This window comes from Cupressus sempervirens, chromosome 1 (assembly GCF_028749045.1).
Source record: "Cupressus sempervirens isolate cs-2001-9-10 chromosome 1, ASM2874904v1, whole genome shotgun sequence".
NCBI classification, from domain to species: Eukaryota; Viridiplantae; Streptophyta; class Pinopsida; order Cupressales; family Cupressaceae; genus Cupressus; species Cupressus sempervirens.
In genome coordinates, this window is record NC_143118.1 from 702,675,965 (window position 1) to 702,748,053 (window position 72,089).

The window sequence follows — 72,089 nt, forward strand, 5'->3', positions numbered from 1 at the left end:
AAGAACATGAATTTGCAACATAGTGCCATGTATGTAATATGAGTAGATATCAAACAGATTGACTAACAAAAAAGGTGCCTCAAAAGGTTCTTTGTTACATCCCCATTATTCCATGGATGCGAAAATTATTTAGGTGTAGTAGCTTGGCTCAATTTATGGATTATCATGCATGCAATAGAAGTTGAGATGACATTATTCAAATCTTTGCGGATGGTTCAGCATTTATGCACATAGAGGAAAAGTGGCAACACTTCAAAGAAGAACCTCATAATCTCAGGCTTTCATTGGCAGCGGATGGTGTCAATCCATTTGGAGAGATGAGATCTGTTTACTCGGTGTGACCTATTTTTGTTATCAACAATAACATTCCTCCATGGATGTCAATAAAGAGGGAGCACATTATGTTGGCAATGATTCTTCTAGGTATCTTATCATTTGATAGTTATTAATTTAAATGTACTTACAAATATTGCAGTAAAATAGTCACAATAATTATGTAATGTTACTGTTCATTCAAGTAGGTAAATATCAAGTTAATGATATGAATGTATATATTTAGCCTCTTATTGATGAGTTGGTGGAGTTATGGAATGATGTCACTATGTATGACGTGTCTAGACCAATAGGACAAAGACAATTTCAATTCCATGTAATACTTGCATGGAAAATACATGATGCCCCAGGGCTAACACATTTTTGTGGTATGTTATAATGAATTCAAGTTGCACACGATAATTCTAATTATAAAAATCAACATATTTAATAATCTAATTATATCATTATCTTTTAGGTCTTCAAACAAAGGGAAAATTTGCATGTCTAGTTTGTGGTCCAAAGATGAAATCCTGTCATTCAAAAAGTTTAGGAAAGTAGGTGTTTGATGAGTGTAGACACTTCCTCCACATGAATCATAAGTGTCGAAGTATGGAAAAACATATTTTCAATGGGAAGGAGGAGACTACATCAAAGCCATGAAGAATGACACCTTGCCTATGGAAGTTGGAATATAATAGAATTAATCATCGAGGTAATGTCATTCTACCTAATGGTTTATGTTTTTAAGTTATATATTTCTATTGTGATTTTTGTTTACGAATTGTGTAATTGATGATTGTGAAGGTCATCAAGGTAGTACTAACAACCTTCCAAATGGACTAAAAAGCTATCCAAGAAAATTTAGCAGGTTGCCCTACTATGAGCACTTACAAATTGTGCATTTGTTTGATACTATGCATATTGGAAAGAATATAATAGAGACATTGTGGAAAATATTGGATGGAAGGCATGACAAAGAAAAAATTGTCAAACTTTGTAATGACATTCATGAATCCAATCATGCATTGAAGAATTTCATTCACTCAAATAGCAACAAAGATCAGATTAATAGAAGTGCCCTTCCTTGGTTATTAATGGAGTAGCAAAGTGATGCCATAAAAGAAGTCAAACAAAAAATTCAATTTCCCACAAGATTTTCTGCGAACATATACAATCTCATATCAAAAAAAAGTGAACTTGGTGATGATGCCAACTACTGTTAGCATGCTTGTTACAGATGTCACAATTGCACTATCTGCCAGAAGCATTGTGACAGGGTTACTGTGGCGATGACGCCAACTACTGTTGCAATGCATGTGGCAGACGTCACCATTGTGACATCTGTCAAAGCATTGTAATGATAGTTGGCATCACCAACACAGTGACCCCATCCCAATGCTTGTGGTGGACATCACAATTGCAACATCTACCACATGCATTCTGATGATAGTTGGCATCACCGTTATAGTGACCCCATTGCAATGCTTATGGCAGACATCACAATTGTGACATTTGAAACAAGCATTGCGACAGGATTGATGTTACAATAAAGTGGTTGTATAGCAATGGATAGGCATCATAATTGCAACAACATAGGATAGACATTATAATTTGTGACTAAAAAACAATGACATCTATTACTGTCACAGTGGCAACACATAACTATCATAATTGTGACACATAGCCATCACAAATCGATACCAAATGTATTAGTGTGAACCCTATTAGGAGCCAACCCTATTAAAGGTTAAAAAACACACTATTAGGTGTGACCTTGATAGAGGATTTAATCACCCTACTAGGAGTGGCCTTACTAGAGGACTTAAGAACAATTCAATAGAACTATCCACCTTGTTAGAGGATTTACAAAAATGGTTATTAAACCAACTCTATTAAAAGATTTACAATGGTGAAAAAGTAACAATGAAGTGACCTAAATGAGATGCAACTAATCTTTGCTAATACTATCTCTAATATACTTTACTAGATCCTCTCTGATCGAATAAAACTTTGCTGCTCCTCAAGGATATCTAATCCTTCTTTAGAATTCACTCATAGTTTCCTCTTCACACAATCAACTCACTGGCATGCTCACTCATTCATTCATTCATCATACATTAGAATTCACAACTTGACCTTTTATTTATACCTTACAAATTATATAGTTAGCTTATTTACAAGTTACAATTATCAATAATCATTACATCAGTCGGCTACAAACTTTACATGAAATAATTAAACTTTATTTCCCAAAATAGTGAAATCTTTCATTGACCAACCCTGATCGGTAAACACTACTCCATAAATGATTTCTAGTGTTAACCAACTAAAGCTCGATAAACACTAAGAATTCTAAAAAATTCTTTGGAAATCAAGTGAACTCGATAAACACTAACTTTCCTTTGCTAACCTTGTGAGCTCGGTAGAAATTCACTTCAACCACAAAAACCTTTGATGCCTGAGTGAGCTTGGTAGAAACTCTTTCCACTGAGTATATTCAGGAATGCTTGGTAGACTCAAGAATCTACTTTACTGACCAACTAAGCTTGGTAGACTCTTTTCGATAAGTGATATGACATTTGTGTAACATCAAAGACAACACACAATTAAACAATTTGTTCCTTTGTTCCTCTTGTAAAACATCCTAATCTTTAGCTTAGATCCTTGAAATCCTTCTTGCAAGCACCAAAAGCTCCAATACCAATTGTTGGAAATATAGATGGAGTAATTGAGGGGTAGGGAGGAATCAATCACCACAAAAATAAATCCACGGATCTCTTAGATGTCTTATAAACTTAGTTAGTGCTATCACTTGGTAGCCACAGAGAAAAATGTCATAACTTGGTAGATGTATGTTAACTTATTAAGCATTCACAAATATTTAAATGCATGCATAAAGATATAAAATCAAAACAAGAGACATTAGATTTAACGTGGAAATCCAATATGGGAAAAACCACCAAGTAACTAGCTATCGATTTTCACTCTTCTGAATTGATCCCTATTAGGAGCCAATCCTATTAAAGGTTAAAACACACTACTAGGTGTGACCTTTTTAGAGGATTTAATCACCCTACTAGGAGGGGCCTTGCTAGAGGAATTAAGAACAATTCAATAGAATTGTCCACCTTGTTAGAAGATTTACAAAAATGGCCATTAAACCAACTCTATTAAGAGATTTAGGAATCACTGCTATAATGATAAAAAAGTAATAGTGAAGTGACCTGAATGAGATGCAACTGATCTTTGCTGATACAGATCTCTGTTCTACTTTCCTAGATCCTCTCTGATCGAATACAACTTTGCTGCTCCTAAAGGATATTTGTTCCTTCTTCAAAATTCACTCACACTTTCCTCTTCACACAAACAACTCACTTGCATGATCACTCATTCATTCATTCATCATACATTAGAATTCACAACTTGACCTTTTATTTATACCTTACAAATTATCTAGTCAGCTCAATTACAAGTTACAACTATCAATAATCAATACATCAGTCACCTACAAACTTTACATGAAACAATTAAACTTTATTTCCCCAAAAGTGAAATCCTTCTTTAGCTGACCCTACTTGGTAAACACTACTCTAGAAATGATTTGTAGTGTTAACCAACTGAAGCTTGGTAAACACTGAGAATTCTGCAAAATCCTTTGGTGACCAAGTGAACTTGGTAGACACTGACTTTCCTTCGCTAACCTTGTGAACTTGGTAGAAACAGACTTCAACCACAGAAACTTTTGATGCCCAAGTGAGCTTAGTAGAAACTATTTCCATACATTATATTCAGGAATGTTTGGTAGACTCAAGAATTTCCTTTGTTGATCAATTGAGCTTCGTAGACTCTGTCTGATAACTGATATGACATTTGTGTAACATCAAAGACAACACACAATTGAACAATTGTATCCAACAATATACATCACTCAATCAAAGTATGTTAATGAGATACTAAAAACTTTTGGATTGGAAGATTATAAGCAAATAAGTACACCTATAGTGATAGGACATAAATTGTAAAAAGAATAATGATTCAGCTATGGTGAATCAAACATTATACAGGTCTATGATTGACAAATTACAATGTGTAATACATAGAAGACCTTATATTGAACTATCTATAGGGATAGTTGCAAGATTCTCTACTAACCTTAAGGAGAACCATTTGATGGATGTAAAGAGAATAATGAGGTATCTGAAAGGAATAGAGGAGTATTGTCTATACTACAAGAAAAATGAGAAATTTGAATTAAGAGCATATACTGATGTTGATTGGGCTGAAAATATTGATGATGCAAAGAGCACTAGTGGAGGATTACTTTTCCTAGGAAAAAGTCTGGTTGCATGGACTAGCGAGAAACAAAACTATATTTCTCAATCTATTGTTGAAGCTAAATATGTTGTTGCTACAATAAATTGTACAAACATTATAAGGATCAAATAACTACTCAATGGTATGAAGGAGGAAACCACTAGACTCATGATACTTTATTGTGATAATAAAAGTGCTATAAATATATCAAAGAATCCTATGATGCATACAAAGACTAAGCACATTAAAATTAAGTATTATTACTTAAAATTATTAGTTCAAGATAAAGAGGTGAAGATGGAATATGTCAACTCCAAAAGAAAAAAATGTTGATATCTTCACAAAAATATTATCTAAGGATTCTCATGAGTATCTAAGAGGTAAACTAGGGGTGATACCCCTATCAAAGGCTATCTAAGAAGCATGAGGTGTGCCCTGCATCAAACAAGCTAATTGACATATGATATACATTGATGTAGTGGGTCTTACTTTAGGAGCTTCCTAAAGTAATCAAAGAGATGGATTTACAAATCAGTCACAAGAAAGGTGATTAAGGGAGAAACTAAAATTGTTCGTATCTATATATTTCAAATGATGAGTATTTGACATTGTTGTCAAAGAGGGAGATATGCAAGGAAACTGAATACAAACCTGAGAGATTATTATCAGAGAGGGAGAAATCCTAATACACAGTATGAGGGAGAAAAGAAAAAAGTGTATCTACTAATTACATCTACCTAGTAAGAGGGAGAAAATGTAGAGGGGGATATAAGAAGCAATTAAGAGGGAGACATAAGGATGAGTTGATTTTCTATTGATCAAAATAGAATATAATTTTGTAACCTATACAAAAGATGAAAGTTGTCGATAGAGGGAGAGATTTCAATACAAGGAATTATTTTCTTTTTCATATTTTTTTGGTCTTGCTGCTTAAACTGAGTCAGTTCAGTTGATCAGTTTGATTTTTCATCAATTCTAAAGAGGGAGATTGTTGAAAATAGATTGATACAAGTATGATAAATGTGTTTCAATCATCATTTTTTCATTGATGTCAAACCTACTATTTGTTAGTAAGACAATTGCTTATATAATTTGAGTATTATCCTTTATTTGATTAATGAAGAGGATTTGATCAAATGAGGTAATAATAGCACCTAGATGAAAGGTTGAGTTATGATATGGAAAACAAGTACAAAAATCAACTAAGATAGTGATATTATAGTGCATTGATAATATACTTGAGGTTGCAAAGGTTGACTACACTAATTAAGTTTAGAAGAACAAGTTAAACAAATTTTGTCTACCAAGCTTAACCAAATGCACAGTAGGTGCTTAGCAAAGTTAGTGCAAGCTAAGCATAAAATTAGTTGGAGCCAAGAAAAGTAAATGTTAGTGTAAGTTGAGTGAAACAATTGATGCTGAGTAAAGTTTAGTTGATGTTGAGCACCAATAAACTTTAGTTTGTACCAAGTGATTTTACAATGGATGTTGAGAAATAGAGTTTGTGTCAAGCATCAAGAGTAAGTTAATGCAGAGTGTTAGCATTATAAGAAATATTGAGAATTTGATGAATCTAAGCTAACAAGTTTGATTTCTCTGATTATGTGAATCATGTGGAAGATAAGATTGATGACATAGTGGTACAAACTCCATGATAAAAATTTCTAGGCATATTCAAAGAGGATTGAAGAAGTATTTTATAGAAGGGAATGAAATGAAATAAGGTGTAGATTCATTGAATCCTACCTAATCTATCCTAACCCTATGTTTGATGATGGAGGATGAATGAAAAAATATCTTAATTCTCTACTTATAGAGATGTCTGGTTAGGAGCAAGGTTGGTGATGTGTGAGAACCTAAGAAAGAGAAGGAGTCTAGGGTATTGCTTCATTCAATAACTAAGAGAAGAGTCTACACTAGAAAGCAAAGCAAGAAGGCTTAAGGGTATGGATGCTTGAAAGGTGAACAAGAAATTAGAGCTAAAGCGTGCGAAAGCCAAGTAGAATGGAGGACTAAAATAGATATCTATAATATGAAAATGGAGTTGTAAGTTGTTATTAGATCAAGCCTTACAGCTATTCTCTAATAATTGTATCAATATAGTGTAATTCATTTGGATTAAGGTTGACCTAATAGTCATTTGTAAATCCTTTAACCATGTGACATTCTAAGTGAATGATCTAGAGTCTTTAATAAGGCTCACTCCTAACAAGGTGATTGAAATCCATTGAATAGGTCATTTTTAATAGTGTGCATTGTAACTTTTAACATGGTTGGCCTTTCATAGGGCATCACTTCAAAAGAACGAGAATGAGTAGCATGTTACTGGTTGTTTTTTCCAAATTGGATTTCTACATTAAATCATTGTGTCAAATATGTTATTGAATCTATTATGTTTCATGTTTACATTTCGACAAATTGATTTGACAATAACCTACAAATTTTAAGTGATTGCATAATGTAATGGATGCATGCATGATGAAATTATTTTGTAGATATGGGTTCACTAAGCTATGAAAAGTTTTATTTATACATCTAGACCTTGGATAACTAATTCACCCCCCACCCCACAATTATTCTAAAGAATTCCAACACTAATAGGTTAACTTTATTATTGCAGTAGTAAAGGTTTGTGGGTGTTATCCTTTCCCTAGTTTTAACTTAGAACCTTGAAGTGTTTTAAGTCTTTGTGTCATGTGATTACTTTTCATGCATGTGAATGAAAGATTACATCTATGTGCTATTACAATTTGATCATATAAGTTTTGCATTCACAAGAAATTGGATATGAGATGTTAAATGTGGCTTGAATACAATATAGAATTGTTAAAAATCCAAATTCACCCCCTCTCAGTATCTTGGTTTCCAATCAAGCCTTTCAAAAATTAGTATTAGAGCCTAGTTCTCTTCAAGGAGTTTAACAATTTCAAGCTTAGATCTTGTAGATAGAGGCTTTTAAATTGGACAAAGTTATTGAGAAGTAAGCGATTGACATCCAACTTATATTGCAACAACTTGAGACACCCAAACAAGAACTAAAGAAATTCATAAAAAAGAGAAAGCAATTGGTTGTTTAGGATAAATAGTTTCATTATGAAGAAGTTGAAACTAAAGGACTACTTGAAACAATAAATTCAAATGACCCAACATCTACAAAAGTATTAGATCATAACATAGTCCTTAATTAAGAAGGAAAAGAACTAAAAAGGGAATGTGAGATTCAATTAGTAAGGATATGTGAAGTATAACTCAGCAAAAGAATAAAGTTGAGGAAGACAAGGTTGTCGCTAAGGAAGACAAAAGAATAATGGAATCTAGACTTGAAGAAAGGATATCTCATGTACAAAAACTCACAAACACTCAACTTGACATGATGAATAAACTAATGCCTGTAAATTAGGAGTTGAATAGAAAGGATATGGAGATAGAAAATCTCATATCACAAAAAGATCTATTGAAGAATGAATAATTGAAAAAGAATTTGTGGATAGATTCAATAAACCTAATGAAGCTATGAAATACATTGAAGAAATAATGAGTTCATTTGGCAACACTTTTGGATTAAGACACTCATCTACCAACAAGGAGAATCATCCAAGAATGGAGAAGTGAGAAATGCAAAGTCAAAAGGAAAACCCACATGTTACCACTATCAAAAACTTGGTCATATTGCAAACATTTGTAGAAGAAAAAATGGTAAGAAAAATCCTAAACCTAAGTTCTAGGTTTTTTTTCTTATTGCAAGAAGCAAGGACATCAAATACATGAGTGTAGATCAAGAATGAAAAATACATCTACTACACCAAGATTTGAAGGATATTATTATAACTATCAAAAGTACATACATAGAGCATAAGAATGAATATTACAGAAAAAACCAAATTGGGCTAATCAAAGGAAGAGACATGCACCAAAAAATGTATGTTCCAAATGTCACAAGTTTGGACACTTGAGAAAATATTGCTAGACTCAAGTACCAATAGAAAATCAAAACAAAACCAAGGGTAAATGAAAAGTGGACATTGATCAAAAAAGGAAGGATATGAATCAAAAATGGAAGAAAAAGGAACAAGATGGAAGAATTAGAACAAATGAAGTTGAGATCACCCAATCCAATGGAGAAGGTGATCATATAATCTCAAACTAAGTAATAAAGGTATGTATGGAACTGCATATATAATGATACATCTTTCATTGGTTCCTAACATAAAATATGATAAAGATCATATTTGCATAAGTAAAGATGTATAAGAATAGATCAATGAAAGGACTAGTGCAAAAGATTCATGGAATTTATATAGGTAGTTGTCGAACATTAGTAAATTGTCTATACTAAAGGAGAATTGTAATATGAATCGAGTACCTTAGAAGCTAAATTGGTGTATAGGAAAAGTTAGGTGGAAGAGACTAACTTGTATAGTGAAGACTTAGTATGAAGGCACACTATTGAATGAAACAATTAGATTTCACCTACCTGAGTACACAACATTAATGGAGATACTAAATCAAGTAAAAGGAAGTATATATCAAAATTTGAAGACATTATTCAAGATACCTTGCATACCAAATTTGACAACATAGAATAAATTGAGCAAAAAAGAGATCTTAAGGTGATTTAAGAGAAAATCTAAGATAATAAGATTGATCCAATGAAAATATGAGTAGTGCCAAGTGATCTAGAGGAAGAATTTTATTGAACCTAACAAAGAGAAAAATTGCATCTTCATCATCCACAGGAAAGAGTCAATGAGTAGAGGTTAGTAGGATTCAATTGGTGAGAATTGATGCTTTTCCTACACACAAATTTCATGTTATTCCTCATATGACAATGAAAGATGACTCAATGGGTGTGGTATCTTTGATACCACCCAAGGTAATCATGATAAATGATATGTAGAGTTTCTACATGTGTAATATTGGAGAAGTAGGTGACTCTAAAATTTGAGAGGTTTACGAGAAATTATGTGAAGATGGATTTTTGAAGGGGGATTTCAAAATTGTTGAGTAGTAAGGGTTAACATGTGCCCTAGAGTTCCAAATTTTAAGATTGAATGGATCAAGGTTGTGTTGAGCACGATCCATGATCTGAAGCCCTTGCTACATAGTGACCATATCAAATAACCATGAAGATAATTCAAATTGAAAATTTTAAGTTGAGAAGAAGTTGAAGCCAATACAAGAGCCAAGTAGATGGATGAGGGTTGTCCATTACAAACTTTCCTAATCCATTGATTGAATTTGTAGTTAAATCATTTCTTACAAATTATATCAATCTTGCAAATTTAAGAGTATTCTATGTATGGTAGTGCATCAAGCATGAAAGATAGTCAGGAAAGATCATGAATATGATCTTGTCAAGTTATAGAGACTGCAATTACCAAAAAAGTTGATATCCATCAAGAAGGAAAAGAACTCAATATGTATGTTCAGATCACTTATCATGTGTATTTTCTTTGACATACAAAAGTATTTTTCCTAGTATTGGAAACATTGTTTGGGAACAAGGTAAACTAGTAATAAGGAAAGTCAATGAGTATATAACTCAAATAGTAGAAAACTTTGAAAATGCCATGGATACATATTTTGAACAATTCAGACAGAGAATAAGGATAAGGATGAGGATACTAGAAGAATTGGAAATGAAAAATTATAATGATTTATATTTCTTGGTAAACACATATAACACATTTTGTCCAGGCAGTTAAGCCAAGAAAGGTATGGCTAATAATATTTGATGATGAGATCGATAGGGACACAATTAACACAAAAATTCTTACATTATTGAAAGAAGAAATTGATATAGAAGATAAATCTTTTGGGAAATATGAAGAAGCTAAGGCAAGAATTACTATAGATATCAAGATAGCTTGCAAGAAAAAGAAAAGGAAGAAAATAATTGATAACCTAGATGCAAAGCTAGGCACCCAATGTAAGAGCAAGGAACCTCAAAAAATTACATAAGGTTTTGGAGAAGATGAAGAAAAGGGTAGTGGTGATGATGAAGGGGAAGAAGAAGGATTTAAGGGTAAAGTTGTTGTCATACCACCTAGCAAGAAGGATAAAGGAACTATAAAGAATCCATTGGTGACACCCTTCCCTCCTCGACCACCTACCAAACCAAGGACCAAAGCAATAACTAGTGCAAAGTACTCAACAAAGCAATAACTAGTGCCAAGTAGTCAACAAAGAAAAGAGTAGTGGAGACAACTAAATTTGGTGGATCAAAACCCAAGAGAAGAAGATTGGTTAAAAGACTATCCATAAGGAGAACAAAAGCTATTGATTTAAGGTATGTGCTAACCTAAGAAAATCTTTAGGCTTATCTAGTTTAAGTTTGTGAAATATGACATATTGGATAATACTGATAGAACAAAAGTTGAGGAGGCCATGATATATATGATGGAAAATCATAAGTTAGATCCAAATGAAGTAGAGAAGAAGATACCTATAAATTTGTATAATAGACTTGTTAGAAGGTGGCAATATGTACCCAAAGAAGAGAAAAACATTAGAACTAGCACATTATCCAAGTTTATGCGTGATCTGGCTATGTGTAGGATCATGGTGTGCCAAAAAGTGGTGATCTGAAAAATATGTAGTTCTGAAATGCCTCAAAGAATTTCAAAATCTATTCCCACTTTTTTCCCACCCATCCTGATACTAAATGAAAAAAATTAATACCTTTATAATTCCTACTATATCTTGCAATACCAACCTTATATGGTCATCTTTAAAACATCCCGAAAATGTGTTTTTGGCATGTTCTTATGTGTTTTTTACTTCAAGCATGTAGCTGACGACTTTTTTTAAACCAAAATATGATGTAATGAAAAGGGTTTCTTAAGAATGTTCTTAGCTTTTCATAAATGTAAGTTTTGACAAATTACGAGTTCAGTAAGTAATTATTACTTATTTTCTAATGGAGTTAGCTACAAAGTGCTGATTGACATACTGGTTGAAAAATAGCTATAACTTTCAAACCGTATAAGATTTATGAAATCCAAAATATGTGTCACGTTCTATGCTTTGAGTAGTATAAGAAAAAAAAAAAACTTAATTTTGATTTTTTTTGAACTAGTTAAGGTGGTCAGACACGGGAGATTTTAAATTCTGAAAATAGTATAGTAGAAAATTCATAATTAATTATTTATTTGGAATAAAAATTACCAAAAATATGCATCACATCCAGGAATGAGTCTACTTTTTATATATAAAATTATATTTAAAAATATTATCATTTGATTATGATTAAGGTGGTCAGACATACACCTACTTTTTATTTTTGCCCTGAAATTTTTTTAGTACTACATTAAAATAAAAACTTTTGACCAATCAAATAATTTTTTCTCCAGATAAGGCCTTGTATTTTAGAAACTAGATTCAATTTCCTACAGATTATTTTCTTACAACTTTTTGATATAAAGTCCAGAACCACTTTAAAATTATGTGTCAAGTTGACATAACCCTGATTTGCTGGTTTTTCACTACCACTTAAGGCCATAGTTTGGTACGCCATGATCCTGCACATACCCATCTATCACAAGAATAGAAGGATACATTTTTGGAGAGATACAGAAACATATTCATTCCTAAATTCATAATTTTTATGATATTGAAAAATACTTGATTGATGTTGTAATTCAACAAAATGAGTTACTCTGGAAAAGTATTTTTGATCTCACGACTAAAGAAAATTATATCGAGATAGCTATTGTTCAAGATGACAAGAGTGATGAAATGATTTTAGGTATGTCAAGCCTACAAGGGAGCACGTAACTTTTTCATTTTGACACCCCTGATACTCCATAGTAGCCCTTAGATGCAGACAAGGTGGAGCAAGAGGTAGAATAAACTGATAAGGACACTAGTGTTGATACTCCTACCAAATGTCAAGAAGGAAAAAATGTGTAAGAACCTCATATTGAGGTAAAAAAGAAGGAAAGTATAATTGTGCTAAGTGCTACTATTGTTGTCTTTAGCACTAATAAACAAACATGAACAAGTGGTGATTCCTCTCACCATCTCCCAAAGTAGTTTTGAGCAGCAACACTTCTAGATGTAGCACAAGGAAAGAAATAAAGGACCTCTCTCTAGGTATTGAAGTTAGTCTCGATGAAATTATTGAGATTCCATAATTGGTTTTGGAAAATCTTACTCTTGAACAGATAATTTTGTGCCATAAAATTTTGGCTATGAAGAAAAAGAAGGTGGAGTGAAGAAGAGAACATCAACAAAAGGTGTTGCATGATATTAAAGACATTTTTTTTGAGGCATTTGATATAAAAAATTATGATGGGAAAGTCCCAATTATTTTGCAGCTTGTAAATATTGTTTAGAAAATAAATGTTGGAGATAATAAATTAAATGAAAATTGATGGATCAATCACCAAAGAAATTTGATAATAAGATTGTAGATAAAGCTTTTACAACTATTTCCCAATAGAAAGTTCAATTGCAAGAACATATACAAAAAATAGAAGAACTAATTCAGAAAGTACAACATTTGTAGTTGATATTTTATGTGATGTGCCAAGATTCACTAGTGATATTGAGGAAAATATCTAGCAAATTTAGGCTGATATGCAGACAAAAAGTAGTGTTATTTTGTAGTCAGCTAAATCTAGCTCCCAACATTATAATAAGTTATTGAATGCTCAAGGAAAATTGGTTGAGCTTTAGGTAGATGAAAAAAGCATGAGATCACAGTTGATCTCCATTCAATCGAATTTGATACCTAGTTTAGAGTTAAAAGACAATCATAGTGCAGAAGGAAAATAGGGTATGACCTAGAAATAATCAGATTTCTTAGAGTCATGCTTTTATATGGTTCACTATTTTCTTATTTGGAATAGGTCAATTTTTTGTAGTTCTACATGAACTAAGTCATAGGCTCTCGTAATGATGTAATCATGACAAATTATTTTTGCCACTAATGTCAAAGGGGGAGATTGTTGATATCTCTAACTATTGTTGTCTATTAGTGTCAAACACTTAATCATATACTAGGCAGATTCAGATGGTCATCACTACGACCAAGATACTCTATAAAGGCCAAGTCCTGATATAGAATTTTTCATATATAGACATGTATATACCAAGCTCCATAGGAGATGAGATAGTGTACAGTCACCAATTATTTTGAATATGGGCCAACTCTAATGTTAACTGAGTAGTTTGAGCGTGTTGAAATTGATTTACATAGAATGTGTCAAGAATAGTAGAGATTGAGCACCAATAGCATATATAGTGAGTGCCGAGTATAAGAAATAGTAAGTGTCAAGAAACACAAAATTTACATTCAAGTTAGGTATGATACAAATTTTGAGGTAAACTATTTTAGTCTAACATGAACATGATATTTAATACATTTAGAGTTTTTTATAGAGATTTTTATGCATTGATGACATCAATCACAGATCCCTATGTTTTGTGATGAACAAATCTGATGGAGAGGCTAAATGAGGAATCATCTAGAAAATACTTTATGAAATTTTCAAATAGGGCAGAGCTTTACCCAATTTTTTTATAGTGAAATTTATGGGGATACAAAGGAGTGAATATGTTATTCATGTGAATCAAGTGTGAATGTTCAAACATTGTAGAAGAGGAAAAGAGTTATGTTATTCCAGAAAAAAGAAAGTGACCTAGTCAAGTAATGAAGGACACAAATGCTATATCAAATCAGATTGGAAAGAGGAGATCCAACATCAACTTATTAGAGTAGACTAAGGATTAGGTATAGATTCAATTTTAATAGATTGAGTTAGGGTAAATGTCTTAACATAGTGGTCTTAATAGATCTTTGTAAATATCCTAATAGATACCTTACTTAGTTGTAAGTGTTAAATCCTCTAATAGGGTGAGATCTAAAAGTCTCAGAAGATTTTAATAGAGCGAATCCCTCACAAGGTAGATCATTGGATATAATCAAATACTATAACCCTAATAGGTTAAATTTATTACTCTAGTATTAAAGATTTGTGAGGTGTCATCCTCACCCCAATTTTACTTTCACCATGACACGTTTTTTGGTAACAAAAATCTTTGTGTCCTATGATTACTTTTCCCGTATGTGCATTATAGATTAGATCTATATGCTATTACAATTTGATTATATAAGTTATGTATGCAAAAGAAATTAGATATAAGATGGTAAATATGCTGAATTGATTATTAAATTGTTGAAAAGGTTAAAGTGTTCAAGACTTCCAACATAATCAAGCAACATTACTTTGATCAAGTATTTGAAAAGAGCCATGAAAGGCTAAGACAAGTATTGTGCACCTAGCGGAGTACAAATGTGTTTATTATAGATCTAATTGGGAAAATTGAAGGTAGATATAAAATTTAGGCATTCATTTTCACTTTATCAGGTAAAATCAAGAAACCAAGTGATTCAAAGGTAATTAAAGAAAATGTAGTGACAAAGTGAATGAATCAAAATGTGCCATTGGCAATTTGACAAAATTCAGTAAGTAAAACCTTTATTATCAATACAATTTTTTTTGTGAGGTTTTCAAAGAAAAATTTCTTTCAAAACCCTAGTTTGAAATGGAATCATTTGCAACTTCGAGTGAAATGTTGAAGGATAGAAAAACATGACTTGTGAGGAATGATCAATGTGCCCCACCTAGTTTTAGGGATTGTTCAAACTTTGAAGCTACAAAAGAAAAAATTGGTGCTTTGTCATCAATTCTACAAAATTTTATAACAATTCAAGATTTACAAACTTGTTATTCATGCAAAATTAGAGAAATTAAAGAGATTTTGAGCTGAGGATAGCTTGTGCGAGGTTGTGCAATAATGGACCTTTTAAGGAAAAATATAAGATTGTTTGTCAGAAAGGGCTTACCAAAGCCCTAGATTTTCCTAGAGTTTTCAAAGAAGAGCGGATAAAGATTGTGTTGAGTTGTATTCATGATATGAAGGTATGGTTAGAAGGCGGGCCAATTAAGATCAGCAAGCTCATCATACATAAATTCTAAATCAAAATAAATTCTAGTCAAGAGTAAACCAACAAATTCACTGAACCAACCTAAGAGACCAAAGAAAATCTAGCTGTAATATAGGAGGAAAAAGATGAATAAGAAATAAAGTGATGATCTGAGAAAATTTTAGATTATGTTGAGACCACCTCCAACAATTGTGGATAAGGTATGTCAAGAGATTAGTGAATTAGCAAGTTTGATAGGATTTAAAGGCATCAATTTTGATTATTTACCTAAAGAAGATCAAGAGAAGCTAGAAAATGTTATTATAGATGTGATGATAAGTTCAAATACACACCTATAAAGTTGAGCAAGAGAGCATAACCATATAGGAGGAAGAATTTGAGTTTCTTATTCCATCAACTGATAAAGAAGGCAAGGAAGTAGAACAAAAAATTGGAGAAGTTAAGGAAGAAGAGGATGATGTAGTAGAAGTTACAAATATTGTAGAGGAAATTAGGCAATTGGTAGAAGGGAATAAAAAACAAGAAGTTGTCACAATTGAGTAAATTCCTTATTCATCCCCACAAGACTAGAATTTTTTGACTGAAGAAGACCTAAAAAATATTGAATTTGGTACATCTCTACCAAGAACGAATCTAGTGTTACTATAAATCAAGGATTATCCAAGTATTAAAAGTGCAAAAATTGATAGTTTTGATGTTATATTAGTTATTGTTGATACAAGTATTGATCAACAAGGCAAGGTTATAATTGTGTTTCCACAACCTAGTTGTATCCCAATGTGCCATAAAGTTGAGAAGGTTGAATAGGAGAAAGGAAAATGAATGGAAGGAGAACCCAATGAGCAAGAGGATACACAAGCTCTTATACAACTATTGAGTGCCAAGCTAGCTAAGATACTAATGGTTGCACCTAACTAGTAGGTTATGTCTACTCAACATGAGCATAAATATGTATCTAGATCAATTGAAAATGGTAAATAATTACAACTATCACTACCTAGTGATACAACTCCTTCATCTTAGATAGTAGCAAAATCATATGAGATGATAGAAGAGTCAATAAGTCTAGATGAGGTAATCACTTTACCCATGTATGACTTAAATAATTTAAGATTGGAGAAAATGAAAGAGTTTCAAACTTTGTTGAGTCATAAGGAAAGGAAAGAATAAATAAGAAGAGAGGATGAAAAGAAGCATGTATTACATAAAATTACAAGCAATTTTGTTGATGCATTTGGAATCACTGATGTTAATAGTTAGCAACAAATTTTGGATCATTTAGTAATGATAAATTGATACAATGGTCTGAGAGAAATTTCTGAGAGAAATTTTGAGAACAAAGTTTTGGAGAAAGTCTCTAGGGAGCTTGTAAATAGGCAAGTGGAGCTTTCTAGTTTAGTCAAATAGATGGAAGAAATTTTGAATATTATTCATTCTTTAAAGACAAAGCTCTGTGATGTTGAGTTCTTCACATTGGAGAATTAATGATCAATTGATATGATTCAGGAAGATATGTAGGCATGTTCACATTCATTGGGCAAGGATACAAGTTCAAGCTGACATTCATATAATAAGTTGATATTTGGTGAATAGGTTAACTGAGTGGCTAGCTAGAGATAGTGGCATACAAAACAAATAGATTGCTATCCAATTTATGCTACTACCACATTTAGAAATCATTCAAAGGGAATTATTCATAGAATAGAGTCCATTAAAGAAAGAAACACAATATTCATAGAATAGAGTCCATTAAAGAAAGAAACACATCTTTCAAATTTTGAGAGCTTAATTGATCTAGCTATCAAGCTAGAGATTCTATTCAAGTAATAGAATCCATAAGAGACAGATGGAATAAAGGACTTGAAGAAAATTTGGCTACTCATAAAAAATATTTTGATAAGTCCAAGATTTCCCCAACAAACCCCAAGTCATAAGTGAAAAAAAGGGAGAAATATCTATAGATAACAAGGGGAAATATAGAAGATGACAGAAATGAGAGACAACATTATTAGATAGAATAAAATTAAAGATTGTAGACTTGTATATACTGAAAAAAGAGAATCCTTTTTTGCAAACTAAGTTATGGTCTCAAGGGGATTATTAGTTTTAGAATGGAAAGATAACTCATTGTAATTTTTTTTCCCACTAATATCAAAAGGGGAGATTGTTGATCTCTATGCCTAAGTTTCCTAATAGTTTCTAACACTTAGTCATTTCCAAGGTAGCGTTGGATGGTCATCACTAGGATTGAGCCATTCCAATAAGGCCAAGCAACAAAGGATGTAACTATTTGTCATCACATACTGAGATCTAGAATATAAGCTGAGTAATATAATTGAGACCACACAAGAAAAAAGTCAATTATTGTCGAGTGAACAGAGTATATTGAGTGAGTAGAAGCCAAGTGAAAGCATGAATGTCAATTATGACCAAGCATTAGAACATTCAATTACTGAGTAAAATAGTATTGTACAAATCATTTTAGCCAACCTCTACACAATATTTATAGATTAAAGAGACAATTAAGGAGGACATTTCAAGTTTTGTTAGATGACATTAATCCCTAGATGAGAATATTAACCAATCATAAAATCAAAAAGGAAAATGGAAAAAGAATAAAATATAGATCATTGATCCTAATCTAAAACTTTCTAAGATTATCTATTTAAGATAGGTTCCTACCCTAGAATTATAGTGAGGAGTGTATATGTGAAGACAAGCAAAGTGAAGAAGTGAACAAGATAAGTAAAAAGCAAAGGAGTTCCAAGAGTGAAACTAGAGAAGTGAAAGACAAAAAAAGGTATCATATAAGGAGATCAAACTGAGATTTTGAAGAGAGGAGATCCATAATAAGGTTTTAGAGGGAACCAAATCGTTAGGCATTGAATCAATTTTAATAGATTGAGTCAAGAAAAATATCTAAACAAAGTGGTTCTAATAGACTTATTTCAAATCTCCTATAAATGTCCTTACTTTATTGTAAATTTAAAATCCTTTAACATGATAAGACCTAAAAATCTTAAATTATTTTAATAGTGTAGACCCCTCATGGGGTAGATAATCTTGAAATTACACACATACAATAGCCATGTATTTATTTGGGTATACATGTCTGCTCTCATACAAACTCAGATAAATATATTTAATAAACCATCAACATGAAATTAAAATGGAAATTTAATGATGAATGATGATATCTTTAAATCAATTAGAAATAAAATCCCAAGTCCTTTGATCTAGGTAGTTGACTCCTGAATAGGTCCTCTAAGATCAAGGTCCCTACATGGACCGTGGATTTATCACAAAATCAAAAGATAATATATAGGCTTTAGTACCTATTCCAACACACACTCTTATCACTAAAACAACCAACATAAAGGTTTACAAATACAAATTTGATCATATAGAAACATTTCAGTGATAGAGACACTAGATGGGTTACTAGGATTTATTTTTTGAAGTCCACAGAAATTGATAAATCTTAAATGAAAGAATACATAATGTATCACAAAAAGTGTAGTAGAAAAACTCATCATGTGAATTATTATCTAGAATCCTACTATAATCATAAAGCATGTGAAGCAAATGTAGTATCTTAAAAAATAAACTGCAAATCATGTCACTAGGGTGATATTACACATCCATTCAAGGAAAAAACATATTTCTATCTAATATCATTTTTTAAGAGAATTTTTTTTCTAAAGAAGAAGTCAAGTTAGAATATTTACCTACTAAGGAATAAATTGGAGATATTTTTATTAAACCATTAGAAAAAGGAGACATTTGTGCAACTTCATGACGAGTTAGGCATTAATTCCTCTCCTTCTTTAATCTAGATACATAGAATAGAGGCATATTTGTATGGAAATGAATTATAGTATATATCATGATTCCTAAAATGATGTGGTTTCCAGTCTTTGAAGGAGTAGAATTTTTTTTTTTTAAATATGTGATGTGCTAAGACAAGTAGAGTGTGATATCTAAAAAAGTAAGTTCAAAATCACCAAAAGAGAGAGTCCATTTAATTAATTTATTTTCTATTTTAGTAATTCCAATTTTTCATTGATTTCAAAATGATTTCTGCATTAAAGATAACCTAATGTACTGATGTATGAGGAGTTTCATAAGGATGATATAAAATAAAGAACATTTGAAGTTTCATAGGTAGGATATAGACGGCTATCATATATATAGAAGATGGAAGTATGTGATGTTTGAATATGTAGAAAAGATTATTTAAATTCCTTACTGATAGAATACTCTATATTTTCCAATGTAAGAAAGTGATGGATTGTAGTTTTTAGAGTATAGTTTTTGTTATCCTTGATTGATGATGCAACTAAGAATTCTATGAATGTATGTAAAAGAGTCATATTCATTCTTATGTTGTCATTGATGTCAAGTATTAGTTGATTAGAAATTATGATAACTTAGTAAAGTGTCATGTCAAGTTGATTGATTAAGAGGGTTTGATTGATGAAAAGGATCCAAATTTTTTATGTTGAAGACAAAGTTGATAAGTGTGGTATTTAATAGGCACTTGAATGAGTTGGAAAATGATTATTTAATGTTAGTTTGATTAGTTTACATTCATGTAATTGTAATGAAATGTGTTGTACATGCTACACTAAGTGACAAGGTTAAAAGGGAGAGACAATACTCACCAAGTTACTACAATATTTATCAAGAAGTTGCCTAGGCATATGAAAATTTAGTGTTACTTAAATGAGTTTAGTACTATCAGAATGATGTTTTACCCAAGTGAATTTTTATGTTTACCAAGAAATATCAAGAAGACCAAGTTTGTAAAGATGGAACCTAAAGAAAAATTTCAATGGAAATAAAGAGTGTTCAAGAAGCATAAAAGCACAAGTCAACATTTGAGAAGGATAAGGATGAACAAAAACTTCTATGAAATATCTATTTTCTAAGTGGTTGAATGCAATAAATCTAAGATTGAAAATTGTGATTAAGCCGCAATAATTGGAAGAATATCAAAGCACGTAGATTACTATTTAAGGAGTATTTGAGAATTTTTTTGGTTGCTAGTTGAATGTAGATCAAATATTAAGGATAGAAAAAGTACAAGTGATGGAAATATTTTAATGATAAAAATTGATTGCTTGTGGAGGAAAGAAATAGATTTGTATTTCATAATTTACTGTTGAAGCTTAGTATGTTGTTGTTGTGATCAATTGCTCCAAAACTATATATGGATTAAGTAATTGTTGGAAGGTATGCAATAAGAGATAACCGAGCCTATTACTATTTATTGTGATAACACTAGTGCAATAAGTATGTCATAGAGTCTAGTGATGCATGCAAAGACAAAGGATATATCAATCAAGTATCATTACTTACATGACTAAGTACAAGAGAAACAAGTGAGGCTTAAATATGTGGAGTCTAAAGAAAAAAATATTAAAATATTAACTAATCCATTGCCTATGGATGCTTTTGAATATCTAAGAGGTAAACTAGGGGTCTGGTCCTATCCAAAATTCACTAGGTGAAGATACATGTTGTATCAATTCATGGATGAATAGAAATATCTTTGTGGAGTTGATGCAAGAGTTCATAGTTTAGGAACATTTGTAAAGTTGTGAAGATGACTATGATGAAACTAATATAAATTATACATGAAAGTTACAAGGATTATTACAATGTTTTACATAAGTTTCACATTGGATATTATGATGATCTTTGGAATTATTTTCAAAGGGAGAGAGGACGATAGAAAATTAAGGTAGAGAACCTATAAAGGGAAGAGAATCTATAAAGAATGAAATGTCTCAAAAAAAGGGATGAGATAAGTAAAAATTAGAGAAAGTCGTGAAAATGGAATTTTTTTTGGAAAGAATTAAAGCGAAGCTAACAAAAGAAGATCATATCCTAAGGGGAATAGATTTTGATGAATGTTGTTGCTGAAGGAATAGACCAAGTTACAAAGAATCTAATGATTAAGACAAAGAACTAATTTTTTATTAAAAAATTCAATGCATACATTTGATTATCTTATGCAATATAAAATCATATGTTATGTGTTTCCATCAATGCCAAAGGGATAAATAGTTGGCCCCAATTGATGATGCAATTGAGAATAAGGTGAATGTTTGTAAAAGAGTCATATAAGTTTTTATGTTGTCATTAATGTCAATTTTTAGTGGATTAGACATTATGACAAATTATTAGAGTGTTATATCAAGTTTATTGTTGAAGATGACTTGATCAATGCATAGGGTTTAAGGAAAGTATGTTGAAGACAGAGTTGATCGGTATGGTATTCATTGGGCATTTAAATAGGTTGGTCAGTAATAATATAATGTTGGCTTGATTTCATTACAATCATGGACTATTATAATGCAATGTGTTTTACAAGCTACACTGAGCGACAAGGTTAAAGAAGGAAGACAATATTCACTGAGTGACTATAGTGTTTACCATACAGTTGGCTAAGCAAGTAAAAATTTAGTGTTACTTGAGCAAGTTAAATTTCTTTTTAATATAGTTTTATCTAAGTGAAATGTTATGCCCACTGAGAAATAGCAAGAAGTGTAAAGATGGAATCTGAAGTCGGCTTTTCATCTAGAAATAAAGAATGTTTGGGAATTTAGAAAGAAGGATTCATAGTTTGTTACAAGATCAATGACTAGAAAAATATAATGAAGATTTGATGATGAAGAATAAGGATAAGAGAAAATTTATATGAAAGTTCTATTTTCTAAGTGGTTACATACAATGAATTTGAGATCGATGATCTTGATCAAGTGATAACAATTTGAAGAATCTACAAGCACGAAGAAATTTATTTAGGGATTACTTGAGAATTTTTTTGGTTGTTAGTTTAGTGTTGATTTAATGTTAAGGAAGGAGATCAAACTGTGAAGTTTATGAAGAGGAAAGAATAACCATGAGAACTGAGAAGATTGAAGGAGAAGGTCAAAGCAGAGTTATAGTGAAAGAGTGAAAGTGTGAATCATCCAGCAAAGAGATAGGAGGATAGAGATTAGAAAGAGACCAAGCAGAAAGGAGACTTAATTAAGAAAGGCAGTGTTAAAACAAGTATATCAATTTATACAGTTATTTTCTACAATGTAGAAAAAATAATGTTAACCGAGTGGACCTAATAATTTTTTGAAATCCTACATGGTAACATCAATTAGTTATGTTTATAAGTCCCTTAGAATATGCCACTCTTTAGACACCGTCAAGGAGTTATAACATTTAGATGATGTTTTGGTGTAAATTCCCTAGCAAAGACACATGCACAATGTGTATATAAACATTTAACAAGGTTGGCTCTTAGCAATGCTCATTTTAGAAGAGTGAAAATTTTGGCTTATCAATGCCATGTGGTTTTTCCCTTTACAGGGTTTCTATGTTAAAAATCTTGGTGTCGAACATATCATTTTTTTTATGTTTCAAGTTTTTTTTATGTTATTTACTTTTTAATCCAACTCCATAATAACTAAGTTATATTACTAACATTCGGTAATAATAGCTATAGTGAATGGATAGTTTGGATTAATTTGATTGTGAAAATAAATTAAAAATTTGAATGAGAACATTGAGTGTTTTCTTATGATGTTTATGAATTTTTTTGGTACTGAAGTGTTTGAAGAGACTCTAGGGTAACTAGACATAGCCGATTCACACCCTCCCTTTTCAAGTTATCTAACAAGTTTATGGACTATGAATGTTGTAAGATCAAATTTCTAATTTCACAATAGCTTAGAGGAAGACATATTTTTTCTCCACTTGTTGGCATAGAGGTAGATCATAAAAAATCAAGTGATGATAGGTTTTTAGAAAGATTTGAATTTTGCCTCACTCATATTTGAAGTAGTACAATTTAGTGATTATATTCTAATATGGGGAGAAAATAGAGGCAATGCACCCTATACAAAAATGGAGGGGTAAGAAAAAGATCCACCCCTTAGGATTAGATTTGATTGAGGCAAAAGAGTATCAATGCAAACTCTAATATAAAAGATATGAATAACTTGCATTTAATTCCCTTTCACCTTTACCTTAAGATGGATTAAGGAAGAAGACAAAAAATATGATATTGAATTATAAATATATTGAAGATGATTAAGTATATGGAAATTAAGAAGAAGAAGGTGATATACCTTAAAGATACAAACATCAAAATGAGTTATCAAATGATGTTTGAAACTATTTTTACCCTAGGTCTAGGCTAGAATTGCAAAACTAGCAAACCTTAGAAATCATTCAATGATATATTATAAGGGAACTAGATGATTAGGGGTGGCCTAGTCACCATTGATACATTAGGGCTGGCTTGGTTGGCCCAGATAGAATGTATGTGATGTTGACTTTTATTTCATGGTTCTATAGATAGCCAAAAAGGATATTCAAATTTACTACATGTTCATCAATCAAAAATTCAAAACTTGAAAAGTAAAGGATTTGTTTTTTGGTTATAGGGGGGTTTACTCAGTTGAGCCCTAGTTTAGGAGTTAACCTTGAATTGAGATAGAGATAGAAGTCTAATGAGGAGTAATGATAGATCTACAATAAAGAAATGTACATCTTTGAATATTCTCTTGAATCTGGAATATAATTAAGTATGTAGATGTAATAGCTTTGAGTCAACATCAAAACCCTTGAGAGGACATCAATGTGAAACCAATAAATTTATGAATGCATGTTCTTGAAATTTTCGTTTTGAATGTATTTAGATGAATGTAGATCATAAAGAGGATGAGTGCAGAAGATATAGAAAAGGATCTTGAATGTATGAAGGGAGATCTTGAATACAATAAAAGATGTAGTATAAAATCCTCAAATAGCTCGAATCCTTGATCTTCAATGGTGGAAATACCTTGAATATGTTGAATGTTTGAAGAATTCTTGAGAAATTAAAAAATTGAATGTGAGTGATTAAGCCTATGAAACATGATGTGAAAATGAGGAAATAGAAGGGTTTATATAGAGCTTAGAATTGAATAACCCCCATAGGTTGACCTTCCTTATAATTAAAACCCAAAAGTATCCAGACACAAGACCTAAATAGATAACCCAAAATAGGACCAAATCAAGGGTGCAATATTACCATGATTGGTCAAGGCCAAAGTGCACCCCCAACAACTAGGGGCCACAACCATTCAGATACCTTTCCCAAATAGGTCTCACATCCCATAAATGAGGCATAGGTTCTAGGATATAGTTGTTTCATTGCAGAGAGAAGATTCCAAGCAAATAAATGAAAAAAAATGTAGGACCTACGAGGATAGATCCTAGCTCACACTGAACACCATGAACATAGCAACTTTAGAGAGGACCTTATTATGTTTTATTCCAATTCCACCTAGGAGAAATGATAGATAAAGGGAAAAAAGGTAAAAATATACAAATTAATGATGACCTCACCCTAATTGGGTGATAAATCATAACAAAATTGTAGTGTGTTCAATTTAAGATGGTGCAGTTCCTAAGACATATGCATTATTTTAGTTTCAATATCTTTGGGTAGTCTTATATGTAATTGAAGATATGTTTTTCTATGTACAATATGGTTACTAGTATTGATCTTCGATTTATTTATCTAATTTGGAATTATCATTAAATGAATTATGGGTTTTAATATATTATGCAAAATTATTTAAGAGGTGAAATGAGCTTTTTCTATGACATTTGGTGGTATACATGGTGTTATGTAGATTTGAAAGTGACCTTCTTACATACCTTAATCATTTATAAACTTATCTTAATGGTTTTTGTGATGATTTTTATTAAATGAATTCTCTCTTGAATGATGTATTATGAATATTTTGGGTCCCTTTTATCACTTAGGGTAGAAATCCTTGAATATTGATGTGTATGGTCATTAATTTTGTACAGACATCAATTTTTAATCCTATGAATGCCTTGGTTAAGCTTTCAATGAACAATCTTGTAAAAATATGAATAAAAAAGGATGAATTAAATGTGGAATTATTTTCAATTATATGTAGATTAGATAAAAGGACATAGAAAACATATGGAAAAGAGAAAAGGTAGAACAGTGTGACTTTTGCATAATGATGTTGAAATTGTGTGTGTGTGTGTGTGTGTGTGTGTGTGTGTGTGTGTGTGTGTGTGTGTGAGAGAGAGAGAGAGAGAGAGAGAGAGAGAGAGAGAGAGATGAAAAAGAGAAAAGGTAGAACAGTGTGACTTTTGCATAATGATGTTGAAATTTTGTGTGCGTGTGTGTGTGTGTGTGTGTGTGTGTGTGTGTGTGTGTGTGTGTGTGTGAGAGAGAGAGAGAGAGAGAGAGAGAGAGAGAGAGAGAGAGAGAGAGAGAGAGAGCTAATAAGTACATTAGATATATAGGTATAGATTTCAAATTCATAGCTACATGATTCTAGTTATGAGAAACTTCCACAATAACAAACATTTAGTTTTTAAATTTTAAGTTATTTTATGTGATAAACAATCATGTATTACAACATATCTACATAGTATTACTTTATAAAATTAATATCTTACATTTATTGATAAGCTTTAATCTATGGTTTTACTAATATGATCATTTCTTATTCTTGGAAAAATATTTGACTACTAAAATCTAATTTTCTTATGTTCATATTTTATGCAAATAATTTTTAGGGTCCATTACATTTTGGAGAAGCTATTAATGCACGCCATTTAAAAAATTTATCTTCTAACTTTTATCAAAAATTTTGTTGAAAAAATCATATTCTTAATATAATTATACACTAAAGCTATATATGACTTCTCATTTTGACATTGAGTTTATGTAAGTAAACAAGTGATTTTAATAATTATTTGAACTTGCTAATAAAAATTAGTACTAATGATTGTATGATCTCTTTAAATACACAATTAAATATTAAACATGAATCAAAATAAATATGCATATGAAACAAATGTAGGAAACTTATTATAATGAATTGTGTTAAACATTAATCAATAGGAATATGAATAGGTAAAAGATGTAAAAAACTTATTATAATAGATTTTTTTAAAACTTGAATTAATAGAAATATCAATTTGAAAACGTGAAGATATAGAAAACTTATTGTAACTCTGCAGTAGTGAATTGTGTGTATAATACATCTTCACAAAAGTCTCCACCTAAATAGAAATTTGTAAGATTAAATTTATAAAATCAGTGATTAAATTTATAAAATCAGTGACAGGAAAATATTTAGTAGTTGCTCAAGCTAATTTTGCACACCTAGGACTCCTAAACAATAAATGGGATTGTACCTCTATAGCTGAGTGAAAAGCCTAGTGCAAAGTGGTTCAAAAGTGTCATTCCAAAATGTTTGTTCGGCTAATGACCAACCAAAAAAGATATAAAAAAATTGCCTATTAATACATATATAATTGACTATTATTACATATATTTGTATTTTGTTTTGGAATTTTTTTAGAAATAATGATTGAAAGGTATATATGACCAAAACTATATCAGTTATTAGAACCCTATTCATATGGGATCTTTTCCCTATTTAGAGACAATTCATTTGGTGAGGAAGATGAAACAAACAATCAAGAATACAGTCTCTTATGCGAGTGAAGAGCAGCTCAAGAACCACAGTTTTGTAACGGAACATTCAACTGAGTAGCAAAAGCTGAGAAGAAAGACGGTTAGGAGACAAAATTCACCTACCAGTGTTAGCTCATCTCTGCTATAAACATTTTACACTAGCAATTCAAATGGACACGGTTTTAGTACAATCAAAATGACATGTTTTCTATATTAACTTCATATAGTAAGGTTGGTAGAAATTTTCAGTACTTCCCACCCATTGCGATCTTTCCTTTTGTTGCTGCTATACATGCATAAAGTTTGATGTATCACACTCAAGGCTTGCTTTAATTGTCCTTAACTTAGATAGAGGATTTTAGGATAAATAGCCAATCCATTAAAACTCCTTTCTTAATTGAAAGATTGAGAACATCACATACGGGGTAAACTTTCCTTCGAAATTCTCACCGTTCTTGTAAATCTTTATCTACCATCTTATAAGAAGGTTTCAGGGATATAATTCACTTCAATGAAAGTAGATAATCTTCTCCTTATAAAAGGCAGTCTATTCTACTTATAAAGTTTAATGTGCTGACTAACTTTATTGACCTAAAAATCAACCTATATGTTTATATTTAATTTTATAAACATTAAAATAGAATATATTTCAAACAAACTAAATGATCTACACAAGTAATCAATTTAATTGGATAATGAATTAAAAGATACAAAAATATTTATACATGTAGCAATCTAAAATATATACACATTAGTTCAATTGCTTCTTTTTAGTGCAAACAAAAACTATTTATGAACCTTCTATCATTAGATTCTTTTAACCTTCTATCTATGAACCATAATCATTTTAAATTTATTTATTTTTTAATAGAAAAAATAACGTATCCTTTGAAAGAGTTATATTAAATTTTCAATTTTATTAATCTTTCTAGTTGTTCTTGGTGGATTCATTAGACATTCTTTATGATTGAGATATTTCAACTCCATCCTATTTATCAATGTCAAGATTCATATAATTGTGCATGGGTTAGGACCTAGTGTATGTTATCACACATTTAACTTTCCACAATAGTTATTATTAATAATCTTTACTTCCTTTCATTATTTCTAATATGTGTATGTGTGTGTGTGTGTCTGTCTATATATGTATGTATGTATGTGTATATATATGTATGTATATGTATATATATGTATATATACATACATACATACACATACATATATGTATATATATATGTATATATATATATGTGTGTGTATATATATATATGTGTGTGTGTGTATATATATATATATATATATATATATATATATATATATATATATATATATATATATATATATATATATATATATATATATATATATAGATATGTATAAATATATACATATATATACATACATATAGATGTATGTATGTGTGTGTATGTATATATATATATATATATATATATGTATATGTATATGGAAAGTATTAAAAGAAGGTTTCTTAAGATCTTAGATATCATTTTAATGTCTTTATAAACCACTATAAATCTTTGGATGAGGATGCTAATATTATATTTTGGGTCAGTGCAAGAAGTTGGGTCTCACTTTTGGCTAAAAAGTGGAAGATTTTTTCCCTTTTTAAAATATATTGTCAATTGATGCCAAAATTTGAGCTATTTATAAATTAAATATAAAATAATATTAGAAATAAGAATTGTAGTGCCTAGGATCTTCTTTTTGAATATGTAATTTATTTGTATAATCATATGATAGATTTTTTTTTAGTATGGATCTTTAAAGACCACTTTTTAAAAATACCTCTTTCAGGACCATACCACATTCATGTACGGACACCATAATTTGACACAACTAAATGAATTTTTATGAATCCTTTTAAACAAAGTATCCTGACACACCAAAGATTGATGAGAATATTTTTTTAATTAATTTTCAATTGACAATCAAGCTAATTTCCAAAACCTCTCGTGTATGGATGCAATAATTTAATCAAAATTTAATTAATTTTTTTTTTAAAAAACTTTAAAAGAATTGTGTGAGAATTGATGACATGTAAATTAGTTTACAAAATATGAAAAAATTAAAAAGTTATTAAAATTTTAGTGAATGTCACTATTTAATGTTTAACAGATACTTTCAATTAATAAATAATGGAAAAATATCAAATGAACTCATAACACTATAAAATTTACATTTTTTAAATCGGAACAGTAAGACCTATAATGGGTTTTTATTTTTGAATAAATTCAATAGGGACAATCCTTAAAATTGTCAATCAAATGCCTTAGTCAAAAATTGGTTTATAAAGGCATAGGCTTGGTGGGATCAAGCCTATGTGATGCCTTTCCCAAGGAAAAAGCCCATGCAAATTTGTGCCCATGTCAAATTCATGCCATGGCACTAGAATCGGGCACCCAATTTGCAATTCAAAAATTGGGTGCCCAATTCGAATCTAGCTGTTAACCAAATTGAGTAGCCAGTTTTTAAAAGATTAGGTACTAGATTCTATAGTATCTTTTGGGCCCAAAAAGATGCCCCATAGACCATTTTTTAATGATTAATATGATTGAATGATAGTTTCAATCTATAATAACAAATTTCTATCATAGTTATTTTGTTTTCATGTCTTCTTCTATAATTTGCAAGCTATTGATTCAAATTCAAAACTAGTGCAAACATGAGATCAAAAAAATGAAAAAAAAGACAATAAAAATTATGGAAAATGAGAAAATTAAAAAAAAAAAAAAAAAAATGAAGCACAACATCAGCAAGAGAGAAGACAAAGAATTAGAAAGTTGAGCAATGTTTTAGAGGAGAAAGACATTGAGGATACCACAATGGATGAAGAGGCTGAAGAAGAGAACCCAATACAAGGAGATTCAAGTGCACATTCTAATCAAATATTCAATATAGGTGTTTCTCCAAACCTTGGAGTTTTTTCTCATGATGAAATTGGTGATTTTTTAGAAGCAGCTTATGATCTAAATGATTTAATTTTTCTTCATGAGAATAGACTATCAAACAATAATTCACAAAAAAATCCAATGGGAATGCACATCCCAAAAGAAATAACAAGAAAAACTGAAAATGAGATTCAAATTCTAAATAATAGTGATAATGAAATGCCAATTGTAAATAACAATTGTATGAATGTAGACATGGAAAGACCAATTACTAAACAAACATGTCAGAATGATACTATAGTGTCTGGACATAATTTTCATTTTCGTAATGATGTGCTAGATAATCTTGAGGGATTGGTTTCATGGAGACAAATTAGGACACATGCTAATAGACTATATAGCCAATTTTTTATAATAAGAAATATGGGTTTTAGTGTCAATTGATGTCACAACCAATTAAAATATCTAAAATGCAAAAAGTAATGAAAAGGTTAGGAATGTATGTGAAACTCAAGATTAAAAATAAGTCTTTAAAACAAGTTGTATCCAATGTTGCCAGTGCCTATGATGTTATTAGAAAGAGAAGGAACTCTAAAGATAAGAATGCAACACAACGAGCAATAACAACAACTTTAGTTAACAAGGCAACAACTAACAAAAAATTGATTAAGAACATAAGTGGATGTGTTAATGTGAATTATAATACTTTAGAAATAGATGTAAAGAGAAGGGTTAATTTTGAATGTGATCCAACAAATATTTTGTGGACTTCTAGTGGTAGACTCCTGAGATGTGATATGAAACTTACTAGTTAAGTCAAAAGTTTGTTTGAAATTTTTTGGCATGATAATACAAGAGTATCACCTAATTCAATAAATTATCTTAAATCAAGAGTTATCTTGAAAATACATGATCCACATCCTAAACACCTTTTCGACATGACTCAAACTGAATTGTTTAGAAAATTTGTAGATGATAAGGTGTTAACTATTACCATTAGTCAAAGATCTTTTGAAAAGTGTAAACCATGGTATGTAAGGATTAACAAGGAAATAATCACATGTTTTCGTAAAATTAATGTTTAATTTAGTTACCATTATGATGTAGTTCGATCTATGCATGGTACAGTTCATAGGCATGCACCTGATAGTACAAAAGAGGTTTGAAAAATATTGAGAGAGTACCATTTCTATATGAGTGATAATAAAATTAATTCATTTGAGTTTCTCCAATATTGTTTCAAGGTCTTTTATGACAATTTAAAAGAGAGACATATTCAAATGACTCAACATTGGATATGGTCAGATAATTGCATAGGACAATTCAAGAGTGCTAGAATGTTCTATTGGTTGAGTAGGACACATAGGAAAACTAATATCCAACATGTGTGGAGTTTTTTTGAAGTTGGACATGGTAAAGGAGAACACGATGGTGTTGGTGCATGTGTGAAGAAATCCCTTAGTAGAGAGAAATTAAAATTTGAGGAAAAAGCCAAATTCAAAAATGCACATGAGATTGTCGAATGGTGTAACAAATATTTATACATAGGATCAAGTTAAAATTCTATAATTAAATGTTTCTTCTACCTATTTGAAGAGAATAATATCCTTTCAAGATATAGCTATGATACAATTAGTAGGTCAACTAAATGACATTCATTTAGGAGTTCAAATTCTAACACTTTGACTATATGGACTAGGGAGCTTGCTTGTTTTTGTCAGTTTTGTCTTATAGGTGAATGGGAAGAATGTGAGAATGCATAATGGGTTGAGGATTGACAACAAAAATCATTAGTACCTACTAACACACATTTTGAAGATGATATAGTAAATGACCTCTAGAATGTTACTTTTGCATCATAAGACTATGGTCATATTTCATACCTCATACAACCTGGTATGCATAAATAAATAAAATTTTGTTGTGATCATGCTTCAATTTATATTATTTATTTATGTACATGTCATTAATATATTATTTCTATATGTTCACATGTGATTTAAGTGTTTATGTACTTTATCTTATCTTTTAGGACATGTTTATGCTAGCTAGATGCATTGAACCTAAAAAAAAATTGATATGCCATTAAGTAGATTATGATGGTTTTGGGTATCCAATTGGGTCTATCGTTGTAGCTCGCACCTGGCTATGTACATACCTAACAAGAAGAAATGGTTTACCAACATTTGAAGACTACCAATCTGGAAAAAAAAAATTTACACTATTTTCATTTGGTTGTGGCAACAAATATCAAATTAGAAAGATACAAAGGGAGACCCACCAATAAGGTATTATGGAAAATTTCAATGGATAAGCACAAGACAATGGAAATAGAGAGGATGCAGATGGTACAATGGGATGACTACATTTAAATCAAATACGTGTAAGTTTTTTCTTTATTGTGCTATTTTTATATATGTACTTATATAATTAAATTAAATGTATGTATGGATTGTCAATAAAAGATTAGAGAACTTATAAATACCTCTTATTCAGGTCTTAATTACAATTTATTCAAATTTAAATGTTTGAGGTAGATCGAACATCAACATCTTGTGGAATTACATATAGTGAGTACGTACAAATTACACATATTTACATAATTTAGATAGCTCATATTAACTTATGCTTTTATTAACACATTTTTTTGTTTTACAATTTTATTTTGTAGGACCTCATTTGAAGAAATGTGTTGAACCAATTTTATATTTTGAGTTCACTTCTATTTATGTCATTCACAGTGTCTTACATATATTATGAAACATGTTGTAAAAGTTTAAAAATAGGATTTTACTTCTATTTGAAAGTTAAAGGTTCGTGCTTGATATTATGAATTAATTGTCAATTCAAGTAATCACCTCCTTTTTTTCTCCATTACTTTTACATTTAAACATGTTAAAACTAATGTTTCTATATAAATTATTAAAATTATTGTTCATGTACCATATACTTATAAAATGTGTCATAACATGAATAAAATATGTCGCAATAAAGAAAATGGTTCATACTTACAACATGTTAACATAATAATCTATACTACATACACTAGCATGAAAAGAAGTCATAAAAATATAGTACATAGTCTAGCATGCAATAACATGATCTATGAAGTCGAAAAATACATATAATATAGTTTACTATCCTAATACAAAGTTTATCAAAATAAACAATGTGTGTCATAGAAACACAATCTAAAGGTGCGAAAAAGAACTAATCTATCTAATCTATAGTTCTCTTTACTCCACCCAAAGAGGACTCAAATGGATCATCCTGTGTAACATGAGGTGTCTCATCATGTGGGACACCCTGTGACGTAGATGGATCATCTTGTGTAACATGAGGTGTCTCATCATGTGCATGCTTAATTGAAATGGGTTTCAAAATATAGCTTGCAAATAAATTAAATATTCACTACACAATAAAAATGATACCACATGACATTGGTGTCCCTCTATAATGGGAGGAGGTGCACTATGAAAGCTACCACATGTGACAGTGGTGAGGTGTTGTAATTTACAATACATACATTTTGAAAATTTGATAAAGAGCATAATGAACTAGATGTATGTACATAAATCACAATAATGACCTCAAAGGATGATGTAGGTACCTCCATCTATCTTAGTTTTGTACTCTCAGCAACACTCATGGAGACAGTCCTAAAACTATGGATACATAAATGTTGAGTCAAAATTATATATAAATGAATTACAAAGTACGTAAACTAAAAAGTACATAATTACACTACATTTTTTGTAAACATTAAAAAGATATATATCATACTTCACTAGTAGCCAATGTCATATATGTGTCTAAAGGTATGCTACCATGATGATCATTGGCTCTCAAATGGTCAAAAGATGGAGTCGAAACTAAACTATACTAAGGCCTATATGGATTAGTATGATTAGTCTCTTGTTCAAAAAACCAAAACACATAAAATTATACATGAATCAAAGTTGAAGATTATAGGTTAATAACAATGTGTACAAAAAAATGGTACAAATTATTTATCTTGAGTCAAAAGTTCATACCGTAGTTATTTGAGGCTGTGCCTTAGTGGTCAATGGATCAAGACCTATACAAACATCAAACTGTATAGCAGATGGCAATCCCTACAAAATAGTAATAAAATAACATATGAGCACATGTTACTATATTTGAGTTAGAATGTACATTATTTAGAGTGTAATTCAAAGTGCATACCATATGAGAGATGCCAATTTTTGAAGGTTTCAAAAAAACCTATACTACTCCTAAGAGGAACAATATCATCCATCCTCTGTTATTTCAAAAATAGCATACATTAATATGGTTAATACAATTACACATATATGTAAAAAGTAAATAATTATGTACTTTATTTAAATTTTAATTAAAATTTTACCTACTACTCCTAACTATCTTTGGGATATCTTGCAAAAGGTCAACAAATGATGACACATCAATATTATCACTACCATCATCATGGGTAGCATATGTGTCATCATCAAAATTAGCACCCTCAGCATAATGGTCATCATGTGTTGCACCAACCTCACTCTAGGGGCCTCTGCATATATCTCCACAACGAGTACAAATGTGTCCAAGTGGATGAATATATCTCGCCTATGTCTACTACTCTATTAAATTGAATAATAGGGCACTCAATGAAGTAAGAGCATATGACACTGCTAGATGATGGTGTGTTGCTGGGACAACTAGTGTAGGAAGAGGTAGAAGAGGCTGAGGCCATATGTGATTACTCATATTGTCGCTTAGCTTTTCCCCAGGCCTATCTTGAGGCATCCTTCCACCAACCCCCTGAAATGATCTGATATCAAAATAACTGGATTTCAAACCTAATTCAAATTCAACCCATAGTTTCCTAAGGAACTACATGAGAACCTCTTGATTTGCATGTGGTGGATGGTCAAATACCATTCACCACCACTCCTAAAAGTTTGTTGATATACATGGATGCATGCACCATGTAATAGAAATGTGAGGCTTCCTCTAGGAAATCTCAAGACCCATCTTAGGGTTTATAAAATATTTTCTTAAATGTCATTTATTTATTTTGAGCTTATGGATCTCTCTATAGGATAGCCCATTGGAATAAAAGGCACACATATTTTTCCTGCATAATCTAAACCTATTGATATCACAATCCAAATGCCCAATAGAGTGAACAATGCCTTGCATACTATCTAAAAGGTGAAGTGGGGGGGGGGGAGGGTGCGTCTCGCACTTAATGGTCTAAATATCATGCATGAGGTTGTGAAGGTTGCGCCTCATGCTCTCCCTCAGATCCTTTGAGGTACATACTAGAGGAGGACTAGGTGGTCATGGAGGTGGAGGTGGAGATGGAGGGGACAGAGGCGGGGCTGGGGGAGGGGGAGGGATTGGGTGTGAGTCTGTCAAATATAATCTACATATATGTTTAAACAACATAAAAAATCACAAAATTACTATTTAATAAAATAATTCTAAAATATCAGTTATATAAATTCACAAATATTTAAAACCATATCAATTATATAAAAAAAGTTAAACACTTAAGTACAATTTAATGTTAAGGCTAATTGAACATTATACCAAATTTAAGACTAATCATAAAATAATATTCCAAAAATCAATATTAATAAATCAACTTAAATGTAAATTCTAAAAATATCTTATATAAATATGTTTATGATTATGCCTTAGCAAATTTTTATGACTAAGGTTCAATATTAAAACAATTAGGATTGAACATATAAATAAGATTGTGGTTTGGGTTACGATTTAGGGTTATCCATTTACAATTAGGGTAGAGTAATTAACATTATGATTGATGCACAAAATATAAGATTTAGGATTAGCGTTATGATTCAGATTAAAATTAGAATAAGTTTTTAAAAATTAGAATCAAAATTAGGGTTTACAAATTTTAGGATCACATGCTAGCTTTAAGGATTACGCTTTTTAACTATGGTTAATCTATTGGAATAATTTAGTGTCTATTAATTTAGATTTTAGCATTTAGGGCAATTGTTCAGTAATTAGGGTCCACCATTTATAATTATGGTTTGACATTTAGAAGTAGGGCAAGGGTAAAAATTATGGTATGCGTTTATATCATTAAATTAGAAATATGATTAGGATTATATGGCATGTAATTTTTAGGTAATTTAATATGAGTGTTTAACATTTATATATTTGAATGTTTAGGATTATGCTTTAAAGTATTTATGACTAAGGTTTAATATTAAAACAATTAGGATAAATAACATAAATAAGATTGTGGTTTGGGTTAGGACTTAAAGTTATCCATTTAAAATTAGGGTAAAATTTAATTAACATTATGATTGGCGCACAAAATATACCATAAATTACTTTAATTACCAAAAAGCTTACAATTAGGATACCATAAATTAATTTACCATAAAGCTTAATATACCATTTAAAGCTTAATTTATGATTAGGATACCATAAATTAATTGTCAAAGTATACAATAAATTAATTTAACTACCATAAAGCTTAATATACCATTAGGTTTAATATTAAAGTAATTAGGATTATGGTTAAGTTTGGGATAATTTTGTGTTTAGAAATTTAGATTTTAGCTCATTTAGGGCAAATATGGAGAAATTAGGGTCTACCATTTATAAAAATGGTTTTGCATTTAGAATTAGGGCTAGGGTAAAGATATTATGGTATGGGTTTACACCATTAAATTAGAAATATGATTAGGATTATGGTATGTATTTTCTAGAAAATTTAATATGAGTGTTGAACATTTATATTTAAATATTAAGGTTCAATATTAAAACAACTAGGATTTAGCATAAATAAGATTGTGGTTTGGGTTAGGATTTAGGGTTATCCATTTAGAACTCGGGTAGAGTAAATGTTAACATTATGGCTACTATTTAAAGACTTATCATGTTTAAGGTTAGGCATTAGAATTTAGAATTATGGTTTAGGTTTTGAATAAGGATTGAAATAGATGATAATTTAAGATTATATAGTTTAACACTTATAATTCTAGTGTTTAAAAATTAGGATTAGAATTAGGTTTTATATTTTAGGATGACATGCTAGCTTTAAGGATTAAGATTTTTAATTATAGTTAGGATTAAGATTACTTTCCATTATGCGTACTATTATGGTTACCTAGCTAGGGATCAAGTGTTAGGTTTAAGATTTTAAGTTACAATTGGAATTAGGGTTTAACATTTAGGATTATGTTTATTAATGATTTGGGTTAAGTTTCTCAATTTAAATTATATAATTTGGTTAAAATTTTAATTAGTGTTAGGGTTAGGCTTAGAATTATGATGAGAGTGAGATTTTACATCAAGTTTAATACTATGTTTATGGTTAGTGTGTAGTTGAACTATTCAAAAAGATATGATCATCAAATTACTAAAAATTTTGTTGTAAAATATTTATCTAACTAAATAATGAAATGATAAATGGATATGATGGTCTAGATAATTTGGTGTAGGGGATTTAAAATTACATTGATTTGGAAGGGAAACATTACTTATTAAAAATCACAAATGGAATTTAAGAGCTCATCTACATTTAAATGTCATAATTAGGGCTAAGCTTGTGTTAAGGATCAATAGTTATGTATGATTTTTTAGGATTAGAGATTAATTTAATGTTAAGATTAAAGAGTTGGGCTTACGATTAGAGTTTCATGAATCTAGGATTTAGAATTAAAATTATGGTCTTAAGGTAAGGGAACACATTAAATACTGAGTTTTATGTTTAGGGTTTAGATTGAATTATTGCATATTTATGGTTAAGTTGAGGTTAGACTTAGGAATATAGTTAGTTTTGTCATGCCCAAACTACAAGGCAAAAACACACAATTTTTTTTTGAATTTATTTTAAAATAATTAGAATGCTCTAAGTTGATGAGTTTGCAACCAAAGTGAAAGAAGAGGTTCTCTACATTGTTAAACTAATAATCTTGTTATTAAGTTGACATCGACAAAGGTTATGTTATTATATTACCTTAATCAATATGTGAAAATTATTTAAATAACAATGTAAATAAATTCGGGTTTAGATTAATAGAAAAATCTATCAAATAAAACCTACATTTAAACTTACTTTAAATAGCCAATTAACCTTTAAATTAAAACTAATTAATATTTAAGAAAAAACTAAATTAACATGAAGATTAAAACCAACTAAATTTACATTTACAAAATTAAACAAAACTATATTATAATAAAAAACTAACTAAATCTAAATTTGATCTATCCATATACAAAATAAGTGACTAATCTTTAAATAAAACTTCACTTTAATACATACAAATCTTATCCTAAACTAACACAACTTTAAAACTTAATTAAAATTAAAGCTAACTAACTAAAACATGCTAATAAACTAATACTACTAAAAAATATATATATCAAAATTTAAACAAATGACTAACTTAAAAAATTTAAGAAATTAAACTAACTTAAATTAAACTAACTTAAACTAACTTAATTTTAACAAAACTTAATTTAAATCCTTTTAATAATTAAAATAAACTAACTTGAATTTAAATATTATTTACAATACTAAACTAAACTATATTTTAAAATACTAACTAAATTAAATCTAAACTAAACTAAATTAAACAATTAAAAAAAAAAAACTAAACTAAGTTATGTTAACAACATACTGACCAATAATGATAATAGCTTCCTTAATACATAAAGCTTTGCTAAATACTAAAACATCTAATTTTTCGTCAAATTAACTTTAATAACTTTTGATATATGAAGCATCTTACAACTCAAGGCTAATATTAATTAATAAATATATTTAATTAAAACAAAAATAATCATTCTATATTATTCTACATCATTTCATCCTCTTTATACTTACTCCATAATTAAAATAATATAGGACAATACTCATATAATTCTTAAGTTAAACTAAATAATAGAACAATCAGCTTAGCTAATTAATTTTCAAATAAAAAACTAACACAAAATAATTTCTAATACTAACCTATAGTAATTATCATTTTATTGAAACTAACACTAGCTTACAACTAAATTAATTTTACAAAAATCAACATTTTAAATAAAGAAAATAACATTAACTTAATTTCTATTAACACTAACTATAATAAATAAATAAAGACGATTATAAATAGAAATATGCTAATGCTTACAATGAATTTATTAAATTACAAATAAATTAAGATTAACTAAGTAAAATAATATATATAAAAAATACTAACATCAAACAAACTAACCTTCCAAAAATAAATAAAGAAATCACTAACATCTATACTTTACTAACTATTACTAACCCATACTTCAAAACTCACGTACTCCCCTCCACTTCACGCTGCCCAAAACTGCCAATGCTGACCAAGATATAAGAAAAAAAATGCAGCCCCATGCATTAAAATGTACACTAGCCTAGGAAAAAGGCTATGGGTAAAAGGGGAGGATGAGTGTGAAACATTAACCAACAAAAATCTACCCCACTCTAATTTCATTAGAAGGTACTATTGACATAACAGACCCCATAAAAACAAATTCAAAAAAAAACATTTAATGCAAAAATAAGTCAAAAAGGGTTGCGCCACCTTAGCAAGGAGTTTAAGTTAAAAAGTTAGTTAGATGATGCATAAGGTAAAGGATAGATATTCTCTCAAGCTTTAATGTTAATTAATTTTATTTTATTTTTCTTTGTTTATTTAGTTATTAAAAGTAAGTTTGTTTATTTATTGCAAGGATATAAAAGATACTTCCTAGATTCTCTGTTATAAAAATGAAAATTAAATTGCTCTCTATATAAAAACTAGAGAGCTTTTTTTGCTCTCTCGGAACTTTTTTTTTTCTCATATTTTTTTCTAAGTATAGATTTACAAGTAATGTATATATTTTATTATTATTTTTTTTTTACAAGGAGTATATTATTGTGTCACAATAATACATGATAAATTTGATCTCCTAAACAACTTGAATTGAAATATATCAACCATATCCATTATTATTTCCTCAACATAGTTTTCATATTTAACATATAAGGAAAATTTAAAATTTTTTCTTAATTAAACCATCATCATATCATCTTATTTCTGATGTGCATCCATCTAATTAAAATTTTTACAGTTAAATCTCATGATAAACCAATATACTCAATCACCATTTTTATTACCAAACCTGATTCAAAGGCTCAGCGAGGAAATAACCAGGAAGAAAACTAGGCTTTGTTGCCATTACAACAAAGTTTGAAATACAAATTACACAGGATTTCAATCCTGAATTACAACAATTTAATTAAATTTCCTTCATGACCCTCATTAGGGGTTCCATAACAATTTCTGCAACACATTTCTAAGAATCGTCGAGAGAACAGAATCTGATCAAGTGACAACAAGCATGACCTAGAAACAATTCAAACATGCATATTCATACAAAGTTATCGCATTAGGATTCACAATGAATCAAAACTAGAAAAAGGTGGATTTTTCCAATAGGAGATGTTAGACACAACACCAAACCAGGTGCCTAATAGGGGCTATAAATCAAGAACTTTTGTCCTTCCATTCTTACATGCCAAAACTCATACGTGGTTTGTGCTGATAGGTAAGGGCCCATAACACCCTACCCTCTCTCCCTCTTCTCTTCCAGAGAAGAGACTCTACATTGCTAGAGTCCAACTAAAAAGACCTTTCCCAAAATCAGTCACTTCTGCCCTATCCAAGGGTGAGTAATACCAAAACACCCATGCAAGAAAATCTCAAAATTCAAACATAAACAAGAAAAGAAAACATTCGAAAAAAACATGGTTTTCAAATCTTCCCAACATACCCACAATCATACAAGCATTCAAACATCAACAAGGTAGCATAAGCATGAAACAAACATGAAAATCTGAACAAGGGAGATGAGAATTCCTACCTGCACAAAGAGGTAATGGAAAATGAACAAGTTTGAGTAGAGCTTTTCCCTTCCTTGCTTCAATCTTCCAAGACTCCTCTCTAAATGTAGAGATTGGGTAACAACCTCAACTAGTCCAAGAAGGGCCTCTAAATAAGCCTCAAACTCAACCACCAACAAAAACAATAACTTCTCCCACCCACCTACAAATCCAGAAGCTCCTAACTCAACCCACACTATGGTTAAACACTAAGTGGAGGTGAGGTAAGGAAACTCATGGTAACCACTTGCAATTTTCGCACAAAGGTAAAATGAGACTTTTTGAGTGATCTCAAAAGTCAACAGAAGGGGCTTAAGGGTTGGAAAATACCCCCAACCCATACCCATACCCCTTAGGTATAATTATTTCATGTTTTAAAGCCTTAGGAATAGGTTTGGAACCAAACAAAAGCTAGGAAATAATTAGGACCAACTAACAACTCTAAAATGCAGATTAAGCACTAATTTGGATTAAGGGTGACTAAACTCGATTAAGAACCCAATTAGCAAAAAGACACTAATTGAATTTGACTTAGGTCCAAAGGTTACACAACTAACCCTAACTAGCACGCTGAAGAACATAAGCAAATTCATGAGTGTCAAGTGACACTATAAGAACACAGTTACGAACATTAACATTTGTTGATCACAGAAAGATACATACATACATCTCACAATTAATTTAATTATGAACAACAAGGTTTCCACAATGAGCACATAGGGATCAATTCTGTTCTTTCGTCAGGTTTCTCGGCTAAAATATCTACACACTCATTGCACACATCAGTAGTCCCATAAAATCACATGCACATATGTATATACGTATCAAGAAATCACATAAATTGAAACATACATCAATCAGGGTTTCTTTCATCCTACTTATATCCTTAATCATTATTTATTCTTTTATTATTAAATTTATTTTCTCAAAGCCATTATATTATAGTATGGATGGAGAGAAAGGATCGAGCAACACCAAAATGTCTTTCAAAGATGCCTACAAGTTTTGTTTGGAAGTGGGCTATAATCTTTTGAGATTGCAATTGGGTAATAGGAGTAGTTGTGTTGCATTTGGAAAATTGGGGTGAAGATCCTCATTAAGTTTGTGACTTAAAGCTATAAACATTTTCACTCTCACGCTTTTCCCATGTTGAATCTTTTTTGGAGGGATACAAAATTATGTTCTCTATTTTCTCTTTTCTCTTTTCTTTCCCTATCTATTGAAACATGTAAAGTTAAGGGAAGTCATCCCCCTTACTAGGGATTTTTGTTTCAGCTTTTCAAATTCTATGCAAACCTCATTCTTTAGAATTCTCCTAGTTTAACTATTGAATTTTATAACCTTGAGTTTCCCCCTATTTTTCATGTGTCAATCATTTGCAGGACCCCCAAATTACCCCTAAAAACTCCCCTATTCTTGGTACTAGAGTCCTACAATGTAAAGCTAAACATAGAAATGATGATTATTCTAAAAAATTTGGAATCTATTGAAGCCTCTGATGATTCAACTAGAGGATTTTTTTGGGAGACAAAATCTACCTAGTCCCTAGACCAATCCACCTACTACTCTTCTCTCAATCCACTAAATATTCCTTTGTTACCCCCTTCCCTAAGATGAATTTTGGTTACCCTAGGGACCTTAAAATTCCTTTCTCTAACTCTCCTTCCCTTCAACATATACTAGAGGATTATGGTGCTGAGTTAGAGGCTTTGGCCTTCCACTCTAATGAGATGGCTATTTCTTACAATAAGCTAAATGTGGTTATAGGGTGGTCTATATTTTTACTCAATGTATCTCATATTATAATTAATATTTCAGAATCCCTTGTAGAGGCATAATAGACAGTAGAGTATTGGACCTTTGGGAGTTGGGATGATGCTTAGTGGGAAGTTCATAAAGACCTTGGGGATAAATTGTGTAATTGGGATTCATTAGAGTAACATGTTTCTCAGATTCTTTCTATGATTCCTATCGATGAGGACATATAATATTTTTATTGCTTTGTGGTCTATTAAGGTATCTTAGGAGAAGCACTATAAACAACTCAAAGAGTTGGTGTCCTTGCAAAATTATATGGAGAAGAGGATGTAGTCTATCATTGGTAGGATTAAGGAAAATCTTGAGGAAAGGATGTTAAAATGAAAAAAAAGGGATGAAGGTTTTAGTAAGGAGGAAGTACTATAGAAAAACTCTAAATAGCTTTCTAGGCAAAGAGATGTCACTACTTCGAATTCTACTAAATAATATTTTTTTAAGAATAAGCTTAAGGAGTTGGATAGGTAGTTTTGGATGTTGGGGTTTCAATGTTTAGTTTTGGGAGGTTTCTATGGTTGGGTTTCTAGTGTTTGGGGCTAATTCTATTTTTTGTGGGTTTTCTATTTCATGGTCTTGTGCTCACTAGTTTATGGTTGTTGATAGTTTGTTGTTGGTTTGCAGCTAGTTTCTCTAGTCATTTTTCCCTAGTTTAATAGCATTATGGCTTATGTTTTTAGTTAATGTTCATTCTGCTTATGTAGGGTATCTTGGATTGTGACTCTATTTCTACCTATCTTTGGACTTGATGTTATTTTTGTTAAGGATTTGGGCCCTCACTCATGTTTCTTAATCAAAATATTATTTATCATCATTTTTCCATTCTTCATAATGATGATAATGATAGATATGTTGAAGAGAAAATATGAATTTATTTGTATAAATTTTATTATCCTTGTATTTTCCATCATTATGATCCCAATGACAAAGTAGCTGCGATTAAAAAATATTGATATATATAGACTTACATAATTGAATCTATAATAAATGCAATTAGTCTAGATAGTAAAATAACTAATATTATTTCTCTTAGAATTAAAAATCTTATGAAATTTTTAAATAATTTTTTGAAACAATGGTTGCATCTATATATGACTCTAATGGATTGTTTCTACATTATGCGTTGAGCTTATATTCTGATATTTTGTTTACAATTTTAAGGCCCTCTCACTCCTATCTTAATAAAAAGAAATGCATAAATATAATAAGTATTAATATAGATAACTCATTCATATATATATATATATATATATATATATATATATATATATATATATATATATATATATATATATATATATATATATATATATATGTATTCATATTAATAAATATAAAGATATATATTTGTGTGATGATATTCTCTTACAGGTAGGGCCACAATATTGATTTGAGCCACTTTCCATCACAAAAAAATCTAATGGAAATTAAGGAAATCAAATTTTAGGGGCTTCGAATGAATTCTTGGGACTCAAAATTGCATTCATGATTGGTGTACCACTCTAATCTTCAGAGTCATTTTGAGCCCTTATAAGTGCATTTTATTCATGTTTACCCAAATGTCCTTTTGAGGCCTAAGAGGTGTTTTATGTTACTAACATCTTGCATTCAATATATTCATGCATCCTATAATGATAAATTGCCCAATTGAGTCATTCCATGAAGTTTCATTTCAAATACTATTCAGATCTACATTTTTCCCTAAGTGTCAAACAATGACAAGAAACCTCGTTTGCATTTGAATATCATGCACCTAGTCATGTTTCATGACTTGTCACTTTGGAAATGCTTATGTATATCAAAAAAATTATGTTTTAGTTTTTAATTTGTTTTGATATGTTTTGAATAGGTTTTGAATCCCTCAAAGTCGTTTGTTTATTGTTGCGTATTTGTCAAAATTTTGGGAGGCCCTTTTTAACTAGTTATAAAGTTTTCCTAGTTGGCCAAAATGAGAAAATTTCTATTGCATTGCATTCTATAGGTCATAGACTTCTTATGTTTCAGATTTGAGCCTATGACACATCTGTTTGATTAGTTTTCAAACATGATTCCAAATGTAATTTCTAAAGTTTTACTGATGTTAAGAAATGCATATTGATTAGTACCCCTATTTGGGATGTCATAACTCTAAATCTATAATAATATAAAGCAAATGGATTGTACAAAAATGTTCTATACTAAAAATTCTTCATGTGTTCTAGTTTTCAAATCTTGATGAATTCGTCTACACACTTTCCTAGGTCCATTCTTTTTGAAAAAATCAATGTCCTACTAGTGTTTCCAATTCTGCAAATCTGAGTACCTCACTTTGACTACTTGCCAAATGTGCCCAGTTATTTTTCATGAGATATCATCATAGATTCACACTCTCCCCATGACAGTGAACTAATGCGCGAATTTTCAATCACCCAAGTGTCAGTTTAACTTGTTTTTGAAGCCAAAACCTAACATGTTTTATTTTTTTATGACATGTTTGCTTGCATGTAGTTTTAAGAAGGCAACTTTGATGATCAATATATTTTGACCCAGATGTCTTCATGAGATGACATTTGATATGGTGTAGGAATGTGGAAAAAAGAACTAGCATGTCATTTTTTAGAGCCCAATTATCTATTTTAATCAATTTTTAAGGCCAGTTACAGGAACCCTTGTCATGAAATTGGCAGTTTGCAAAAGGTTGAAAATTGAGTTAGAAAATAATGTTCCAACTATCAAATTTGATTTCAATTGGTATGATAGGTTTAGTATTCTAGTTTGAGATGTTAGGTGTTTTGGTTTAACCACTTTGGGGCCTAACTCATTTTTGTCAGGATATTGAGAAGATTGTCTAGGTAATTAAATATGTTTTCAAAGGTTATAATGATGATAATGGTCAAAGTTATTTAATAGTCACATACCATCACATGGGATCAAAAGACATGTGATTTATACATAAAGTAAATAATAAAGGAGAGAATTGATTTACAATGCTTGCTCTCCTCTAATGGTGCTCCATCTTACTAAATGCTTATTCTTTTGACACATTTTGTAAATCCTCTCATACAAGCTTATGAATGACCCAAATGTTACAGCTCTAGCTTATGGATTGGATACCAAAACATTCTTTTTTGGATCTAAAATCCATCAAAGGGTCCATTACAAGTCAAAGCCCTTTGTTCTCTTAGACCTGAAGGATTGAAGTGACTAAGGAGTTGTCTAATAGAGTTCTTCCTCAAGGCAAGAGATCAGATAAAATTTTGAATGAAGCCATATCCATATTAGGTAAATATCATAGTCCATGATGCCATGAAAATGGACTCAAACAAAACTATTAGCTCCTAATTCAAGATTTTCAAGTTGACTAATCTGCTTTGTGTGGAAATATGTTGAAAGTTGGGCCTCAAAATCATATTGTCTAAAGATTGTGAAAATTTTGGTCCCAACAATAATCGATGACAAGAAATATATTTATCAAATAAATGAGTTTGCACCTCCATGATGTATTTTCTAGTCGATGAGTAGTTCCCATCATCAGGTATAGGTTACCCCTATAACAAAAGGATCATGATTGGTTCATGTAGTTTTCCATAGTCCCTATTGAAGCATCCTGACCACATGATCAAGACCATTTAATCCTAACTTCCTCCTTATGTGTGCAAGCCAAAGAATAGAGTTGCATGGAGGTTTGGCCTTTACACTACTAGAATTAAGATTTGATGCATGCTTCCCAACGCCATTTGTAGATATCACACAATGAATAAAAGTTAGATCGTGTGAAATCATGGTTTTAAGAGGGGAGAGTTATTTTTTTCACCTATCCTTTGCTTTTTGTTCTCTAATTTGTATGTGATGTGGAGGTTTTCAAAAAATTTATTTGTAGTAGGAGCGTCTTTAATGAAAGAAGTGGCTTTTTCTTTCTACATGCGTGGATTGAATTTTGGCATTCTAGTCATGTTTTTTATTAGTGACATACACTTATTCAGATTGTGAGTTCATATTGAGCATATTGTATAGTTAACAGTGTTAACCAAGAATTTTAGTTGTTATCAAATCCTATAGTTGCTTCCAATTCTTATGGATAGATTTCAGTTTGAATTGAGCAGTTACTACATAGTTGATGAACAACAGTATAAACTGAGTACCTCATTGTATGTCAAGTTTACTAGTGTAAACTGAGTTCTATAGTACTTATCGAGTTTGTAGTTGATGTGATGTGAGTCTAGTACTGACCAAGCTACTCAGTGTTAACTAAGAGACTCAATTTATATCGAGCTTGAGGTGATAGTGTTTACTGAGCTATGTAGTGTGAATCAAGTCATTTAGTTTATATTTCATGTTTCACAATATTCATCGAGTCACTAGTACAGACTGAGTTCAAAACTACGTGGAAGTGACCAGTATAAACTGAGCTTCTACATCTACTGAGTACATCATGATTCCAAGCGTTGATAGTGGATGTCAAGTATCAAAACCTCATTGATTCATCCTTCAAAGCTTGAGTTTATACACTTTGGTTGACTTTGTAATATTTGTGTAAACTTGTATTGTGTTTAAATTTGTAATTATGTAATTGGATTGATATATATCCAATGTATTGGATCAGATTCAAATGTATGTAAGGAAGTAATGTAATCATCAGAGAAGAGTAGAAGAGTGAATTATATAAGAATTTTCCTAAGGGAAAAATTCACCCAGGAACTAAGAACTCAAACACAAGCACATAGTAGACCAAGAGAGGGAGTATGATTAGAATGACTATATATTCAATATACCATGATAAGAGTACACTAGGAGTGCCTATATATAAATGCCTCTAAGACACATCTAGAATGCCTCATAATCAGTTGCATGATATGTCAACAACCAGGCACATGTCCACCAGATATGGGTTATCCTCCATTAAGCACGAAAGTGTGTGTGATGATGTGAGGATAAGCCTACAAGGGTGTTACATGTAAATCAGTGTTGTAGACACCATGTGCTAAAATAGAGTTGCATACTCCTATGTTGTCTACATGAAAACTCAAAAAGGTGTGCAAAATCCTAAGTGTCTCACAAATAAAAATAATAAAATAATTCAAAATAATAAAATAATGCATTAACCTAAATAAACTTAAGTAAGTGTAATAAGTAAATACTTATTTACACCAACAAATTACAAAGGCTACAATAGTATATGGAGCATAAAACATTCATCTATCACAACAAGATGATTTGTAAACTTTGAGGAATCTCATTCAACAAACCGAGTTGCAGATCTGAGATCAGCTATTGTTTCATCCTGATAGGTGGATTAGTCAAATCCTTTAATAAGGTATACCTAACAGTCTTATGTAAAATCTCTTTATTGAGTGCATACTTCATTGTTGTAAATCCATTTGCAAGGTGGACCTAGTAGTCATTATTTCTCCTAACAAGGAAGATCAAAAGATCTTGCAATCCAGATGAATGATTCACTTTACATTGAAGACATCTATTCAAGCAATTCTGATGAAGTTGATGAAGCAATCTAAGAACTATGGAAAAAGAATAGTACTCTTCAAGAAGAAGTAAGAAAACTAAAAAGAGAGTAAGAAATCTAGTTAGTAAGATATTATGAAGTCATGGAAGAGAAAAAAAAAGATAAGAGAAGAGATAGAAGGAAAGAACAATGAAACTCAACACCTATCACTTCAACAATCAGAATTCATTGATCAACTCACCAAGGCAAATGAAGAAATCATGAACTTGAGATTAGAGAATGAAATATTATAGAATGATCTAAACATTGAAAGGAAAACCAGTGAAAAAATGATGAAATCCCAAGCAGACATGAATCAGTTGAATGAGAGAAGTCACTTCAAACAAAAAGGAAAAGCATGAATTGGTTATACAAAAGAAGGTGAAATGTCCAAGCAAGGAGCTCAAAGGAACCAAAAACCTACTTGAAGTTAGTGTGGTAAGATAGGTCATGCTTCAAACAAATGTTGGAGAAATGACAGAGAAAAATTTAATGGAAGATGATATAATTGTAATTAGCATGGTCATAGAGCAAATGAATGCCAAGAGAAACCAAGATTTGAAGGCAAATGTCACAAGTGTAAGAAGCATAGGCACAAGTCATCAAAATGAAAAACCAAGATATTGAATCCACTAGAACAAATTGTGAAAGCTATATTTGGTTGGGACTATAACACTTGGTGTAGATGTCATTACTATGGAGAATTTGGACACATTGGATTGGATTGTGTAAAGCATCAGATGAGGAAAAGAGATACTACCACAAGATGTTTTATCTATACAAAACTTGGTCATCTTTCCAAGAACTAAATGAATACTAGAAGAATAGAAGATGAAAAGAAGGAAAAAGGTGATAACATCATTAAAAAGGAGAGATAGCAATGGGTTCCAATGTCTAGCAAGAATGCAAGTCTAAGAAATGTTGATCAATTCACTCAAGAATTTGGTGACTCCACCATTTCCACTTGATTTCTTAAAGGAGAACTAGAACTATGCTAATAAAGAAGTAATCTAAATAAGTTCTAGTTAATAGGAAAAAAGATTCATATTAGCATTCAAGATGAAAAGGATCACCAAGAAAGAGGTACTAGTTACTACCGAGTGAGGTTAGGTCACAGACTCTACCAAGCAAGGTCAGAAGTGTCAAATTTTTATATGGTTATTGAATGATGGAAGACTCTATTGAGTAATCAATGCAAGAAAAGTGGATGATAGTCTATCAATCTAATATAACATTTGTATAGGGAATTTATGGAAAATTTTGATAAAAGGATTGAAATTGAAGTCATTTTTCCATCGTGAATTTTTGAGAAAAACTGTGTAGAGTGATCTTCAAGAGAATTTAAGTGATTTAAGTGAATTGTTACAAAAAGTTTTATAATTCTCTGAAACCCTACTGAGTGAAGATGGAAGCTACTATTAGCAAGGTGAAATGAGGATCAAACATGTTGGTTCGTGGTGTAGAATGGAGGGCACCAGATTTCAAGCTCACTCCTGCAATCACGAAAAACCCTAGATCCAAGTGGAGCATAGTCATAAATCCTTCCTAAGGTACTTTTGATCAACCACATTCTTTCTCATTTTAATTGTCCAACTTAGGATATTCATACACTAGAAATGGATGAATGTTTAAAGGAGATATGCATTAATGGTGTTTTGAAACCTGAGCATCAACATATCGAGACAAAAGGTTTAACCCATATTCCTCACATGCCACGAGACTTCCAAGTGAAATGGATTAGGTTTATCCTCAGTCGTGTGTACAATGGTTAGTTTTGGTTGGAGAAATCAATTTTGATTACCAAGAAGATGATCCACAAGATCACTGGTCTCCCAATGTTGGCAAAAGCTAAAACAACTAAAACCCTAGGTTAGGTTGAACTGGAGAAGAAAACCCTAGCTGAGTGGGATTGTAGGGGAATGAATATTAGCAATGCCACTAACATGGAATTGAAGTTTGGTATTAATTTCATTCAACACAAGATCTATACTTCGAGTAGGTTGAATAGTGTGTTGTGTGAAGGATTTGACCTAGCATACAAGGGAGTCAAGAAAAACCTTTCACTTGAATTTGCTGAGCTGCTATTGAATCAATTCAGCAAGAAAATGGAGAGCATTAGGACATCAAAGAATAAACCATTGAAGTTTGGCTCACTTTTGACATGTTTATTCTTTTATGTTTAGAAATTATTTCCATCAAAAGTTGTTGTTGTTTGGAGGAAAGATGTTCAAATACTTTATCAAATTAATGAATACATTGCTGAGATGGAAGAAAATCATACAAGTCTCATGGATAATTATTTTGATGCATTCAAGGAGAAAATGAATAACAGATACTAGATCCCCAAGAAACTAGTTGACAATTATAAGGATGATGTTTTTTTTATGGTTGATAGTGATAAGATGTACATTAAGAGAGTTAGGCCTAAAATTGCATGGGTGAAACCTCTAGGATATTAGGTAAATATTGATTAAAAAAAAAGATATAATTGAGGCATTGATAAATGAGCGAGCTGACCCAAGGCTGCATATTTTGGCACATGTGATGAGGCTAAGGACAAAATAGGACTGGAGATTAATCTCCCTCAGGTAGTTAACAAAGGCAAGAAAAGGATTGCCAAGATGAAAACAAGTTCTACTCTCTTGTTGGTCAAGGGAAAAGGTGATGATGAAGAATTAGAGGAAGAGGAGCCATTGATGAAAAAAGGATAAGTAATAATTACTAAGCCTGCCAAGACAACCACTATAGTATTCATTAGGAGATCCTCTAAGAAGAAAGAAGACAAAGAAGGAGGAGACATAATCTTCAAGAGGTCTCCACCCACATTTGAAAAGAGGATGAAATTATTAGAATCAGGTTCTCAGAATAATAAACTTCAAGGCACTAAAATATGAAACTAGAATAGCTGATGAGAAGAAGCAAATTGAAGACACATGATATCTAACATGGGTAAGTGGAAGTACTCACTTGATCAGCTCACTCATAAAATTCCCAATTCTTTAATGGATAAAATTAAGCCAAGATGGGAAGAAGTAATGAAAATTTTGAAAGATATTCATGAGCAGACCCTGAGGCAACTTATGCCAAATCTGGATGACAAAGAAGTGAAATAATCTTTAAAGAAAAATGAAGAAAATTTTGTCTTTAAGATTCAATACTTTTCTTATTTTGTTGAATGAAATAGAGCATGTGGTGAAGAATGCAACAAATACATGGAAGAATATCTATCTTCTTCACAAATTGAGTGATTTTCTACTTAGTATAAGTGACAAGGATGATGATGATCAAGAAGAGGATAAAGAGAAAGATGATGAAGAGGTAACTCATTTTGATAACATAGAGGATGAAGAGGAATAAGGGCAAGAGGGTACCAAGGAAGACACTCAAGATATAGAGGAGACCAACCCAATAAAGATTTTTATAGTGGTCATAGCCTTACTTCCTCATTTTCCCAACAAAATAGTGATAACATCAAGCCTAGAGACAACTTTAGTAGGATTGATTGTGACTACCACTAAAAACACAACCACTCAATCAATCTTTGCACTAGTCCAAATCAACACTACATTGACTAAAGTATCAGCCAATTCATCTAATGACTTGCAAACTCTTCCCTCTTCAATAGTTTTGAGTGCATTAGTTTTGGATACATCAATTTTGGATACAATAGGTACTTGTATCACTAGTATTTCTACAATAAGTGCAGTATCATTTTTTGTAGTTAGTCCTACTATTTCTACTATTGTTTGCAGTCTAAGTACACATGCAATAAGTGCAAGGATAGATGAGACCAAGCTTGACCCAAGAAAAAAAATTTTGGGAAAAGGAAAAGAAAAGGAGGACATAGATCTTGATGAGGAGATTGTCATTCCAAATTGGGACATCTCCAATCTAACTCTAGATTAGATGCAAACCTTCGATGAAATTATTCAAAAGAAAGCCAAGTAGAAAAGGATAAGAGAAGAAAGAAATAAGGAGTTCAAGATCATTGAGGATGCAAAGAATATCATAGTAGAGGCTATAGGTATATAGGTTGACACTTCTCTACCAATTTTGTATTAGTTGGAAGAGGTAATCCAAAAATACAATGAAGATCTGAATGGATAGGATAAATTATTACAAAGAGTAGAGAAAAATTTTGAGAATAAGAACTTCAAACTTATTTCTCAATAGATTTTCATTCACCAAGTATAGTTATCTACTATTTTGGGCTCTTGGGAAACCTCTTGTATTAATGTATAATTATTTTTTAGTATGTTGTGTGATACATCAATTTTCACAAAAGAAATAAAGGAGAAATTGTCTAAAATTGATTAAGATCTGAAGGCAAGTGCATAGTAGTTGTAGCTTGACCCAAATTCTAGCTCTACTCACTTCAACAGAATCAGATTTCTAATAGATATGCAAGTAGAACTACTCAAAGAAGAGGCTAGAATTAGATCTACTTTGAGAGATATCCAGAATATGATTCTCCCTAACATGGATGCACTACAAAAGCATATCACATATTCAAAAATTTTCATCCATGATAATAATTTCTCCATTGCAAATCACATGATTGAACTTTCAATAGAAGTGCAGGTTGCATTGCACACATGCAAGATCTTGCAAGAGAACTGGGACAAGAATTTGGCACTCATATAGAAGGTAAATTCAAACTTCTTATCTCATTTTGGCATTACTATGTAAATATAAGCATAAATATTTGGCATTAATGTCAAAAAGGGGGAGAAAGTATAGAAGTTATAAAGAGAAACCTTAAAGAAAATTTTGGAGAAAATTGTAAAAAGATAGAGGAAGAAGATTATAAGAAAAGTATGTATAATATACTGTATATTATACTATGGAGGAGGATTACCATGTACAAAAATGTATCCTTTACAAAACAAATTTTGAAAAATCTCAAAAACAATATACTCTACCAAGTTGGAGATATAAGATGATGGAGAACACAATTTTGACTGATAAGTGTTTTTGTCACTAATTGGAAGGAGGGAGATTGTTGACATTCTAGTCATGTTTGTTATTAGTGACATAGACTTATTCAAATTGTGAGTTCATACCGAGTATATTGTACAATTCATAGTGTTAACCAAGTATTTCAATTATTACTGAGTCCTACAGTTACTACCAAGTCCTATGGACAAATTTTAGTTTGAATTGAGTAGTTACTACACTGTTGATGAACAACATGTAAACTGAGCATCTCAGTTTATGCCAAGTTTACCAATGCAAACCAAGTTTTGTAGTGCTTATCGAGTTTGTAGTTGATGTGATGTGAGTCTAGTGTTGGTCAAGCTACTTAGTGTTAACTGAGAGACTCAGTTTATACTAAGCTTGAGGTGATACTGTTTGCCAAGTTCTGCAGTGTAAATCAAGTGATTCAATTTATATTATGAGATTCATACTATTCATCGAGTCACGAATGTAGACCAAGTTCAGACTACTTGGAAGTGACCAATATGGACTGAGCTTCTATGTCTATCAAGTGCATCATCATGCCAAGCACCGATAGTGGATGTCGAGTATCAAAACCTCACCGAGTTAGTCTTCAGAGCCCAAGTTCCTAGACTTTGGAACACTTTGTAATGTTTGTGTAAACTTGTATTGTGGCAAACTTTGCAATTATGTAATTGGAATAATAAATGTATGTAATGTATTGTATCACATTCAAATGTATGTAAGGAAGTAATGTAATCATCAAGGAAGAGTGGAACAGAAAATTACAAAGGCTACAGTAGTATAAGAAGAAGCAAATATTCATCTATCATAACAAGATAATTTGTACACTCAGAGGAATCTCACTCAACAAACCAAGTTGAAAATTAGAGATTAGTTATTATTTCATCCTAACAGCTAGATCAGCCAAATCCTTTAACAAGGTAGACCTAACAGTCTCATGTAAATCTCTTTACCAAGTACATACTTCATTGAATGTTTGTAAATCCTTTTGCAAGGTGGACCTAATAGTCCTTATTGCTGCTAATAGGGTAGATCATGAAAAGAGATCATTGTAATCCTTAACTAGCCAACTTTATACTGTAGTACTAAAGCTTATGGGTATCATCTCCACCCCAAGTTTACTTTCTATTTAGAAGGTTTCTAGGTCACCAAATCCCGTGTCAAAGTGTTATGTATGCTTTCATGTTTTCAGTTTATCATGCATGTAGTTAGATCATAATTCATATAAAAGATTAATTACTAATTGGGATAAAAAAAATTAGAAGTTACTAATTCACCCCTCCCCTCTTAGTAACTTAGCTTGTCATAATATTTCCAACATTGAGAAATCCTAAAGTATAGCTACTTCACACATCTATTTTTGTAGATTTACAACTTTAGGAAGTATGTCTATATTCCAACAAAGTGCAGGAGTAGAATATGATTTGGATCACATGAAGGAGAATGTGATGCAAATAACATGTATGATGACCTATGAAAAAGAGAAAATTTAAATTGTTTTCAATGCATTTCATTTGTTATAATCTAAGCAATAGATCACTTGGAAATGTATGGAATGTGCAAAGCAATATGCTTTCCATCTCTAGCTATCCTGTCGGCACCAAGAGGGAAGAAAAATATGAAAAACAAGAAAAACAATAATCCCACATTGCTTAGGGGGAGGAAAAATTTCTTGTTTATAAGTAGAAAGACATGATAAGACTAATGTCTAAAAGACATTACTCTAATGAGGCAAGGCTCATGTATAAGGGGCCCACCCATAGTCAGCAGAAAAATATGATGTAATGATGACATATAAAAAAATTCAAGAAAAGCCATAGGTAGAAAGACATGAGTGATGATGTTATCCAAAGGGAAGGTGGCACCCAATTATAGCTTCACAACAAAAATTATGCAATTAGGAGATAACTGCAAGATGGCATGAAAATGTTAACTACTCGCCAGTCACATAGTTGTAGCATAAAATGCTTCACTGAGTAAACCACATTGACCATGCTAAAAGCTTTATTTTGCATTGTCTCTAGATGTAACCATAGTTAAGGAGATGGAGTCATGAAGTTGCAAAATGAGGTTAGTCACTCAGGTTAAGGTGAAGCAAGGAGTTAAGAGCTGTGAATTTGCAAGAAGGTGACATGTGGGAAGGGGACATTTAGGTTGTGATGACTATGCAGTGGAACCAACCAATGAGGAGTTGACACATGGTGCCTAGGTGACAGTTAATAAGAGGTTGAATTAGATTAAAAAAGGAGGCATAATATGAAATTTGAAAATTTAAATTTTATTGATTTTTCCTTCAAAATATCTTGTGCAAATATTAGTTTGAGAAATTAAATGATTTGAAAGTTTTTCGAGTTTAGACTCTATAATTTTAATTTTTCTTCAATTTTAAAGCTCTGAACTTGGTCATGGGACCTAGTTTTTCAAACAAACACAAGAAGGAAATTTTTTATTAGAAAGATAGAGTGTAGCATACTATTGAAAGTAGGAGAAGATGAGCTATAAGAAAATTTGTGAAATGGGGGCATTCTCAGCAGAATGAGAACTTTTCATGACTAAGCTTCAAATTCAATTAGAGGAGTAGACATGAAGTTTGTTGACTTCAGATTTGGAGTTAAATGCTTCTAAGAATCTCATTTTTCCTCTAAGAGTCATTTGGTAAGTATTTTTACCATTTTTTAATATCAAATTTGGAATTTAAATTAGTTATATGTTCCATCACTTTAGAGATATTTTCAAAGCATTCTTTAGTAGCAAGAAAATGATCTGATTTTTAGTTATAGAGAGAGAGTAGAGAAAAGTTATGCATCAACAAATAGAAGCTTTTCAAGTGGAAAAATGATAGCATCAAATCTTATCCAGGATGGCTTCTTGGCTTTCTATTCACTTCTCTTCTCTTTCTTTAGGGTTGGTTCCCAAGTTTTTTAGAAAGTTCTCAGTCGAGTTTCCACCATTCTTTAGCATTTCTCTTGTAAATGAACAACAATAAATGGTGTTTACAGATAGTTCTAGTTTATTCAATGGTTTTAGAAGTTTTTTTCATGTATCCTTTATTTAATTGTTTCAATACAATGAATAAAATGTACAGAAACAAGTTTTATCTGCAATTTGAATCTTGTCTCCTATTCATGCATTTCATAATCTTTTGTGTTTTATGAACAAAGAGAATGAAACTCAGTTGCACCATGTTCTAGGGTGTATATGTTGATATTATTTCCTTGTGATTGAATGAGTCATGTAAATTCTTAGTATATCGTCATAGGGTTGTAAATTTCATTAAAGGAAAAGTTGAGTATGAGAGTCAAAAATTATGTAGATGTCTAATTCACAAAGTGAATGGATAGATTTGGAAGTCATGATATATGAAATTCATCAATGATTTCCAAGGATTTATGTTAGTGATTTCTAGAATTTCCCATTAGAGAAGGTACTGATAACTACAGGATCAAAGTGTTGTGTTGTTCATATCTTGGTTTTGCTAAAATCCATCTTGAATCAAAATCCTTTTCCCTTTTTTTGAAGATCTAAAAAGAGTTACTCCCACTTAGCTTGTCAAATCCATGTGTTACGTCATTAGTTATTTCATATCCATGATAGTTTGTATAAGGTATAGAAGATTAAGGGTATTATCTACTTTGTTAGATTCAAGTGTATGCTTTAACACTAGCACCATACAAGTGAATTTGAGATTCACCCAACTAGGTTTTTTAGAGCCTAAAGTAGAAGAAGTATAGCCTTATAGTTGGCCCCAGTGCCTAAATGGGTATGTTGTAGATGGAAATCAATTTCCCCTAGATGTATTCTATTCTCATGATTGGTTTTTTGAAACACAATGTTTTAAAACACCAACATGAAGTTGAACCTTTGAATGAAAGGTCTGAGGGGCTTCATTCAAAGCCTCCACGTCGACATCAGTTTGGGGCTTTGAGTGAAGCCCTAAAAGGTCAGACAAAAAATGTTTAAATTATGTATTTTTCTTTTTTTGTCTAATTATAACATGTATAATTTTTTCACTAGGGGGCTTAGAGTGAAGTCTGTAACATCATACCTTGTATGAACATCTCTAGCTACAATTTTTTAACTATTTAGATCATTTGGATATGCATTTTCTTCATTTTTGTGTTGTTTATGTATATTAAATTATATTTAATGAATATTTAGATACTTTTAATGAATATTTAGTTATTTATATTGAATTTTTTTTTTTTTTATTGTATCTTAATTAGTTTTATATTTACATGTTGTTGTAGTTATTTTTATGTACATAGATTTGTATTTTTATATTATGTTAGATAGTTTTTAACACAAAAATACCTAGAGAATATTGAAAAAACATAGTTAAAACTATAGTTGGGAAAAATAATAGGTTTAGAAAATGAAAAATATAGGTCCACATAGAAAAAAAAATACAAATCTAGTACTAGGTGGAGAGAAAACAAAAAATAATATCTCTCTCTCTCTCTCTCTCTCTCTCTCTCTCTCTCTCTCTCTCTCTCTCTCTCTCTCTCTCTCTCTCTGTGTGTGTGTGTGTGTGTGTGTTTGTCCCTCCTATTAACACTTATTCTAGTTGCAGTAACACCTAATATGACATATTAACCACTAATAAGACAAATATGAAGATGCAATATGATCTATACATGTGCCCTTAATAAGATAGGTCTTAGGGCTTAATAGGACCCCTTAATTTAAATAACGTAGGCCTAATATTCCACCTCTTAAGTTGTAATAGGATAGGATTAGCATTTAATAGGGCTTAGTTAACATTTAATTTAAACATGTTGCCCATGTATCTGACATCACATGATATAGATTTAGGTCAGGGATAGGATCATGGTCAGCCTCATGATAAGGGACATGATCATGAGTAGCCTTAGGCCCAAGGACATGGTCAGAGGAGGTAAAGAGAAAGGGAGAGGGACAAGGATAGGGAGTGTGTATTCATCCTCACACTCCCACTATGGATAGAATATTCTATTTTGCATCTATAGAGGTGACACAACTAATGGAGCTAGTTGATAGATTTTTTGATCATTTATATAGAGGTATTTGTGAGCATCAATACCAACCATAATGGATCAAGACAATCTAAAAACAACTAAAGGTATTTGCAATCTTTTCAATCCAATCATCAATCTTGTATAAATCATCAATCTTGTATAATTCATCCTCACACTCCCACTATGGATAGAATATTCTATTTTGCATCTATAGAGGTGACACAACTAATGGAGCTAGTTGATAGATTTTTTGATAATTTATATAGAGGTATTTTTGAGCATCAATACCAACCATAATGGATAAAGAAAATCTAAAAACAACTAAAGGTATTTGCAATATTTTCAATCCAATCATCAATCTTGTATAATTCCTCAGTTGTATATATATATCCATTAGCATCTAATACCTTTGGCCTTTGATTTCCTATAATGCCTACAAATCCTTCCCCTAGGTATGTATCTCATCCATCAAACGAAAATATTGATTCAAAATGGCTACTAGCCTATCCACATTCTCGTGCATGATGTGTAATAGCTTCAAATTTCCCTAAATGATCTATACACATTCTTCCTCAAAACTTTCTCTCCACTACTACCAAGTGCTCAAAAATGGATCTAATTGGTTTGTACCCCCATCTCTTCTCTCGAGTGTTGTGTTCAAAGTTTCCTCAGGGTTTGTAGGATCTAGGGGACCAACAACTTCACTTAGATATCCTTTTAGGATTTCATTTTGTCCCTAAATTGTTATCTCCTATGCCCCATCCTATACTAAGCTCCTGAATACCTCTTTTATTCCTATTGTAATCATTAACTTAGCAGTATCCAAGGTAGGTTTCCAAACATAACCTCCCTGATCTAATAATCTCATGGAGTCAATTCTTTAATGTTTGAATGTAGAGGATAGATAGCTGGATGAGAAAACAGGTCTTAGTTCTGATCACTCATGACAAAGGCTAATGCTCATGCATCCTTTGGAGCTAATTGAGGCTTCCTTAAGACTTTGATCAATTATATCCTATCCACCTCCTCTATGGTAAATTTTTGCTTCTTATTTCTTATTACTTATTTCCTCAACCACCTTGGGATATGCTCCAATAGAGATTTTCCTTCTGAGAATGAAGGAGTCTACTCTTCTATGTTCGTAGAGTCCATAGTCCTTACCTTGGTGTCTTGAGAAGTTTGTTGAGGATGTTCACTTATCTACCCTTCTTGTGACACTTCTTCAATAGATTATTTTTGTGTCTCTTCCTCTTTCCTTACCTGAACCTATTCTTCTTTGGTACCTAGAGGAAGATCGGTAGTTGATCCCTTGTCTACACAAAATGTGGCTTATACTAGAGATGGTGGAGCTACCTTAGGTCCTTGTGGCTTGGGTGGAAATTGACTCCAATGCTCTTGTTGAGGTTAATTGGTTGGAGTGCCTCATATCTTATCCCCAACCAATTCAGTACTCATAGACTTAAAATCAAAATCAAACATCTAAAAGACATTAGTACCCTCTACATCCTACTCATTTATCCACCATTGCATTTCATCTTCTAATACACGAGTTTGAATGGGTTGCTTAGGTATAGATGGTGGTGTGATTGTGGAGCATCTTCCCCTTCCTGACTCTGTAGCTCTTGTGAGATGAGTTGTCTGGTTCAAAGGTATATTGTCTTCTTCTTCCTCTTCTTTGGTTTCTTCTAGAATAGGCTTGGGGAATGATGGGAAATGAATCACTTTCCTAATGACTCTTTGTCTCCTCTTTACCAAAGTCTTGATTTTTCTCTTCTTAGGCAAGGAGGGAGAGGCTAGTACTTTTTGTGAAGGTACTTCTTGTATTTCAACCATAGGCTCTCCTTGGCCTTGTTCAACTAGCGGCACTTGAAGATCATCTTGAACTTGTGCAGCTTCCACATTCTCCTGCCCTTGCATATTTTCTTCTACCTACTATAGAGTTTCTTGACTCACTTCTTCTTCTGGCTTGGTTTATTGAGATGTCCTTTTCCTCTTCCTTTACCTTTACCCTTTTGAGCCCTACAATACCCCACTTCTCTATCAAATTGGTGCACTATCTCAGTTCTTACTAGTGATTGGGTGGTCAATGTAAGCACTATGAACTTAGCTTCTTGACCTTTACCTAGGTGGGCTTGAGCATGAAGGATTACTATTTGAGGAATTGGATCAAGTTTGAAAGGTCTCTTAATCCAACCCTTTGTCAATTCGATGATATGTGTCACCCTATGATTAATGTTCGAGTTCTCTTTCTTGTCAATATTGACATTCATAATAGGTCTTTCACAAATCTTGTCCCTGTTGAACAATGGATTGAGTAGATCCTCCATATCTTGTTGTATAATCTTCAATGGGATATTCATCCTTAAACCCTTTTCTAGTAGATATAGAGTAATCCTACAATAATCCCTTATCTAGATATTGTAGTTGTCCACTACATTCATTTAATGATCATGAACCACATCGTCATGCTGAAATGTCTTACCAGCTAGATGTTGCACCCTCCCAATGTTATCAAAATATGGTCATGGAGAATTATATTATTCTAAGGGATATGGATCCCATTCAAACTCAAAAGATGGAATGTATTATCTTTGCTCCACACCGAATTGTCCTACTATAATAGGCCATACCCATGTTACTTTGTGTTGTCTCCCTACTCTCTCGTATGTAGACAAGACTTGTCAAGCAATATCTAAGAGTATAAGTTTGTCACTTAGATACCTTGGGAACTTCTTAGGATTGATAGTTGTACCTGCTACCCTCAAATATGTGAATGTTTAGTATTAGATGTAATGGGCTCCAACCTCTAAATTATTTGTAGCTACCTCTTCTGACATCCTCTTTACATAATCTCCTCAAATTAACAAAACTATTGTGAATATGAAAGCATCATTTACAATCCTATATTCCTTGCTTTTCTCTAAAAGTCTCTTCTTTACTAGCTAAGGATATACAGTGTAGAGCCACACATTTGCATCCTGCATGCTACCCTTCTTATAGAGCCCTAGATAATCCATTGCCCTTGTGTCTAATAAGTACACCAAGTATGATATCATGTAAAAAAAAATTATTCTTCACTACCACTAGCTGCTCACCCAAGTTCTCACTGAGAATAGAAGACTAATTAATCGACATCTCTGCTATTTTGGTCATCTGAATAAAATGCACCATAAAATTTTTAGGTGTCCAGCTGTTAGCAAACTGATAACTCTACTTAAGAGTATAATTGAATATCTAATATCTTCCTTCATATAGCCTCTTGTCATAACCACTTTGCCTACTTTTTTCCCTAGAGGAGTCTTCTCAATGAGGTATGAAGGCTGGATGATCTCAAAAGCTTCATCAATATGTTCCCTATACCATCTATCTAATTTCTGATAGGTTAATCTAATGAATTGATCTACCCTCAGGAGATAGAACACCTTCTTAATTTTCTTGAGCCAAAGATCCAAGATGATTTCTCTAGTAATGCTCGTGACAACTCTTTCTTTAGGAACATAATTCTTTGCGACTATCATAATTAGCTAAGGATTGCATTAACACGAGATTTGATGCTACACTAACAAGCCCCTATCAGATCAATGCAAAAATCATTGGAGACTTTTCTTTTGGTTTGTTAGACAGTGTTAGGAATGTGCCCAAATTAGTGTGCCCTAGTTTGGTGTCTCAAATCTCTAAATGATCATACTAAAATCATGATTTGGTCATAACACCTTGAAACTTCAATACCATGGGCTTTGGGACCATCTTTTTTAAAATGGAGGATGATGATGACACCATTGAATCTACATAGAAATAGAATCTATTAGTCCAGAGTCTAGGAAAAATGAATAAAGTCAAACCCTATAATGGAAAACCTCTTAAAACCCAAAGTTTACCCAAGTTTACTACTTTTTTTGCATAAAAGGGCACAACTAGCACACCTAATAGGTGTGTCTAGTGCACCTTTTTCATAAGAAAATTTCATTATATGGGTAGGTGTGCTAATGTACACCCTATTCCAACATAGGCATAAAAGGATTATGTGAGTCTAAAGGTGTGTAGTAGTGCACCTACTTAGGTATGCTATTGTGCACCTTTAAATTAGTTCAAAGGTTTTTCAAGCATTTTGATTTTATAGAACAATAAGGTCTATAGTATCGGACCTTAGGAGGTGCGCTACTATCCACCTTATTTTGGATTTAATGTTTTGCATTGTTATTTTCAAGTCCAGGTGTAGGAAGTGGAGGATGTGCACCTAATTAGGTGCGATGGTGCACTCGAAGCTCTGCAAAGATGGAAAAATAAAAACAAGTGGAGTTAAAGGGGAGGGTCCTAGGTTTATATAAACACAGAACCTAGCATAGCTATGGGAGGTGTGCAATAGCACTACAATGCACTTTCCTACAGTGTGGATTTCATTTTTGAGTTTGGTGCATGAGTTCACCTAATGAGGTGCAATTGTGCACCTCTTTTTGCAAAATAATGACTTGGCACTCTGAATTTTGACTTTCAAAAATTGGATTTTCTAGTCAAGGCCCAGTTATGACCAAGCACATTAGACAAAACCCTAATAAAGAATTAGACCCCAAACTAGGGTTCTAGAAAGTTTAAAAAATAAAGTACACAGTCCTTATTTCTAGTTGAAATGGGGCATGCATTATGGAACCACAATAAATAGCCCCAATAGAAAGGAAGAAATGACAACATTTCTTCATTAGAAAACATTCCTCTGATATGTATCAAACACCAATTGAATCCTGAATAGTCCAAGCATATTTTGAGTCATGTTTACAATAAAAAACTTATAATCTCAAATCTCCAACTTCAATGTGTGTTTAATGCATTCATTTTCTTCACAACATCTTAGAATGCAGTCTATCAACATTTCCAACAACTTGGAGACAATCTTCCACCCTGACTGATCCACTCGTTAGGAATCTTCACCAAAGCTATTAATCAATCATTTGTTTGACTAGATGAGAGAATCAATTTTGAGGGCTCTTAGCGGGTTATCATTTTTTTCATTTGAAGTCCTGAGTAACCATTTGAATAGTTTCTTTATGTAGCTCATAATATCATCATTTGATACTTTAATGAAGCAATGGTTTTGATACTAGATAGCTTATTTAGAGTGCATATCCCTATAGTCAAGTTACCTTTCCCAGACTTTGTAGAATAATTCATTCTTAAAACCCTACTTTCTTTTTTATTTTCTTTCTATATCCTAACCATGCTTAGACTATGTGGCCAAGACATTAGTTTTGTTTCTCAGATTCAATCTTTTGTGAACATTCCTTGCATTCCTCTTTTAAGAACTTTTAGCAACTCTCATGCCAAAAAATCATCTTAGCAATTCCTTTGAGAAGACCCTTTTGTTCAAACTAGTGGGGGTTTAGAATATCCCTTGCTACCTTAAACTTTGGTTCAAAAATACCTAAGATAATTGATCTTTAAATTTTCAAAGTGTCTAGATCTTGTTGATCTACAATTCTAAATTCAAGATTGATAGTCCCCTATTACTACAAGTAACATCCATTCCTTAGTTGGTATAAGACAAAAAATCATAAAAATGTTTTGACAAAGAAATAATTCTTCCTAAAAAATCAAAATCAAAAGAGTAGTTAGTAAGATATATCAACATAAAATCCTTAGTGCACCTACCCCTTGGACTAATGCCATTTTGAAAAACAAGCATTTAACTAAAAGAAAACACACAACTAAAAGGAAACACACATGTATAAATAAATACACTTGCAGAAAAGGAATTTTTTTAAGTTCTTTTAGACTTGAAAGTAATGTTTCAAAAATATCCCATTGATTGGTAATGGTTCACCAATTCTCCTTGTAAGGAACTCAACCTAAAAGTGTTTTCTCCCAGAATTTTTGTTCTCTAGTAAAGACCAATCCACAAGTGTTAGAACTTTGTGTGGTTATGTGAATTTTCTTTCGCCTTGTCCTAGAGTAGAACAAGGTTAGATATCCTGAAAGACTTTATCATGGCCCTCTTTTCACACCACCTCTTGATGACTGCTTGATGTTTAGCCATATCTTCCAAAGTAGCTACCCATGTTTTATCCATTTTTGAAAGATTCATTAATCTAATTTGTACTCTATTAGAATCTTCAGCGTACCCACTCATGAACTTCAAAATAGGAATCCTAAGGTTAAGTGGAAATATTTTCTCTTGTTCATAGAAAAGTAGTACGGAGATGTCCCCAAAGCATTCTTGACCCTAACTTGGTCTATCCATAATGCATATTTTAATTGTGTATACCAATCTTTAGGATTCTCCTTCAACAAACATCTTATTGCTATGATTAGGTTCTTATATGTAGATTCAACAACACCATTTCCTTGTGGATAATAATTTGAAGAGAACTTGATAATAACCTCATTTTCTAGTGCCCATTGAGCTAAGAATACTAATGCAAAGGCTGATCCATTATCACACACTAGAGAGAATGACATCCCAAATCTAGTAATAATGTGTTCTTCCAAGAATTCTATAACCACCTTAGTCAGGTAATTCTTGAACATCTCTACTTTTTTCTAGCATGTATAATAATTATTAGCTATGAGGGAAAAAGTGTTTCCATTTGATGATGCTGGGTTCACTGGACTGATAAAATCTAGCCCCCACTTTGTGAAGGGGCATATCTCGAACAGAAGTTGTAATTGAGGGATTTCTTTCTCTATTAGCACTAGTCTAAAAAATATGACAAGTACACACATTCTCAAGAGCATCATTGAATATCATGGGCTAGAAATAACTTGATCTTGATATCATATGAGCAGTTGCTTCTATCGACCCATGCCTTGTACTGTACTTATCATGAAATTGTTCCAAAACTTCTTTGACTTCCTTATATCTAGCATTTTAGGTAAATCCCTTCATAGTTCCTTTTTTATAATATTGTATCATGCAACATGTAGGATTTATTCTTCATTTTGAGTCCCCTACACTATGAACTATTCATCCAACTAGGATACTAATTTTGTAAAAGATAGCAAACAATATCCTAATACAAGAAATCTCTTATTACACTCCAATAAATATCAACTTGGGATACTACAATCTTCTTCTAATCATATACATTTTTTTCACCATCAAACTGGAATTTATTTTCATCTTCTATTTGGTTATCTACTATTATTTTTGAAAATCCTTGACCTCTTACTAGCTTCATAGGTTGAATCTCTAAATCAAATTCTTGAAGGATTTCCATCCATTTCCCTCATCCTTCACCAAATTCAATTTGCATCAACAATGTCTTAACTATTGGACCAGACACAATTGCATATACCATGTTCCTTAGTATATAATGGCAAAATTTCTTTACCACTTTGATTAAAGAAAAAGATTGTTTGTCGAGGTTAGAATAGTCTAATTCAACATTTTTTCAAGGGAAACTCATAAAATCAATGGGTCTTTCATCTTTTTTTTCCTTCTTCTATGTGAGAATCTAAGCACTTGAATTTTTTGAGGCAAAAGACTATATTTTGAAGTCCATAGTCTGGACTCACGAGTACTGGTGTTGTAGAAATGGCCACTTTGATGTGCTCATGATGCAGGAGAATCGAGATTTTATTTGTGTTGTGTCATGATTTTCATGGTTATGGATGTGTTGGAAACACATTGGGAAACCTTTCCTCATGATTTCATAGAGATTGGATGGATTGAGTTGAAGTTTGAACTATTTTTACCTTGCTAATGGAATTGTGTTTTTATTGATTCTGGGTCCCTGTTACAGACCATGTAACTAATTATTTTCAATGAATGAGAGGATTCTCTTTTTAGAGATTTAATATGGCCTATATTAATTCCTTTTATCAAAGGAAAAAGTTCTAATTCATTATAAGTTGGGAGACATGACAATTCTCCTAGAGTATCAATTTTTAGTAGTTTGCACAACAAGTTTTTGTGCATGAATTTCAAGATGGATGCATAGACATCCTTGATGATTCAGACTTTTCACCTTTAAGGGATTTTAGTGGACCCAAATTTGTAGCCATGGTTTAAAGCACAAGTTCTAATTCAATTTGAGGTAGGAGATATCATGATTTTTTCCTGGTATCAATTTTTGGATATTTAATTTTTGTTGGAGGCTAACTTGTGGTTCCTCGAGTATTTAATGTAAGGAGTTTTTTAATTTGTAATTGCTAGGTCAACTTGTGTCTTAGTTTGGTATAATTAGGATTCTTGTGGAGTCTTTTAGTCATTTAATTAAGTATGGGGAGTAGCTAAAGAGTGAGTTTTTCTAGAGTCTATAGATAGAGCACCAAATGTGAGGTAGTTTACAACAAGATTGTGATTTAGTTGAGATGGAATGAAGGATAGATGCAAATTTTAATATCTAGATTTGTAGCTTAGGAACTAGAGGATCTCTTGGTGGACCTGAGAGTACAAGTTTGGATTCCTCTTGGTGTTCTTATCTAGTTGTGTATCTAGACTAGCTGAGATTGGTTTGTAAGTTGGATCTTGTTAGATCTTGCAGAACTGATTTTGTAATTGTTGTTTCTATTTGTCCCTAACCCAGAAGGCCTTACAGTTAGGCATATTGCATGTAATAAATTATATTTGATGAACAATTATTGTAATTTTGTATCATATCTTGCATTTTTGTTTCTTGTTGTGGTGTTTTTGTTGTGTGGTTATATTGTTGAGGGCTAGGACATCTCCTTATTTAGATACTCTTGACCTACACTACATTAGATGGTAACAAAGCAAAGGTTATTCTTGAGTGTGTAGATAGTTTACCAAATTTGTGGTAGTTTGGATCAAGACTTGGCTTGGAGAAGTTGATCTAAATTGATCTTGATCTGGTGGAGGATTTTCTAACTCGAGTCCTAGATCTCTTGGTTACAAGGTGGCAGATTGTTGAGATTGCTAATTTGGTTTTGGATCTACATGATACTATGAATCTATATGTTCTTGATTTTCCTATGGCTGACCTAGCTAAGGATCTAAATTTTATTATTATTGGGGATTTAAATGTACATGTTGTTATTGATATGGAGTTTGTTGATGCTCATGTGGGTTCACTAGTTGCTAATATGGATGAGGGTTTGTTGATTAAGCATTATGTTTAGTTTGTTCTTGGGTATGAGCAAGCTTATTGGGTTGCTAATATGTCTTTGATTCGAATATTTTATTGGATTAAGCATAGATGGTTGATTCTCAAATTTTTTCTATTGACTTTGATGAAGTGGAAGACTTTGGTAAAGATGAAGTTTATTGAAGATCTTTCTTCAGGCATCAAAGTATGGGACATAATTTTCTATTTACCTAAGGAGTCTAATGCAGGAGCATCAATATTGGATTTTGGTAGTGTGATGCTTTTCATGGTTACGGAGGTGTTGGAGACATATTGGGGAACCTTTCATCATGCTTTCATAGAGATTGGATGGAATGAGTTGAAGTTTGAATTGTTTTTACCTTGCTACTGGAACCGTGTTTTTATGGTTTTTGGGTGCTTGTTATAGACCATGTAATTAATTTTTCACAATGAATGAGAGGATTAAATTTTTGAGGATTGAAGAGGGCCTATATTAATTCCTTATATAAAAGATGAAAGTTTTAGTTCAATAGAAGTTGGGAGATATGGCAATTCTCTCAGAGTATCAATTTATGGTAGTTTACACAAAAATTTTCTACACATGTCTTTCAAGATGGATGCATAGATATCCTTGATGATTCAACCTTTTCACCTTTAAGGGGTTTTAGTGGACCTAAAGTTATACTTTTGGTTTGAATCATGAGATCTAATTCAATTGAAGCTCGGAGATATTGTGATTTTTCTTAGGTATTGACTTTTGGATATTTAATTTCTATTAGAGGCTGACTTGTGGAACTTCACGTATTTAATGTAAGGAGATTATTTAATTTTTAATTCCTAGGCCAACTTATGGCTTATTTGGGTATAAGTAGGGGTCCTATGGATTCTTTTAGTCATTCAGTTGAGTGTGGGGAGTAGCTATAGAGTGAATTTTTCCTGAGTCTATGGATAGAGTATCAAATGTGAGGTAGTTTACAATAGGATTATGATTTAGTTGGGATGGAATGAAGGATAGATGTGAATTTGAAGAGCTAGAGATGTAGCTTAGGAACTATAGGATCTCTTCGTGGAATTTAGTGCACAAGTGAGGATTCTTCTTAATGTTTTTATCTAATTGTGTATTTGGACTAACTGAGATTGGTTTGTAAGTTGGATCTTGTTAGATCTTATAGAAATAATTTTGTAATTATTGTTTGTATTTGGCCCTAACTAGGAAGGCATTATAGCCAAGCATATTGCATGTAATCAATTATATTTTATGAATAATTATTGTAATTTGGTATCATATCTTGCATTATTTTTTCTTGTTGTTGTGATTCTTCTATGTGGTCATATTGTTGGGGGCTAGGACATCTCCTTATTGGGGATATTGTTGCCCTACACTACATCAGATGGTATCAAAGTGAAGCTTGTTCTTAAGTGTGTAGACAAATCATTGAAGTTGTGGTAGTTTACACAAGGACTTAGGTTGGAGAAGTATATTTGAGTTTATCTTGATTTGGTAGTGGATTTTCTTTTTGGAGTCCTAGATCTCTTGGTTGTGGGGTGGCAACTTGTTGAGATTGCTAATTTGATTTTGGATCTATATGATACTGTGGATTTGTATGTTCTTGATTTGCCTATGGTTGACATGGCTGATTATTTACATGTTCTTATTATTAGAGATTTAAACCTACATGTTGTTGATATGGAGTTTGTTTCTACTAGTGTGGATTCACTAGTTGTTGATGTGGATGAGGGTTTGCTAATGAAGCATTATGTTCAGTTTGTTCTTGGGTATGAGCATGTTGATTGGGTTGCTAATATGAATTTTATTCTAATGTTTCATTGGATGAAGAATAGATGTTTGATTTTCATATTTTTTCTATTGACTTTGATGAAGTGAAAGCCTTTGGTAAAGATGAAGTTGGTTGTAGATCTTTCTTCGAGCATCAAAGTATGGGACATACTTTTCTGTTTACCTAGGGAGTTTGATGGAGGAGCATCAAGATTAGATTTTGGTGGTGTCATGGTTTTCATGGTTATGGATGTGTTGGAGACACATTTGGGAACCTTTCCTCATGATTTCATAGAGATTTGATGGATTGAGTTGAAGTTTGGACTATGTTTACCTTGTTGTTGGAATTGTGTTTTTCCAATTTCTAGGTGCCTGTTGCAGACCATATAACTAATTTTCCAAAATGAATGAAAGTATTATCTTTTTAAGGATTAAAGAGGGCCTAGATTACTTCCTTTTATCAAAGGTGAAAGTTCTAATTTAGCATAAGTTAGGACATATGGCAATTCTCTTGGAGTATCAATTTCTGGCAGTTTGGGTGATAGGTTTCTATACATGACTTTTAGGATGCATACATAGATAATCTTGATGACTCAGCCTTTTATCCTTGAAGGGGTTTTAGTTGACCTAAATTTCAACTTTTTATTTGAAGAAAAAATTCTAAATCAATCAAAGCTAGGAGATATCACAAATTTTCTTGGGTGTCAATTTTTGGATATTTAATTTTTGTTGGAGGTTGACTTGTGGCTCTTCAAGTATTTAATGTAATGTGGTTATTTAATTTTTAATTGTTAGGACAACTTGTGGCTTAGTTTGGTATAATTAGGGGTCTTGTGGAGTCTTTTAGTCATTCAGTTAAGTGTGGGGAGCAACTAAAGAGCGAGTTTTTCCTAAGTCTATGCACAGTGTGCCCAATGTGAGATAGTTTATAGTAGGATTGTGATTCAGTTGGGATGGAATGATGGATATATGTTAATTTGAAGAGCTAGATTTGTGGCCTAGGAACTAGAGGTTCTCTTGGTGGACCTAAGGGTATTAGTATGGATTCTTCTTGGTGTTATTATTCAGTTATGTATCTGGACTAGTTGAGATTGGTTTGTAAGTTAGATCTTGTTGGATCTTGCAGAACTGATTTTGTAATTGTTGTTTGTATTTGTCCCTAACCTAGAAGGCCTTAAAACTTGGCATATTGCATGTAATTAGTTATATTTTATGAACAACTATTGTAATTTGGTATGAGATCTTGCATTGTTGTTTGTTGTTGTTGTGTTTTCACTATGTGGTTATATTGTGAGGGACTCTAGGACATCTCCTTTGGGGATTCTCTTGCCCTAAACTACATCAACTCAAATGATTTATTGACCTCTAGAACCCATTATATTTTAGCTCCCTTTTTGAGTAAATCGTTAACGTGACAAACTATCTCTGCAAACCTACTTATGAACTTTCACACAAAATTTATTTTCCCAAAGAAAGACTTCAATTATTTTTCACCCTGGGGAGGTGATAACTATAGAATAGCTTTAGCTCTATCAGGATCAATGGAGATTCTAGATTCAAAGATGATATGACCTAGGAGCTTCCCTTTCGCAACCCTAAACGAACATTTCTTGGGATTGAGTGATATGTTGTATTTACAAAATCTATTGAATACCTATCTTAGGTCAGCCATATGAGTTCTTTGATCCTTTGAAAAGATTGTTAAATCATCCATGTAGATGACTATAAAATTATTTATCAATCCCTTAAAATCTTTGTCCATGGTTCATTGAAATGTAGCCCCTACATTAATCAGTCCAAGAAGAATTCTTCTATAAGGAAAAGTCCCCCATTTAGTCATGAAGGTCATCTTCAACTTATCTTCTTCATCAACCAATATTTGATTATATATCGAATATCCATCCAAGAAAGAGGTCATCTTTGAACCATTAATAATTTTTAGAACTTCATCGAATGATGATAAAGGGTAATTGTCCTTTTGAAATGCAAGGTTCAGATTACAAAAATCTATGCAAAGACAAATTTCTCTGACCTTTTTCCATATAGGAACCAAATTTTCCACCCACATAGAGTGGTGAATGGGGAATATGGCCTTGGTATCAAGAAATTTCTTAGCTTTCTTCATTATCAATGCTTCAATGATAGGATTAATAGGTCTTTATCTTTGTCAAAAAGGCTTTGCATCAAGTTTTAATGGAATGTCATGTGTAATAATCTCAAGATCATATGTTTTTAGCTCTTTGTAGCTCCAAGAAATGACATTCTTATAATCTATAAATAATTTGAGCATATCCTCCCATTCTTGTACATTACACTCCTTTATGATCCTTACCACTCTAGGATCTTCATCAGTACCCAAATTGTACAAATCACATTCTCCGATCCCCTTTTCATGGACCTTTCTTTTGTTAAGTGCTAACTCTTGACAATCAAAAATGCATTCCAACTCAATCATTCCTTTAGGAATAGTGTTGGTTTTCAAGTTTAGGATCCCATCTTTATCTCCAAGTTCATCATCTTCCAATTTTTTATTAGAAGCATCCTCAATTTCTTTCCCATTAAAGTGACCATTACACATGATAAATTCAAGTATATGTTGATCATCCTAAAAAACTTTGAATTTTTCAATGTTATCTAGGATAGATCAAGTAGCAACCAATTTAACTAAAAACCTTTTTAAATTCATTTATTCAATGAGTTGTAATGTGCTAGATGAAATAGTGAGGGCATCTGCTACCATGTTTTTCTTCTTTGGAATAGATTTTATATTCAAAGCTTCAAAATCATCCAATAAATCCCATACTCTCTTCTAGTATGCAAGCACTCTCTTATCATGGCAAGAATAAACTGACTTCACTTGTCTTATAACCAACTAAGCATCTCCCTTGACTATGCGAGTTGTGATTCCTTTCTCCAATGTCAAAAGGAGTCCTTAGATCAATGCTTCATACTTTGCAATATTATTAGTACATCTAAACAATAATCAATATGCTACATATAAAGACTTACCTTTTGGATTGACCAACTCAACACCTACGCCAACTCCTAATTTGATTTTGGAACTATCAAAGCAAAGTGTCCAAATCAAATCCTCTTTGG